This window comes from Aythya marila, assembly GCF_965140915.1.
Source record: "Aythya marila genome assembly, chromosome: 26".
Classification (NCBI taxonomy): domain Eukaryota; kingdom Metazoa; phylum Chordata; class Aves; order Anseriformes; family Anatidae; genus Aythya; species Aythya marila.
Genome location: NC_139067.1, coordinates 957516 through 1029604, shown reverse-complemented (window position 1 = coordinate 1029604; position 72089 = coordinate 957516). Strand labels below are relative to the sequence as shown.

At 40.9% G+C, this 72089-nt stretch overlaps 1 protein-coding gene across 1 annotated transcript; it reads left to right on the top strand.

Moving 5' to 3' along the window:
- Positions 1-13677: 13677 nt before the first annotated feature.
- KCNU1 (potassium calcium-activated channel subfamily U member 1) lies at positions 13678-64037 on the top strand (the record flags this gene model as incomplete). Its single annotated transcript, XM_082779576.1, has 26 exons — positions 13678-13842; positions 15430-15546; positions 16132-16193; positions 18117-18207; positions 19014-19125; positions 19782-19857; positions 20315-20390; positions 20742-20912; positions 21356-21447; positions 22102-22212; positions 23731-23836; positions 24893-24975; positions 25838-25907; positions 26317-26472; positions 28489-28601; positions 28696-28764; positions 30723-30812; positions 34540-34617; positions 46222-46321; positions 48768-48992; positions 49462-49639; positions 54838-54915; positions 58647-58786; positions 62235-62432; positions 62686-62789; positions 63860-64037. 26 exons carry the CDS (start codon positions 13678-13680, stop codon positions 64026-64028), a joined length of 3030 nt encoding a protein of 1009 aa, XP_082635702.1. The 3' UTR covers positions 64029-64037.
- Between the last annotated feature and the right edge of the window lie 8052 nt (positions 64038-72089).

Sequence of the window (72089 nt, the reverse complement as noted above, 5' to 3'; positions counted from 1 at the left end):
TGTGAAAATTTTGGGCTTTGCTTATACCCACATGTGGGTTTTAACTCTCAGAACTATTTCAGACAGTCTGTGTGTATGTACAGTGTTCCCATTCAGGGTAACGTTACTGTTTGATATTTGTAGGACTTTCCTATAAAAAGCAGAGTAATCTCCTTTTTCTGGTAGCATCTTGCTATGTGAGAGAAGATGTGAGGCTCTTTCACAACTGTTTGTATAAGATCTACTACAATGGGACCCTCATCTAGATACTGTTGTAGTAACATAACAGTAAAAATCCTCATAGTCATCCCTTTAAATTTTTCACTCTTCCTGATTTGAAATAAAGAAAAGAATTCAAGACAAAAATATCCCATATACCCTTTCAAGTGCTTAAGCCCATGCAAAAAATGAAAAAATAAAGTATTTTGTTTTTCTTCATTTAACAATCTTATTGTATTACCTGTCTTGCTCAAGGTCTAATTCAAAGTAGAATACTTGATGAGGAAACGTACATTGTCAAGTACACAGGAAAATAGAGAAAACAATCTACCTGTTTCTCCTAATCTCTGGTAATTATGCCAATGACCCAGACTCAGAACACATACCTAGAGGAGAGAGAAGCTTGGAATGATGAGTTCAGGTTGAAGCCAGATGGTAATTAATTCTACAAAGAAAAACACCATAATTACTAAAAAGTAATAAAACTTTACATTATATTAAAGAGCCTAATATGTTTTCTAAAAGGATTCTATTAAATCTAGTGCATTAGGAATATGCTATTTATAACTGCAAGCCTTGCAAAATGTCAATAGCTTGGTATTTACCTTGGAAATTAGGCAACTACATAAAAATAAATAATTATATTTAAAAACACATTTAGAAATTCTTTCATTAATGAAATAAATTATATAATCTTAATAAGGCCTGTGGTGCATAATTGTTCTAATTCCTGAAGCTCTGAAAATAAAAGCCATCAACAAAAAATGAGAACAAAACCCAAGGAAAATCTCCTCTTTCTTGTTTCCATTTTAAAACCAAAAGGCTGTGAATTTAAGCCACTTTTAAGGAGAACTCAGAACTACTTAGAGCTCTGGGTCATGGTGTGGGAAGCTGTGTCAGTTTGACTGTGGATGCCCTGGAAGTGCTCAAGGCCAGGCTGGATGGGGCTTTGAGGAACCTGGTTAGTGGGAGGTGTCCCTGCCCCTGGCAGGGGGTTGGAATTGGATGATCTTTAAGGTCCCTTCCAACCCAAACCATTCTGTGACTGGGACAGGGATGAGAGGATTGTCGCTCGTATATGATGTAACCACGTGTGATATAACATGACTTCTCCTTACATGGCTGATGGGGAAGTAACTGATTATTACAGCTGATGTTGTCTTGGTCTCTGCTACTGATTATTTTTCTGTTCAACCACTCATTTGTGCCTTAAAGTGAAGACCTGATGCAGACTTCAGCACGACATGGTTTCCTCCCTGGGCCAGTGGGAAAGACATTTAAAGCAATAAACGCAGACTTACTTCTGGGTGGTAGCTTCTCAGTGGAATAGAAAACAGCTCTTAGGGCAAAAATCTCCCTATACTAAAGAAATGTTTTCTCATGTGTTTTGCTCTGAAGTGGACTATTGTGTGTTTTTTTTAGCAAGTGTCACTACCACATGTATACATGCTTGAGTGTAAATAGAGTTTGAGTTTACTCTGCTAATACTTAAGGTAAGGCAATGTTCTTTCTCTTTATGAAGAAAGGCAGAAAATAGAGATGCCAAGTCTGTAGGGAGAGCTAAATGCATTCACAGTCTATGCAGTCATTTGTTCTGGGAAAAATTCCATCGCAGGTGTGCAAAGGAGCTTCCAAAACATCCCAATTACATCTGAATATTATTTTTGAAAATTGATACGCTTTAAACAAGTTGTTGTTTTAGTAAATTTTAATACGTTGCTGGTTTACCTCAGGCATGAGGTTGATTGCATGCGAACTACCCTCTCCATGACTGGCTGGCATCAGGTACACCTTGTGTGGTAAAGGCTCAGCCTAGAGGCCAGCCTGGCTGGGCATCCTGCTGACCGAGCAGTAATGGTGAAGGTTAAAGGGCACTAGATCTTCATCACAGAATGCTCTGGCTGGGACCAGGCATGACAGTATGGATGAATATGCTTTTCTATTGCTTGTGTGAAAACTGCTTCTTGGTTCATTTCTGCACCAGACTGCAAAACCAAGTTGCACAACGTGCCAGGAGATTTAGGTATACTGTTAGAGAAATGAGCAAAGATAAAAAGGCACTTTAAACAAGCCATTAATGATTTTTAACTTCAGATCATACCTGCAGGCTATGGAGAATCCCTTCACCTTCTGCTGAATGCTGGGGTGCTCATTATGACAGCTGTTTAGTGCAGAAATAACACCAGGCAACATTTTAGTACTGGAAAAGGTCGTATTTGTTTTGCAAGGATTATGTGGCTTTTAATGTAGTAAATTAGAGTTTCCTGAATGGGTTTGAGTCCATGGCATGAAATCTGTGTGCCAACATCTCTGTACAGTCTTCAGTGGAATGAAAATAGTCTTGCAAAAATTGACTTCAGTTTGATGACTCCAGGTGCCCAGAAAAGCCACCATCTGTCTCCTTCAAAGGTCAGCACTGCCTCTTTGACGTTGTTCCTTCACTCATTGTTTCTGACTGAAAAAGATCCTGCTGTAGTGAACTAACACCAGTATCTGTCCTCCTCATGTGCAGACCCTCAGATGATCCTTCCTTACTTCTTATCTAATAAAGCAACAGACCAACATGATAGCTGTCACAGATTTTATACCGTGTTAATAAGTATTTTAAAAAATCCTCCTAATTCTAATTTTATTTTATTACACTTTGTTGGCACATGACATCTGCCCATTAACTTCTATTGTAGTCCCACTGGTTCCAGAAAAACCTGCATTAATTAAACCTGTTAGGATGCCACGCTCTCACATGCCTACAGCAACATTGAGTACATTATGCTTTGCTTGATCAAGATTTTTGGTTTTGGAACAAGATGAGAGAAGAGAAGGAGATAGCAGAGGTACAGGTAGGGCAGTAAAAAGAGGATGCTTCTGAGTTTAAATATGTTTATGCTGTCAACAGAAGAAAAGGTGGAATTTCCTGATTAATCTGGGAGAATAATAAATAAATAAAGGCAGAGAATTTGTGTGTTCCTGACTAGAAACGGAGGGAGGAGTACAAGGAAGTAAATGCTAAACCACCAGGCTCCGTTCTCACAAGCTCATCATCCAGGTGGGCTCCCTTGTAGCTCCTGCTCAGAGGCAATAAATGTTACAGCTTTACAGTGAGGAAAAAATGAGATCTGCCATTCCCAAAGGATGCAAATACATCTCTGCCTATGACAAGCAGTTAACAATACGGATAGCATCTGCCTGGGCTTTTATCATGATTTAAATTTGTTTTCCATTCACCAGGCTCGATTGCAGGAGAGTAATATTGAAATGTGCATGAACCACTAGATACAAATTTTATTACCACCTCTGTGGTGCACCTCCTATAGAGAGAACTTTATGAGGGGAAAAAGATCACAGGCTACTTTGTCACCTCCAATGTTTGTAGTGCAAATTGGAAGAAGTAATTGTTTTTCTAATAATAGAGAAAATTCTTGGCTGGAGGCATTGTATTGTTTTAGCCCGTGGCTAGGTGATGTAATCTGCACTATATGGAGTCAGCGGTCTGCCCTTGCTGTGATTGGTTTGCAGGATTACTTCTTCCCAATCCTGCAGATGATATATCAATGCTGGGGGCCTTACGGCTGTCAGACTCATTAAAAAAAATGCATGCCCATTTTTCACAGCTACGAAGTTGTTGGCACCTTTGGGTAGTGCTGCAGTCCCCAAAACACAAAGAGCCAACTTTATGCAGGGTAAATGACATTGAACACCACTGAACCCTGGTAATAATAAAAGAAGCTCTCCCTTCCTGTGGGCAAGATGGGATTTAAAATGTACAGGACACAACAGGGCAGAGTCTCTTTGGCTCCTACTGGTTTAATGCAGAGGTTGCCTATGGCTGTGGAGCACTGTCCAAGCAAAGGGCACCCTGCCTCCTGCAGAAAGCTGCCTCTTCCTTGCGGCAGTGCTCTTAGCACACCTTGGAAGAAAGAGCTGGCTTGTCTTAAAATGTTTTAATAGTAGATCTGGCTGACCTGACTCGAACAGAAACTGCTCAGAAGTCCAAATGCCCTGATAACACATCTGGAGAGATGGTAACCCCTGCCACGAGAGCCAAACACATGGCAGCAAAGAATTATATGTGATGCAGATTCATTCTCTTCAAACTGATTACCTGTTGGTAAAAGTTGGCAGCTGAGAGAAACAGCCTTCTGCCTCTTACTGACTGATTTCTGTGTCTGGGGCACCAGTCTCAAAAATCATGTTTCTTCTTTTATTCTGAATTATTGGTATTCAGGCACAAAAAGCATACATACCACATTACAGAGAGAACACAGCACTGCAACTGGATGTTCAAACAGATTTTGAAAGGGTTTCGTATGAATTTCAAAGGACTTTGGTTCACGTGTTCTGTGAACTGCATGAAAAATGCAATTTGGGTCAGGTTTGGGTCAGTATGTTTATATTTTTCCCAGTGTTTACATTGAAGTAGTGCACTGTCACTTTGCTGTCAGTTACGAGGCAGGAGCTGGAGCCTGGGGACGCCCAGGTACTTTTACTTTTGCTGCAGTTATCAATTAATTCTGAGTGATCAGAAAGGCAAATAATGCATACAGTAATAGCGTCCAAAAGATATTTTGAGCCTCTAATTACAAGATTCAATCTGGGCAATTTGATTCAGTTTTCACTTCATGAGAAGGTTATTTGTGGGATCCTTCAGATTCCAATCTGCCAAATTCCCAGTCTGTGGGCTATAACTGCATTTATGGATCTGTAAGAGCAGGGATCTCAAACCAAGGTTCGGTGATAGCAGCAGACTTATGTGTGCAGGTCTCCAAATTCAACCAGTGTCTTATTCAGGGGGCAAGAGACTTCTCTCCCACCTTTTTGGAGCTATAAATGAACTTAAAGATTAACCGCTAATTAGAGTTGTAGAAAAGAAGGCAAATGTAGAACAACAGAAAGCATTCCCACTAGTTAATGTAAATCGATGCTATCTAATTAGGTTGGGCTGAGAGGGACAGGTGTCAGCTGAGCTGCAACTAATAAGGGCAGAAAAACTCTAAAAGAGATTAGAGCTACCCAAGGGCCTCTGCTTCTTCTTGCCAGAGCAGATGAGTAGCAAAAGGAAGGAATTGTAGAGAAGATGCTGGAATTGCTTTGGTCAGTCTATGTGGGCTGCAGCAGTTTCAGGTTTCTTTACCTTCACAGATGCCTTTTTCTTTGTCTTTGCTGAGTGGCTTTCACGTGTATGTGATGTATTTGTATATGCCGCACGTGTATGATGAAAGTTGTTTTTTTGCCTGATTTCTGTTTCGGATAGATCACAGGTTTGGTATCATGGTATCATTCAGATTGAATACATACAAAACATTTCAGGAATATTTAGTTGAAAACTTATATCTATACAAATCTCCTAAGAACATGTAGTTTACTATTGTTTTTATGGCATATTTCCCTCTCTTGCACATAGAGCGTGAATCACAAAAGCAGCTGGCACACAGAACCTTGTTTGATGTTCTGGCTTTTAGTGCTAAACTGAAAACAGAAGAGTTGATGTGATCAGTGGTACTGTTTTAATGAAAATACCCAGTCCCTTGACAGTGACCTTTTCAAAAAGCTTGGGTTGAAATGTGGCAAGCAATAGAACTTACCGAAATTGTATTTAAGTCAAAATATTAAGAACAATGCTTTAATCAAGCTTATTTTCCACCTTCCTTGGTATTGAAAGGCCATGTTTCTGAAAGACTCTCTAAACTGGTGATCCTTGAACTAATGTGCAGTCCTGAGTTTATGTTTTTTTAGGGCCAGACCAGCAAAATAGCCATAGAGGGAAGCAAGACTTGCAACATAACTTTACACAATTTTAAATAGTTATGTCCACATATATCTGGTAGGTAGCCACACTAATGACTCGTATTATATTTTGAGAGAATTGCAGAGAAAATGAAACATCCTTTGTAGCTGCATTCAAAAGGGTTGCAGTTGCTTTTAACAGCTTGATGGAATCACGCTGGTACAGAGCTCAAAGGTCTACATCTGTGTTTCCTTGTCCTAGCCACAAACCTCTGACTGTAGGATCTCATCAGTATTCCTGCTGTAAGACTTGGTGCCAATATGGTCTTTGTTCCCTGAGCTTAAAAACCAGCCTGTTTTCACTGTTGACAGCTTTATGGAAGCTGCTATAAAGTTTTGCCAGTGCTCCCTCTGCCTGCACCAATGAATCTACATCTCCCACTACAAAAAGATTGATAGTGGGCTATTTTTATATTCTCAGCCAGATTTATGCATTCTGCAGAATCATATGAAGCTAACCACATAATAAATGCATGTATCGATGAATGTGCAAAAAGTTATGCCAACTCTTTCTGAATCTCTCCCTGCATACCACTAATACTGCAAAAGGAAATTTTCTATTTTTTGGGGGGGTGTGGAGGGGAAAACTTAGATATATGCAGAAAGGTGTGAGGAGAAAGATGAAGCTAAATCAGAAGGAATGAGTTCCAGTTGTCAGGCAGTCCCAAATCAGGGTAATACTGCCCTGAGGGCTCAGTCTCAAATGAAAATCTCCTTAACTCTGACAATGCTGATACTTTGACAGATCATACAGTTGAGCTGGGAATCTTCCAACAGAACAAAATGAATGGAAAAATAGAGGAGAATGACAAAATATTATTTTCTTTATTTTTGAGCTGCTTTTCCACAGTCAGGTTTCCAAAAAGATCTGTTGACATAAGTGCAGCAGCCAGAGATGAGAGGGTTTTTAAAACAGGCTTCACTGATACAGGGTTTGTACTTGGAAAATAATTATTCTTCAAAGATTTGTGAAAAATAGAGTTTAGGTGTTTAATCATTAAAAACCTGATGTCCTTGAGTATAAAAGTTAGATGAAAGAACTGCCAGGGATCTTAATGCTGCTGAAATGCTACACGTAAAGGGAGCAATAATGATCAAGCCTGAGGTGATTACATTCTCTAATTAGAACACATGTATCATTTAGGCATGTTAATCTTTGTCTGTCTAACGATTTTGGTTAGACTAACCTATATCCACTGCAAACTACTTTGATCGTAACATCAGCACACGTAGCAAGAAGAACCACTACACGTGTTTGTCTTCCCCTGAGCAAACGTTGAAGCTCCCTGCAGCGTTCTGGTTCACCTTTGAAATACACCTGAGTGGACTAAGGGCCCAGCTCCCACCAAAGCAGTGTCATGGGCATGTTAAGCTCAGAGGGTTTAATTTACAGCTATAACACCATTGAAATTAGCTTCAGTGGATGTGTGGAATGTAATCTTGTATCTAAAAGTGTATTAGTGCCTTGCAATGAATGCCATAACAAAGAAGTGAGTGGGGAATCAGGCTTCAAACTGTAACTAAAGGTTGGTACCTACTAAAACAAAAAAGCTTTGGGTGAAAAGGGAGACACCATCAGCTTAGCTGAGATTTCTGCAAGGCAAGTTTGATTGCAGAGCATTTGTCATGTCTAGTAAAGGGAGAATGGCTGAGAGGCTGGGGAGCTTGGAAGACATGGTTTCAATTCCACTCACCTGCAGACCTCCTGTGTGACTTTGGGGAGGAACAGCAAAATCATGTAATCCTCCTTTTGCTTCACCTCCCTGTTTGGAAAATGGGGACACGCAATTTCCCTCCCACATAGGCATGCTGTGAAGAAAACCCTGCAAATGACTGATACGCTCTTGTACTGTGGAGATAAGGACCAGACAAACAGCAAGGGCCCAATTTATCCATGTACAACCCATTTCAGACTCCTCCCTTGCATCCTCCATCCTAACTCCCAGATTGCGTTTCAAATGCTCAGTAGCCACATGAGGTTTTTTAAATCTAGGAATTGTCCTGGAGTAGATCCAGCTCTACTGCGTCCTTGGTTTCTGAATGCTTGTGTGTGGAGATACTCCCCCACAGAGGGAGAGATGTGAAGGACAGTTGATTCAGCTTTAAGCTGAGGGTAAAGCCTTGTGTGCACAGCTGCCAGATGACAGGGGAAGTACAGCAGTGAATTTACCTCTGAACAGAAGTCACAGGACTGCTTCTTGCAGTGTGAGCCCTTGGTTGTGCTGCAGGCCAGACGTCAGCAGCCTGGGAAGTGGGATCTGGGAGTTGGGGCTGCTTTGAAAAGACAAGCATCTCCTGAGGTGCTTCCCATTCTGTGTGAAACGTGGTGAGATACAGAGGTGACTTGAAGGATGCTGTGAGGCTCCTCAGGATATTCTAGCTACCAGAATGTGGGTACGACTTTTCTGTGCACCTGCCTTTACAGAGCTGATTGTCCCTGGCTTTGAGAGTGCTCCTCTGTAAAGCTTCTGGTGCCAGGCTGTTGCTGCCCCTTTGGCACATGGTTTTCTTTTATCCCAGTGTATCTTTTCTTTGTACTCTCATCAGACATGAGAGGCCCCATCAGGTACAACATGACTTCCAAATCAACATGATTGAGACAATCAAACTGGTTGCATAAGGCTGTTAAAAATCCTTCATTAACCTCAAGTGTCCTTCAGCGATGAATGCTGTGGATAAGAAAGTTTTGAAGGCTAATAGAGCTTTGAGACTGATGGGCTGTATTTGGAGCCGGCGTGTGGGGGAGAACGAGAAACAGGCTAATGAGACAAACAGATGCTCTGAGACAGGCAGCTGAGAATGAGAACAAAATGCAGAGATAAAAGGGAGGAACAAGTCCAAGAGCAAGCCCTTGTCCCCTTGTGCTTGCTCCATCACCATGGGTATAATTTTTGTCACACTGCAGTTCATCGATTTTTTAAAAAATATTACTATTTTTTTCTTCCATGGTGACCCTAAGGTGTGACCATAAGACACTGCGTAGATGGGGACATGATTTCAACTAATGAAGATTGGGTCCTATTATTTACCAAAGCTCAGCGACCTTGCACGCACTAATGTAGAATATTATGGCAGCAGAGGTGTCTGGCTGCTTCAAAAATACTGCGTGCACTGGCTGAGCACACAGAGATCATCTATGAGAGACCGAGAAAGAGCAAAGTCCACACAGACCTGTGGCACTTCTTGAAAGCTTAACTGTTTATGAAGATGGAGAAAGGCTGCACAGAACACCTTGGGCATTTCAGCATACTGAATCACCTACTGAGGGATTCCATCTAACCCTTAAGTATTTTTAAAAGTTCCATGCAAAGTTGTCATCCTGGACCCAAGGAGAGCTCTGCAGTTAACTGCCAGAAATCCCAGCACCTTGGTGGATCCTGCTAGGAGATGTATAGGAGAGCAATTCTAATCCTTCCCAGTATGGGACAGTATATTCTTTGAAAACTTTCTAGGTCTCAGCAGTGCTTAGCACATTCTGGCCTGAAAGCTCTTTGATTTAGAAAAGCAGCTGCATGTCAGCTGTCGGTGCAGGCGTGCCTGGCCATTTGCTCTGATGGTGCCCATAAAGCTGCTCAGGATCTGGCTCTAGCAGAGGAAAGGACTGCAGGAAGCACAAGGGATTATTATCCTCATCAAGAGAAAATGAGAAATGATTTTACTAATAAAATATTTGCATTATATAAACAAAGAGAATTCCTGTGCAATTTATTCTCTTCATGGACATGTTTGATCCTGTGTCACATGAGTGTGTGTTTGTGCATTTGTATTAGGCAGAATAATGGCCTTTTTGAAAAGATGTTAGTGGATTATTTTATTCTTGCTGCAGGTGGCATTAAGATGAGAGGCCTTGGCTATTGTGCTGTCAATTTGTTTAATGATTATTAGAGGAGCAGGTGATTTCTATTAAAGGGAAGTGACAGACTGTCCATGAGATATAGATGCATGTTTATTAAATTGGAAGCCTGGAGCAAGCAGCCTGCCTCATTTGCTTCCAAATTCTGGACCAATCTGTTTTATTTTGCACCTGGAAGATTCAGAGCACAATGAAAGTGGGAACCAAGCAGGGATAAGAGGACTGTTGCATTCATGCACTTCATTTTGGATGGAAGTGAACAGGAGATTGCAGTGGGAAGGGGGCTGGAAGAATGCAGGCTGTAACACATTTCTGTTTAGTTTCTTAGCTTTCTTACCTAGATAGGTTTGGTAGTAGAGAGAGGTGATATAAGGATTTAACCTTTAAGCACAAATCCTTTGTCTCTTCCCTCTGTGCATGTCTAGGAAGGTGAGTGATTTGCTCCAGACCTGTTTATCCCAGCATTCTGGGTCTGCTGGGAGCCAGCTGCTTCAGAGGGAGGTGTAAGCTCTCTTCGCAGTGAACAATTATAGAGGAATCTACCCAAAGGAGACATTTATTTGTAATCCCTGCCAGCTATTGGTTTGTGCTCTGAAGCCGTGGAATGTGTCTCTCTTTTTTTTTTTAATCCAGCCTAATGTGCCTGTGGATGTTCTCATTACTTAGCAGTTAAATCCTTTCAGGATGTGCCTCCCCAGTTCAGTGCCTTTGTTACCCTTCTTTCCTCTCAATCAAAGTGGTGCACTTTTAAAATCAAATATTTCCTTTCACAGATCTAATGTAATAAGCTTATCGCTCCATCTGCCCCCATTAGCCAGATCTTCACTGGGATAGTGATTCAGGTTCTGGTGTCTGCAGAACAAAGAGGATGCTGAAAAACTGGAAGTGTTCATAAAAGAGCCATATAAATGATTCAGAGCCTAGGAAACATCTTTCTACTGAAAGACATAAGGAGCTTGATCCATTTAGGCTATTAAAGAGGAAATAAAGAGGAGACTATCACAATGTGCAAGCACAAGCACAGGGAAGATGACTCCTGATAACAGATGGCTCCTCCAGCCAGCAGGCAAATACTCAATATACAGTGAAATTTGGCTGGAAGGTCAGGATCCAGCTTTCACTGGAACCTGGAGCTAGCACAGGAGCTGGGGGGAGGGAAGGTACGTGTTTTCAGGGCAAGGTTAATAAGCAGTTGGAAGAATTTGTCATCAGAGAAACACACTGGGGACAATCCAGAATATGAGCCTCTTCTAGGAGATCTGTAATGCTCTCTGATGGAGAGCATTATTTTATTTTGCTGATTGGAGACTGAGCCAAGTGCTGTCTCAGTGAGCCCTGTGAGCTCCTGGGGAGTGGGTGATCATGGTGCAGGCTTGTTGTGGTGGGGTTTGTGTGGCTGCAGAAAGGAAGCTGCTTAAAGCATAGGCTTCTGTGTCAGAAACATCTGAAACAGGTTCCTGTGAACCAGCTGAATTCCTCTTTGGCCTTAATTTTTCTCCCCCAGTTTTCCTACCTTCAGATACGGAGGTTACAGAGACGTTTCCTTTCAGGAGGCAGGTGTGGAAGTCTTCACGTTCATAAAGCACTCTGAACATCAGCAAGGTTATTTTTGCACCAAAACCGAGCACTGCGTGATGCCTCCTGGTGGATTTCCACTCTTCATCTAATTCCAAACGCGTGTATCAGTGCAGCATAAACTACAGTTTTGTCAAATTACAGAAAATGAGTCTGCTGGCTGTTGTCAGCTCCCTTCGAGGCTTTTGTATCTCTGCTGCTGTATCTCTTATCTGTGCTGCTGACAGGCTGTGGCCATCCCGCAGCTCTGCCAGGGTGGCCTGTGGCTGCTCTGGGGACAGCTGGGCTGGGAAACAGCCAGGAGTTACTGGTAGCCATTACTGGGAGCCAGCCCTGGCTCAGCTGCAGCAAACGAATGGGCAAAGGCTGCCATCTTCAGTCAGAATCCCCCTACAGCAGCGGGTGGGAGAAATACAACGAGGAGTTCGCACCCAGAAAAATGGGAGGTGAGGCAGGTGTTCTTGGCTTGCAAGAGATGATTGAACGTGTTCTTGTGGAGATGGTAGATCTCCCATCTGGTGCTTCAGAGAAGGGCCAGTGCCCCAGACATCCCTGTGTTACAAACTGTCCTACAGTTACCAGACCTTAACCAGAATGTAGTAGCCTTGAGGACTGATAAGAATACACCAGGAGAAATAGAGAGAAGTGGCTCAGTTTGGGACAACAGTTTTTCTTTCTTTCCTTCTTTATTTCATTTTATTTTTTTCTTTTCCTCTCTTGTTTCTCCCCTCTTCACTTTGGGAACTTATTTAAAATTCTTTCTGCCCTTGACTCAGGCATCCTGGAGCTGTAGATGAGGAGCTGATTGCAATTGTGTCATATTAGTCCCTGTAAGAACACAAACGATGACTCCATCAGCTGACAGACTGCCCCCAGGACCGCCCTCGCCATTCACAACATCCTACTGGCTTCAATCACTCACAGTCCCCTCTGATGCTCAGCATGGGAGGAAAGGAAAGGGGAGGGCAGACATTAACTATTACTGTATTTAAAGGCTACAATAACACATTCTTTGCCTCCCAGCCAGCTGGGCTGTTATTTCACCATTCTTTTTTTTTTTTCCCCCCTCTGGGCACATGTTTTTCCCAATTCAGGCAAAATCACTACTTCCATACTCAGCTGCCCTGATTGCTTGAAGAAGAGTCTGATTGCATTATTCATCTGCATTGCTCATGAAAGACTTCAAAACTCTTGACTAGACCTAAAGCTTTTGATGGCATTATTTCCATAGAAAGGGGGAAAGACGCTGCGTGATCTGGTGGCATCTGATCACACCACACCAGCTGTGGGTGGGACAGAGAGGCCTGCATGGTGCAAGGGGAACTGTTGCTTTTACTGAGCAGTTTCTGGTGAGAGCTTGCTGTGCTGTTTTGATTTGCTCTTTGTCCAAGGCTGCAGTGATGCTGGGGAGCAAATTGGTTTTACACATAGGGATGCAAAGGTGGCCTGACTCCAAGGAAGAGCTGCTGCTTGTGGAAATGGCAGCACATTTATCCCAGGTTGGTTATATTTATATCCCATGAAACTTCAACTTAGCTTGTCAAAATTATTCTTCTAATTAAGAAGTTTATTAAGCTAGAAAAAGAAAGAAAGAGGATAATCTAGTGAAATGAAGACAGCAGGGAAAAGGTCACACTGTACTTCATCACCAGCAACTGGGCAATAACAGAAACAAAATAGCAGGCTAAGTGCATCTTTCTTCTGACTCATTTAACCAATCTTATTCTGTTTATTCACTGTTTCTATTGATGCTCTTATCATGACATCTACACTTTGAGTGCCAGGGCATCTTGCTTGTATTTGTTTTTGAGCAGAGGCAGGACTTGATCCAAAAGTGGAATGGAAATTCCCAGGGGAGAACTGCAGTATGTGTGTGTTGCAGCTCTTGAAAGGAAGCGTGAAGTGGGGTCTGAATGGATGTCTTGAGTGCCATGTGTGAGACTTCACAGGTCTGGATAAGCAACTTATGTTTATACAGTGAGTCTGTGTGAGAGCCAGCTTTATAAACAGAGATTTTCCAGAAGGAACAAGTACCTTGGTAATATCACTACACAGATACAGTTCTAAGTTGGAATCCCCATTCAAATGCTTCCATTGTGGAACGAAGCGTCTCCAGTATCCTGTGCTGTCAGCCTGACCAGTGCCTGTGTGATGCTGCACTGACACTGAGGTCGCTGCAGTCACAAGAGCAGCAGGGTTCTAGAAGGTCAGGACCCAGCAGTCAAGGAATCTGAGGAGGAAAAAGGCAGAGCAAAGTGGTTCACAACATGACAGAGGAATCTGACATCACCTCTACACTGCAATTTCAGTTGGCTTTTATTATACCATCTTTGTTTGTATTTTTGGGAGGCCTGTTTACCATTCTGGCTTTCAGGTTGGCTAGATACATGTATGGATTCATCCTTGAGCAAATCAGGAGGAAAAAGGTAAAGGCAAAATCTTTTTGAAATAGCTCATATTATGTGTGTTGATTTCATAATGCAGAAATTACATTTGATACTGATCTGAGTTCTGATTTAGAAAGATGTTATCTTCTGTCATAATGCACCGAACATGGTATATTCAGAGAAAGTTGGGTTTGGGAAAACCCAAAGGTACAGCTTTTGTCATCAAGATGATGAACAGGATAGTGCTTTTGGATGCTACTGTCTTTCCTCTTTTAAGAGAATGGAACAAGATAGTTTTTACCAGTGTGAATATTAGTAGTTGCACAAACATAAACACAGAAACCTCAGCACCTACATGTGCATGTAGATAAATATGGCCACACAGAGGAGCACTATAATGCTTGCCTTTTCAATAATGATCACAATTATCCACGTTTTCATACAACCTCTGATTCTTAAACACATAAGTTTGTATATGCAAACACACAGTATCTTGTCCATGTACATTTTTAAACACTAAGCCAGAGCTGACAGCAGGAATGAGGAGCATATATACGTGGTCAAGCCATCTCTCAGTACCATACTTCCGCATTCTGTATACTGAAAGTATCGCAAAAATTACTGTGGGAAGCTATTTTTCAGTATTTTGGGATAGATGTTTTCGCACGGTCTGGACAAAGGATGGGATTAAGCATAGTGAAAAAAATCCACCACCAGATCTTTTGTCCCAGTCCTCCGTGTGTGTATTACAGAAGTTTTGAGAAGGTCTAAGTAGCTCCCAAGGATAACACCAGGAGGTTCATATGACACATCCAGGTCACTTATTCAGCGGGTTACAATGTAATTTGCAGGACTGAAGAGCTTTTTCCTTGTGTCACTTCATGTTGCCTCCAACAACTGTCACAGGCCATTTCACTCCATCACTTCCAAGGGAGGCCTTGACATTCTCATAAGCTCACCTGGGTTGTGTGGGAGAAAAATGAAGGAACACCTGTGCTGCTGGCAAGCAGTAGGCATCTCTGCGTGCCAAAATGTTAAATTAACCTCACTCTGTTGTTCTCTTGGCTGCTGGAGCAGAGGTGGGGTTTTGTTCTTAAGTGTTAGCTCTTTACAGGCTCTGGTGCCTAGGAAACTGAGTATAAAAGAGGAGGGGGGGGACACACAACATGGTATCTCCCTTTACAGTGTTGTGTTCTTTTACTGTAGATGTTTACAGATTTTCTGTCATCTAATCCCTGCTAGCTATTTGTTACAGTTATTAATAACTGTATCTGCAGGAAGGACAGAATTGTTTTCATAGCAAAAGCTACTCAGAATTAGCTGAAGCTGTACTAGGGAAGAGTTATAAATGATCAAACTAAGTAAATGAGTTAATTCGCTACTGGTGTAAGATGGGAAGGGGTGGGGGGACAAGTAGAGAGGCATTTTTAGCAACAGTGCACACTTCTGTTCAGGCGCAGATAAGGCATTCTGAAGATTTTAGTAGCTTAGCAGAAGGAAGACATACTCTATGCCTCCCTTGCTTTCAATCACCATTCAGATATGCTGGTGGCTGGATGTGTTTGCTTTAGACATCCTGGGAAACAGTGTCTGGCAAAGCCAAGGATAACAATCTATTTGCTTCTCTGTCAGGACAAAGATATCTGGTGGCTACGTAAAAGGAAACAGAGTTCAGTCTACTTGGTAAGAGTCTTCTTTACCCACGTGGAAATGATGCTATCAGCTCAAACATCTATGGGGTGTGTATTGGTAAGTAGACTGGTTAACACAGGTTTCCTCTTCTGATACACAGGTATTGAGACATATTTGTTCTTCTGAGAACATCAAGTGAAAACACAAGTTTGTCAAGTTTAGCAGTTTACGTGATCTAGTTCACACTTTTTCCTAATACAAATGTATTTGGTCTGGGAAGACGCTTCAGAAAGTCCTCCTAAGTAGATCAAAAGTGATAAAAAAAATTGTCAGAGACTCACTATCTGATGTCTCTCTAGATATGGCTATACGATCTCTATTTTCTGGGTTATCAGAGTGACACTGGGAACACAGAAAAGTTGATAAAAAGATGTAATCTAGATTGCACAGAGCAGAAAATCCATCACAGTTGTGCCTGGGTTCCTTCAGTGCTATGGCAAGTGACCACCAATGAAATGTGTCAGTAGAAGTTGACAGCTTTTTTTTGTCCGAGCATCATTTTGTACATCACAGTTTGGTGGCTGCAAGTGAAAGAGGAGTTTATCACCTGGGCAGACAAACAGCAAAAGTGCTGTTATAGATGGAAGCTGTGTTACTGCCATAGTAAACCTCATAACATCTCCTTAATGCATGTGTTTTCAGGTGATACTGGTGTTTCTTCTGAATATTGGCTCACTCATCATTTATTTTGTCAATCTTGCTGAGTAAGTAGATTACTGATGTTTATTCACACAGATATTAGACAGAGGAGCCAATGGGTGCTGTTATAAGAGAGGCCCCTTTGAGCTCTTTGGGATCTTGGGTACCTTCTCCTCCATTCCTTTAAGATCCTAATACTTTACAGGGACTACAGATAATAGAGGAGCATACCTTGGGCATAACTGCACGATAACAGCTACCTGAGTAGTGCAGGGAACTACGTAATGCAGGCAGAAAGGAAAATTTGTGCTTTGTACCTTTCTATTGCAGCTTTTTTTGGTGTATGTAATTATTTGTGTCTATACCTTCAAGTCCAGATTTTCAGAAGAACTAAGGGATAGGTGTCCAAGTTCTGCAGCTGGAAACAGGTTTTGAAAATGGTCCATTTTGATACAGGCATTTTCAAAGGCACTCAAAGCCTGGCTCTTTCTTCCTATTGCAATGTTTAGAGAGTCCTAGGCTTTTAATAAAGCTCACCACCTACTACCCGAAGCTCTTTTGAAAGTCTGGCCATTTATTTTTGATACCTAAATGGGAATGGAGCTCTTCTGTGAAGTCCAGCCTTCAGTAAACAATTTGATGGGAGTAAAATACGACTGAGTAAGAAAGCATAGTTATAGACTCTACCAATCTTCACCCGAATACATACATTTTGTAGAATGTGCTCAGGGGTAAAAAGATATTAATATGTAAAACCCTTTGATTGATTTAATATGCCAGAGCATTGTTCTCAGTGCTTTGCTTGGACTGGTGCACAACACTGGAAAAATAAAATGGAACCATAAAATGAAATAAATAAAATATAAAAGCTGTGGAGCACTTTGAACTGAATTCAATCAGCAGGGGTAAACCTGAGAAACAGAATTATACATCAAGAGCAATCCAATATTGTGTTCAATCCCAAGGCATTATAAATCTGACAAACAGCTAGGAATAGCTTCAGAAGGGAAAGAGTTTCTTTTTTAAGGAATAAACAGGCAGTTAATCCTATTCACACAGAGTTCTTTCTATGAATAGCATTACACCTGTAGGTGAGAGTAGATGTTCACCTGCGCTGACCTATGGGACTAGTTTACTTAATTGTGTTTCTGTTTTCAAAACATTCCCTGCACGGAGCAGGAAGAGGTGTCAGATGGCTCATAATTGACGTACCTAGCTTGCTGTCGCCTGCTGTAGGCAATATGTCAGCGAGTGAGTGTGAGGTATGCTCTGTATCTCTTATGCTCTGTAATCTCTTGAGCCAGTGTCAAACATCCTTTCCTGGACCAGGTGGTACCCATGGGAAAAGCTTATTCCCTCAGCTTTACGCTGCCAGATTTCACCACCTGCACTCGTGCAGTTTGAGCACCCTGTAGGCCTGTTTCATGCAAGGTCAGCGAGTCTGGCCTAGAAAACTTAAATTGGTGTTACAGCCTAACCTGGCAGGCTCGTCTGGAAACTACTTCGTGCTTAAACTGCTCCCTTGGCAGATAGAAGGCTGGGTTCAGCAGGGGCTGGGTGAGCACTGCAGGAGCTGTCTTTTCTACTGACTAAGCTGAATATAGAAGAGTCTGCTGGTCCACATGAGAAGGGTGAAACAGTTTTCCTGAAGAAATGAGCAGAAGGATTTGCTTAAACACTATAAATATATGAAAATCAAACTTTCCAGTATATTTGCATGATAGATAAATAATGTCATGTTTTAATATGCTCACTAATGCTAACAAAACCCTGCTATTAACATTCATTTATTCTGCCTAACTCACTGAGGAAGTAGAGATTTAAATTACACAAAATTGCGAATACATTTAAATTCTGCTTTATGTATTTCATAATCAAAATATAAACCCAAACCAAATGTCACTGGATAGCAATCTACTGTTGTTTTTTTTTTTTTTTCTTATTTCCACCCTTCTTTCCACTGTCTCTGGTGTCTGTTTTCCCATTAGAGAAGAAGGATACCATATCTCCTTTCCAGACAGCATCATTTATGTAGACACAGGCTTCAATGCTTTCTTCCTCTTTTACTTTGGATTACGGGTAAGTGCACTTTATGGGAAAGGTGAGTTAAAACTGAGCTATATATGGGAGCAGTTTACCTGTGTGAACAACAGGTGATCTGTAACATAATGCTTGATTGTGTTAGCTTAATTCAGAGCCACCCACGTTTGTTGTTTTTTTTTGGTTGTTTGTTTGTTTTTTCCACTTTTACTTGTAATTATTTTCTGCCTTTGGAGTTTGGCTTTTTCCAGCATTTCTGCAGCATTCCCCAGCTCACACATTAGCCTTGTCTTTGTCCATGTCTTTAAGCCACTGAATCAACTAGTCAGGTCTCTCTTTAGCTTCTCGTGTACAAACTGGATAGCTGTGTGCCATCTGTTGTTAAAATGCCATTAGTTCCACTTGTGTGAAATAGATTTTGATTGTAGCTTTTGACATTAGATTTTTTTTGCCAAATCATTAGAAAACAAGATTTCCTCTTTTATAGGTGAGGATGTGGTCTTGCCTGTCCTTAGGTTTATGATTTATTATTGCTGATACAGCAGTACCACAGAGAAGGGCACCCTAGGGGAAAAAAAATAAAAAATGAAAGGGGCAGATAAGAAAGAGAAAAAGAAAGTGTCATTATACCTTTGGGTCCAACCCATTGTTGTGTTCTCAGGGCTCCAGACCAAGCCTTTCTGAAACAAAACAGGAATGTTAAGTGGGTTTTCAAAGAGGGCAGAACTACAGAGGAGGAAATGTACTACGAAAATGGGTTTCTTCCTCAGAGAGCTGCCTTCTTGCTCTGGTGAGGCCAAAGATCATACACACCACTGATGCTCTTTGATGTTATTCTTCTTTAGTTTGTGGCAGCAGATGACAAGCTGAGGTTCTGGCTTGAGCTGAATTCTCTTGTGGATTTCTTCACGATCCCTCCAGTTTTTGTTTCCTATTATATAGACAGAAATTGGCTTGGTAAGTAAGACTTGGAGATCCTGCTTTCCGTCCTTGTTGTTCTACATCTTATGTTAAGAATTCTTCTGAAATTATTTTGATGTGGGGAGACTTTAACTGACCATCTGTTCTTCCATTGTTCCAAACTGTACTTTGGGAGAAAAATTATTCCATATTAGTTTTAAAATGCCTTTAATGTTGAGGGACTTGTGAGTTACCAAACTCTGCCTGTTTTGTTTATCCATTAGTAGGGATAGTTTTAGTTTTTAGGGGAGAGTTTTAGTAACTCAAAAATCATTGTGCTTGACCAACTGGATGATGAACTACCCAGAGGAGAAGTAAATATGGTACCCCGAATTTTGTGAATGTCTTTCTTGCATGCTCTGGGGTCTGTACTCCAGTGGGACCTGTATGTCACTTAAACCTTCAGGCTACAGCTCAAAGGAACTACATTTTATTTTATTATATTTTGTTTAATAAATCAAAGCACCTTTGAGGACTTAAATGGAAATCTAGTGGCATAAAGGCTCTGAATGCAGATCAATGTTATCCTCTCTTGCTAGGTTCGAGGTTGTAAAATAAGTGGAAAACAAAGCATGCGTGCTTAAACATATCTGAATATCTGAAGTTCTAGACAGATCTCATATTTTTTCATTGACATTCTTGCTTTTCTGCAGGTTTGCGTTTTTTGAGAGCACTTAGGTTGTTAGAGCTTCCCCGAATACTACAGTTCCTGAGGGTCACGAAGAACAAGTGAGTTAAACTCTTGTCAGGTACACTTAGAAGCCTAACCTTCTCCCCAATACCTGTATTTTGGTTGACTCAGGTAATAAAGGGAAAGAAATAGCTTTTTTTTCCATATGCAATACTATCAGTGATGTTGCACTGGAAATTGTGCAAAGGAAAAAAAAGGTATAACCATCAGCTCAGTGAAACTGCCTGGGTGAGGAGGGAAATCATAAATCAAGAAGTCTTAAAGGTTTTGAAGACTGATAAATGTAAAAAATGGGATTATCTGACATGCTGCCTGTGATAGAAAGGCTGGATGTAGGAAGATTTTTTTCTAATCCTAAATCCTTCCTATATAATATAACTCACTAGAGAAAAGTTTTGTTGAACAGAGATGGGGTCATATAGGAAATTTTAACTATTGCAAATGTTAAAGTTACGTATTAAATGTCCTGGGCTTTTTTTCACTTTCTATCTCCAGTTACTCAATCAAGCTCTCCAAACTCTTTGCAGTATTTATTAGTACCTGGCTTACAGCTGCAGGATTTATTCACTTGGTATGTACAATCAGCTACATGTCCTTCCTTGTCACCTTAAATCACTATTACCTTGTGAGCTTTGGGTATATATTTTTATAATGAATGCAGCATTCTCTTAGGAGAAAGAGAGAGAGAGAGAGATCAAATTTGTTGTACCACAAAGCATGACTTAAGCCAGTATAGCTTAATTGCATACTTAACAAGACAAGTTAGCACTGATACAAAACCAATCCCTGCTGTGGTGATGTGTCACTTGTACAATAATGAAAATGATGCCAATTTTTTAATCAAATAATTATAAATTGGGGATGAACTGAAACCAAAACCACTCTAAACTTCTCTCTCTTTTCTTTCCTGTGTCCCGGACAGGTAGAAAACAATGGAGATCCTTGGGTCCAGCCTGCAAATTCACAGTCCATCACCTATTTGAAGTGCATGTACCTAGTAATGGTGACAATGTCCACTGTTGGTTATGGTGATATTGTCGTTCAAACAGCGTTGGGTCGAACCTTCATTGTTTTCTTCATTATTGGTGGCTTGGTAAGAAACCTATTTTTCTTTTCTGGAAATGACATCTAGGGACAGAGAGTGAACAGGATCGTCACCAAAAATGTGAGCTTAGCAGGGTTCCAGTAGGGATTAGGAATCTATGAGCAAAAACAGAGCTTTAACATTAAGTACTTACTGGCATGGCTATAGAGTAATTTTTTCTTCTAAGACCTGGCAGGGCTTCTAATATTTCTTCCTGAGACTGCAAATACTGGCAAGAGCCAAAATACTGGACAAAATGAATCCAAGGTATCAACAGCATAAATCCATTATCACTACATCATACAGCTGTGCATCCTTGCCAGTGATTTTTCAGGAATCCAAAGTAAATTGTAGTAGTTGTTCCACATAATTTAAATTCTTACAAATTAATTTATCATGATTAGGAGAGACAGAATTGGCTCTGAGGAAGATTGTATTTCTTGGTGTCTTAGGTCCTGTTTGCAAACATAATCCCTGAAGTTGTGGAAATTGTTGAAAGCCATAAAAGTTACAAATCTTCCTATGAAGTGGTGAGTGGGAAGAAGTAAGTATGGTTGCTATTTGTCTTTGGAAAATAAAAATCAGGTCAGTTACTAGGCTGTAAACCAGCTCATCAAAAATTCCTGTAGTAGCTTAAATCAAATCCTGAAACTTACTTTTGTTTGAACCTTAACTCAAGAGAGACTGAATAAACCTTGTCAACAGCACTCTTTGGCATGGGTTTTGTTTTCAAAGGAAGAGAAAAGCTAGGTGACACAATAAGTCTCTTCAATCTTTAAGTTAGCCTACCTCATTAGTGTTTTTTTGGTGGTGTGGTGGTGTGTTGGTAGTTTGTTTGTTTGTTTGTTTGTTTGTTTAATTTTTATTTCATTATTATTATTTCTTTTCCTCCACCACTCATAGAACAAGACAGATTAGTACAATTTCTAGGAGATCTTATAAAGTTCTTTCTGTGAGTCTTTACTCTAGGAATTTGTGCCATTCACTGCTTCCTAACACAGTTTCTCTTCCTTTCCAAAATAATTCCTGAAGTACATGTCCATGATGGGTGAAATTTCTATCCAAACAGAGACAAAAACTATCTTTTCTTCTTCATTGCTGGGTTTAGTACAAGCAGATTGTGTCATACAATGTCAGATTTGCAACAACCACTCTGCTATTTTCAAAGTGTCAAATCTTACTTGATCTCTTCCTGTAGCTATGTCGTCGTCTGTGGTAATATCACTCTGGAGAGCGTTACTACTTTCCTACAAGACTTTTTGCTTCAGGACACAGGAAAGGTTTGCACAGAAATCCTTTTTCTGGGAGAGTAAGTATTCTTATTTCTCTGAGATATTTCACTTTGATTTCCTGAATACTTAGAGAGATGTAGGAGGTCTTAAACTAAAGGAAAGCAATATTGTGTACCTGATTAATGTGAGTTCCAAAACAAATTAGAGCAATGAAGCTTTTATGCTGGAATGTTAGTGATAAAATGTTTTCTTCTGTGATCAATTAAAAAGTAAAAAAAAAAAAAATTAAAAAATATATATATGTTTCCCTCTAAATTGTATGGTAAGCTAGCATTGCCAGGTATACCCAACTTTAAGTCTTGCCAAATCTGGAGATCAAATAATTGACTTCTTTCTCAGCTTCTTACGCATTTTTTCATCTTGGGGAGGAGAAAATTTATACCTTCCACTTGGTCACACCAGTGTATGGCAAAGGAAGGAAAGTGAAACCACTTTTCTATGCCAAGTACATCAGGCATGTAAACAATCTCCTATCTGAAGCCCTTGTACCTAGCTGAAGCTATGAGATATGTTCCTGAAAACAGAAGCCACAGAGGGAAGTGATTGCTGAGAGCACAAACAGGATTTTACGTTGGAATGCAGTGGAGGTAGGGCAAGAGTGGAGCAGAATATTATAGGCATCTCTTCTGAAATACCATGACATTTTGAAAGAGCTGTTGAATTGCGGATGCATGGAAATTAAGTACAAGAATGGTTCACAGACAGGAAGAAGTGCTTCAGAGGAAGAGATGCAGAGTTCAGTCCATTCAGTGTAATGGAAAATAGATAGGGAGTTGGTTTGATTAAAGTGCCTAAGTAGCTTCACAGCTAGTATAAGAATCTTCTTTAATCTAGTAGAGAGAGGCATAATAAAAACTAATGATTAGAGTTCAAAACTGAGCAAACTCAAGTAAGAAAAAAGGCATGCATTTTCAAGAGTGAAAAGTGATTAATAATCACTGAAACAAACCGTTTAGAGAATAGGTGGATTTTTCATGTCTTTAAGTCAGCAATACTTGTACCTTCCTTCAGTGCATGCTTCGTTGCTGAGGTCAGTGTACAAATACCTTTACGTGAGTTTTATAATCTAGTTTAGAATAAAATGTTACATAAGTTACTGGGTGAAATATAGTTTGTGTATGTTGGATAGGAAAATAACAGTGGAGAGAAAGTTGAAGTTCATCAGTTCCATTTGAACAGGGAACACAGAACGAAGCCATAGGAAGTGTCACTTCCTGACTCTTGTGGAGCAACAGTGAGCTGTAGAATTACAGTCGCATGGATGGTTGTGGAATGACACTCATGAAAAATTAACGACAATAGCAGAAGACAGGAAAAATCCAGGAAACATTTCCATGGCTGTTAAGTGTTATAAAAGCTTGTTTTCATTAAAATCTAAACTATGTACTTTAGTTGCGCTGCCAAAATCCCTGTAGCTCTTTTTTTAAGCTGTAAGTAGTTACAGCAAATAGCTTCACTGAGAAATGGAGAATTGCAGAGAATATAATTATGAGAGATTGATGGATTTTTTTTTTCTTCTTGTTTATACTGAATAGGTCTCTTCCTAGTCTTGAGCTGGAAGCTGTGTTCAAATGCTATTCAGCCTACACAACTTTCTTTTATGGCTCTGCACTAAAGTCTGGAGATCTGAAGAGAGTTGGGGTAAGAACTTACTTATCTTTTGCTCTTTCTTGTAGATAAGTCAATCTTGTGAAAATCTCATGCCTTATGAAAGGATACATCAGCTGCATTTACTTAATTCATGTTGTGATTTACACTTCAAGCAGCTCCATTTGTTTTATTGGTACCTTTTGCATACCAATATAACACTCGTGGGAACTGAAAATGCAAAAGTCAGTCATAACAGACTTTTCAGACTACTTTTTTTCAAGCACTGAAGCAGGAAAAAAAAAAGGGCAAAGACTGATCCAACTGGTTTTAAAAGAGGAATATTGTGGGGAGCAGCATTTCTGGAAATAGTGTTTAACTTATTGGAATAGCCTTTAGTTACCTTTCTTTCAGCCATGCATTGTGTTTGAGTCTCATTCATGAGCATCCAGGAAAGAAGAGACCTAGACCTTGTGTTTTGAAATACTGAGGACTCAGTAAAATATTCCAGTAGCAGCAAAAGGAATGGACCTGAATTAAAGGAAAAACAAAATAAAACAAAAAACACCATTGGCTTTAACTCTACTGAGGTTTCTGCTTGTTACTATCATGTTTGAAATGCTTTGGTAGATCTCCATCCAGTTCCCAGAAGACTATAAAAACTGTACCATAAATGAAACTATTTTTTTTGTTAACAACTTCACTGTGCTGCCCAAATATTAATTGGATGGCAGAGACAGAGCTCTTCTGACATGACCAAGTGTTGACCCTTGAAAAGTGCTTTGGCTGGACTTTGCTGGGGAAGATTATAGCACTGCTGCCTGTTTTTTGTAACCTCTTCTAGGAAGATGTTAGCTCAAGAAATCATAAATTTAGTGGGTTCCAGCACTTTGAAAATAGAAATATGAATTACGTACTGTATATTTGATTGGAGCTGTGTCATTGGTGAAACATTCAGGCATGTGTACAACCCCAAAGTAATAGGATCATGATGACCTTATGCAAGTTTTTAACTAAAGACATATGCCACTAAATCAGCTCACTATTAGAGATTGTTGTACTTCATATGGGATTAAACTCGGATTTAACTTTTCTTCTCCTGGGATACAGATGGAGTCTGCAAATGCTTGTCTCATTCTAGCAGATGTTTGCTCTCCACAGCCCTATACTGAAGATACTTGCAATATCATGAGGTAGGATGAGATACTCCAGTGCTTTCGTTCTTTATCTGATTGATATTAACAGTGACACAGATAGTGCTGCTGGCAGGGGAGCATATTTGTCCTGTCACGTTTTTTCTTTCAGGAGAACTCTGAAAGCCAACTGACTGCTTTCTGCCATGATTTTATCAGATGCTTTGAAGGACTGAGACAGGTAGCAGCTGTGCAGCCTTGCAGCTCTCTACAGAATATAATGTTGTTAAATACGTTGTAATTATTTTCTTTACTGTCCTGAATATCAGCAGTCAGATTCTCTGTGTTTTACACGGGAGAGAATTAAGCACTACTGTCTGGTACAGCTTGGCTGTCAGGTCTCATATTCTAAGCATTTTTGTATTGGTCTGACTTGAACTGGGGACTCTCAGTACTGCTGGATTGTGTGAATGTGATGGCTTGGCATGGTATTCTCCACCCAAATCAATACAGAAGTTCAAGTTCCAAACTGGATTATCTTCACCTTCTATTTGTAGAATGTCTACTGAAGACTGTAGTGAATGAATGGAGTTTACAGGTAGAATTTTCAAAGCAAATAACAATTATTGTTCTCTCTCTTAGCTGTAAAGTTGTAGTAGGGTACAGGTACAATTCTTCATCCTGTATCAAAGCCATATTCTATTGTCTTACAATCTTTTGATGGTGACTGCTTTCCTCTCCAAACCGTGGACTTGGATATGCTTCAAGTGTAGAGGAGCTCAGGTACAGGCTTTGGGTCATATGTTATTATTTGTTACCACTCTCAAATTGCTGTCTGCCAGAGTAAGCTAGCTGGACTTGAAAAAAGAGAGACCGTAGTTAGGACCAAGCATATTAATCAGAAATTGTATCTTTCATACAGAGTGCTGTCAATCAAGAATCACTACCCCAACACCAGAGTCATTTTACAGATAATTCAGTCTCGTAACAAGGTATCACAGTTGTCTGTCTGTCTCATGTGTATTGTCACAGTTGAAATTCTGGCCTTTTTGGAATCAAAGATCCTTACTTTGTAGGAAGCAGAGGTTTTATGCAGTGTCTCTTACTCATCCAGGTACTAACCTAGCTAGAATATCTTTTAACATTACTAAAAATAAGTAACAGCTTTTTGTTTTTGTCAAAGTTGTCAGCAAATGCATATTAAACGTTTAAAGGAAAAACAAAAACAAAAGAACATTCAAACTCAGAAGTCTGCTTAGCTATCTATTAGTGTATTCCAGTGAAGATTTTCAAATAATAGAATGATGAAGGCAAGAAAGACAAGAATCATCATGTTATACAAACATCATGGCGTTACCTTTCTCTATGCTGACCTGTAATCACTTTCCTACTCTGAAACAGGTTCACCTGCCGAACATACCCAACTGGGACTGTAGGAGGGGAGACACTATCATCTGTCTTGCTGAATTGAAGTTAGGCTTTATAGCACAAAGTTGCCTAGTTCCTGGTTTGTCTACTCTCCTAACCAGTTTGTTCATTGGGAAAGAGAACACTGAGGTATGTCCTTTGCTTATCTGAATAATGTAAATATAGCCCAGTGAGATCTTCTCTGAAATAGGTGCCTGCTCTTGAGTAGAAACTGCAGCCAGGTCTTTTGAAATTAATCTTACGTTAGGATTTGGCTTGGCACAGAAGGCAAGAGAACCTAAGAAGCTATTTCTAATATGATACTTGAATTCAGCACAAGAGGTGAAAGGAATGCTCTAGAACATGCTGAGGCAAAAGAGCCTAAAGAAATATTTTACAATCGAGTGTGCAAGTAGGTGCCAAGGCAAAGGACATTGCATAGCAAGCCATGCTGCTGTGTTTAGGTGACCTATGGAAACTCCTTGTGTGTTGCTCTATTTTCAAAAGCTGTAATGTGGTGCTAGTGCTCCACTATCCTGAGAGAACTCAGTAAATCAATTTTGGTTACTGCACAGTGTGGAGCGTGTTAGCTTATCTGACTTCTGCACATGATCCCATTGTGTGGCATTTGTTAATTGAATCTCTGCTTAAAGCACATCATCAGAATCACTCCTGCTTGATGCCCCCCAAAATGGGCTTGAAAAATCAGTCCAGCATACCCTTTCCAGTTAATAGGATGCCTTTCTTCAGTATCATTTTAAGCTTAACAGTTTCTTTGGTTCTTATGGGGTAATTTACACAAGAACAGTCAGAGGTTTCTGAATTGCTTCAGTCTTGCTTAGGCTCTCAACAGACTTTAACTGAAACTGAACTGACAATTAGAAATTCTGTCATCTGTCTACAGGGGAGGTGATCCAAATTTTTCCTCCTTTTACCTGTATTTTCATTACCTACTACAACACAAAAATGATAAGCTGTATATTAAATTTATGGTACATAAAAGTTGCTCAGAAATTTCCACATTAATACCAGAAAATGTAATAAAAACAAGAAGATGGAACTATTTGGCATGTAGTTGCCTGAACAAGTCACAGATTTGCTAGTCCTGCTGTGAATGTGCTTTTGCTATCACCTAGTGGCTGTATGTGATACTTCACACTAATCTCCAGCACAAATATATGTATATATATATATTTGATTGCTTTTTCTATATTCAGGGGCTGTTCACAAATTGATTTAGGCAAACAATATAGATATCAGGTGAAATGAATACATAAGTTTTATATAGAACTGGGGCTGTTTTGCAGACAATGTTTTTGCATAGGCAAGATGTTTCATTCAAGTCCAAATGTTTCACTGAGACCTGAAAAAGCTAGCAAAACTGATATTTTAAGTCTTTTAAAGCATACTATGAAAACTCAGCAAATTTTTGACAGGAGGCTTTTTTCAATTAAAAATTTAATTAAATAATTTTTGTTTGGAAAGCAAAACTTTTTTACACATTTTAACAGCCTATTAAGTTTTGTGTGGAAGGCATTCATATGCCAAGAGAATGGTATATACTGTGAGGTAATGAGTAGCAGTATAAAACCAGAGCAAGCTGTAAGCAGCAAAATGTTTTTCTGCTTAAACTACCTGGATACAAACAACCCTCCCTTAGTCACATAGCTAATTTTTAAAAAACAACAACAATAAATCAAAAAAAAAAAAAAAAAAAAGAAAAACACCCACACCCCAAAAAGTACTTATAATGGAGCAGACCATCTCTGTTCAACAATAATCTCACCTCTCCTATATTTATGATTTATAAAACTTAACACAAGACCAAACTAGGGAGACAGGTTAATTGTACTGCAATTAAGCCCTAACTTTCCTCAAATAATGGACTCCCAGTACTTTGCAGTCATAAAATTTCCATGTAACATAATTTCTTGCAGTAATGACACCTGTTCCTCAATGATAATGACTTGGAAGTGTCCAGGAGAGTTAAGACATTCCCTGGTCTGATGTTTTTCAACTCTGATATTGTCTCTGACAACATATATCTGAAGTCATTCTACTTTCAGTAACTAATATCATGTGGTGTTAGAGTATTTTCCCAGTGTTACACATCCTACTTGCTTTGCCTTTGAATAGATTTATCATCTTTATGCTTGATGCTTTTAGACAAAGAGAAAATATCTGAAGGACAAGATGCTTCTGGGAGACAAAGACTACAAAGTAATGACTTTTCAGCTCTCCAATGATTTTGCAGACATTACTTTTAAAGAGGTTTGTCGGTATGTGGTACAGATGTGGATATTTTTCTGCTATTTCCTTCCAGATGTCTGTCCACAGAACAGATACTGTGACTGACTTGCTCTCTTTCTCCAGGTTGTGCTTTGTAAAACTAAATCTTGTCCTCTTGGGAATTGAACTCAAATTTGGCAGTCGAGGAGAGAGGTAATTGTCTGTAAGACTTCTCTTTTAGTAAGAAGTCAATTAGTTCGAAACTAATTATATCCAAATAACTCAGATTTGCCCCCGGATCTGCACAGATTTTATATACCTCTTGTTTTCCTATGCACGGTATTTAGGAGACAGGATCAAGATGTTATTCCTGGTTGCTTAAGTGCCAGAGTGAATTTTACCATACACAACAATCTTTTCTGCCTCCTTTCTTCTCACAGATAATCAAGCAAGGCATGGAGGATGGGCCACCGTTCTCACCTTCCATTCCACAAAAAGGCAGCATAGATCTTGCTTTGATTTGGGGCAAATCAAACATATTTATTTTCACTGGTAATGGAAACGCTGCCTTTTTTTAACCACATGAGTTTAGCTCCTAAATGCTAAAAAGCATTGTCATAAAGGGATAATTTGTCAATGCTGGCAGCAGAGCTTTTGCTGTCTGAAGCTGATCTGGTCCTGGGCCAGATAACACTCTCTGTCTGTTCTAATGATGAAATACAAGACATCCTAATGGGGAAGCTGGAACTAGTTCAGAAAGGGGAATAAATGAGTGCCATAGATCTTTAAAAAGCTTGAGAAATCATCCAGAAAATGCAGACTATTGAGTGCAATTATTACTCTTTCCACTTTTATAAAGGAAATGGCTGTCTTGACCAAACTAGAATAGCAGCTCCAAAAACAAAGGAGTGTGGGGAAACACTGCTGTGAGGAATACGTAGGGGTTCTCTTCCGGAAGTGCTGAATGAACCCTATCCTGAAAGAAGTCAGTGCATGTTGTAGTTGTTTAGCACTAATGGAAAACAGGCCACTACAAATCTATTGTTCCTTGAGTTCATACGTTGTCGGGATGATAATAGAACGATGCAAAGTAAATACAAGAGGGAAAAGGAAACTGCATGCTCTATGAGATAGAGACTGTATTTTTGCTTTCTTTAAGTTGGCCTAGAAAGGATGCTTCTTCTAAAATGGGAACATCTCGATGTTGCTACAATATCTATGTTATATACATATAAGTGTAGTGCTTAATGTTTCTCATAATTCATATTTTGTTTGTCCTCTGAGCCGCTAATCTGGAGGAGCTGAGTATAGGACTTCACAGGAAAGGGAATTGTTTACAACCTTGTCACCTTTCCCTGTTCCATTCACAATTTTCCTGTTCCAATATTTATTAAAACGGGGTTGAAGGCAATAGGAGTTTGGACAGAACTGGTGCCTTGAGTTGTCTACATAGAGAAAACTGGCAAATTTAATGATGTTGCAGGGGATTCAACATAGGTATTTTTACAGCAGCCCAGCAGGGATATTCACCCTGGATATAGAAAGGGGATCCATTAGGAAAGAAAGTTTCCTCCCCTGTTTATACCTTGCTTGTTCAGCTCTAGAGCAGATGCATCAAACCCTGCACATCTCTGTAACTTCAGTTACACTGCTCTTGTATTTTAACTGTATTTAGGTTCTTCAGTGACTCCATGGAGAAATGGAAATACGTGGCCCATTCAGGCTGCAGTAGACTGTTAATGGTTTTATTACATTAAACATTTTCAAAATAATGTGGTGGAAAACAGAGTACCTGTTTCCTATGAAGTTTAAAATTTATCAAATTAAAACATCAATTAAAAAACAAACACCAATCAAGAATCTCTGAATTGAATAAACTGCAAAAATCCTAACAAAAGGATTTGGGTGGTTTGAATCCCTGCTCTCACACAGCTCCCCCACCTGTTTCCATGGAAAATTATCTTTATGCCATTGAAAATGCAGTAGTTAACTTTCTTCATGTCTCCAGTCTCTCTCGTAGGTGATAGAAGTTATAACAAAGGGGATTAATGTAAAATTCTGAGGCAAGAGGGAACTGTTACAATCATCTAGTCTGAATTCTTACAAGACAGGTGAGAAATGTCACCTAATAGACAAACTGTGATTACTCTCTCGATGTTTTCCCCATACAGCACTATCCTGATCAATCCATCTTCAGGGATAAAACTTCATCGGAATACCATGGGATTTTTTATTGCTCATTCCCTTGCAGAAGTCAAAAAGTAAGATTCTCTATTACTGTTTTCTTGAAGAAAAGGTCTAAAATATAAAAACTTTCAAGAGCAGATGAGTGCATTTATTGTCTGATCAGTTGAACATAATTCAACTTTTACTGAACTAGCTTTTGTTTTGTAGGGCACAGTTCTATTGTAAAGCCTGTCACAGTGATGTACAAGATCCAGAGCAGATTAAAAAATGTCATTGTAAAAGAAGAGTTCACTCCAGATCTTTGTCAGGTAAATTAAAAAAAAAAAAAATCTATTTCTCATTTAAAAAAAAAAAAAAAAAGAGCTGAATCAATGGCTGATAATTGTATATGTATTAATTATTTATCATAGTTAATAAGGTTATTAATAAGAATAGATTGGAACATCATCGTCTGATAAAATAGGGATCTTTCTGATGATACTGATAAATCTTATGGATTATGATTTTACTTTAAAAGCTTCATTGTGCTTTTCTTTAGGAGTCAAAGCTGTTTTCCTAAAAAATGATTAGGAAAGTATATACCTTGTTCAAGGTTTTTACTCTACTTATTAACAGGTTAATCACAGAACACTGCTTTTTAACTGCAGAGACCAAAGCAGAGTCTTATGATTGCTTATTACTGTAGCATAGGTATAACTGAAGCAAAAAGTACAGCTGGACATACCAAGTTGTTTTTTTTTGTCCAGTTTGTACTGGATTCTTGAGCAAGATTCACTGATGAAGTCTGTCTAGGTTGTTGTCATCATGAGAATAAGAAATGTTAAATAAGAAGTCAGAAAAATGTTCTGGAGGTTGTACAAGGTACATGGCAACATTTAATGGTGTTTAGCTGAAAGGAGAGAACAGATCAATCATAATAATGTTAAACCAAAGCAGAGCAATATATTACTTATTCACCTCAAACTCCATTTTCAAAGAGTTTTGTTGTTTGTTTTTTTTGTTGTTGTTGTTTGTTTGTATTTTGTTTTTCTTTTTAGACAGAAAACTTAGCCTCTCTGATCTATGTGTAACTGCATCAAAGTGAAACTTGCCACAATTTTGTTATGCATTTAAGATCAACATACATATTGTTTCTTCTGTCTTGTGAATTGCTCTGCTACTGTCTTCCCTCCATGGAGATGGTGCTTTGCTTTAAAGAGTTGAGAAGGAGCTTTCTATTAAATATGAATATACACATGCATGCCTACTTATTTCAAACACTTGCAAATCGTTTAAACAGCAGATGGCAGCCAAGCCCCATTACAAAACACGCCTCTGAACTGCAGATGGTTGAGATAAAGGCAAAACTTATTCACACTGTGCTCAACCAGGCCGAGTGAACAAGCACAAACATACTGACACCTGGAGGGCTCCATGTAGTAATGTCACGTAGGAGGGAAGCTGGAGCCCATTTTCGGTCCCACGCACTTATCAACATAGATGCAACTAAGGTCCCTGAAAGCCAGCTACCTTCCAGAAAAAGGACTTCTATATGTGACAAAGGCAGCATAATAAAAGTCAATCTCAAACAAATAGAAAGACATTGGCGCAGTGGGAGCTCTCTACCTGGCTGTTTTTCTTCTAGTTTCCTAGGCAATTTTAGATTTTTCTAAAAAGGACAAGATTGTGTTCCAGTATAAATGTGTATTAATAAAAAGCCCTTGTTTGCAAATCTGCAGTTCTGCACCAGAGACACAGCAGACAGAGTGGTTGCCTGAGGTGGATCAGGAGGTTTGCCAGCCACAGGGCCTTGCCATCGGTTTCCCCTAGGATATATCAGGGCTTAACTGTAGGCACTTTTGTTCATTGCTCCTCATTTAGACAGTGAAGATCAAGTTAATTGTCATGGATAGAAAACTAATACAGGAGCCTCAGACTGTGAACTTTAGTCAAAGGAGCTACTATTGCTATTTTGAAAGAAGTGTAAATGGCTTAATACAGGGCAGTAAGCTAAAATAAAACAGAGGCTTTTTTTCCTTTATCATCCAATCTTGACCAAAAGCTATTGTTATTATAGCGACTTTTTATTTATTAATTTTTAATCACTAGGTATGTATTAAGAGTCCATAAAGCTTCTTGAGGCAATGATTCCCGACTCCCCTTCAGGACCCGGTCAGGCAATGGCAGTAACAGGGCTTTTCTCCCTGGTCTGCAGCACATCAGAGCTGCTCTGGGCAGTCAGGCTCTGCACAGGTTGCTCACGTTAACCCAGAACGTCTGTGCTAAAGGTTGGGACTGAACCTAGCTCTATAGAGATGGCCAAGTGTCTTGTTTTAGAAGACTGTAAGAGCATTTTCTCAGCTACTTATTTGTGCCTGTGTAAGACAGGCAGCTATGAATTTTCATTCTCTGACTTGGCTTATGATACTTCATTAAGCTTGACCTAGAGGGAATGATTGAGTGGCGTGTGGCATCCTCAGAGAGCTCCCTCTTTACCCATCCAGCTCCCACTCCATTGAACACAGGGCTGTAGAAGGAGCTATCCTGTTACCAAGGCTAAATGCACCTGCTTTGAGCACACCTGTGCAGAGCAATTACCGCTTAAGGCTGACAAATCACCTATTCAGAGAGATGTCCCTTTATCTGCCAGGGGTATGTTTAGAATCCCTAGCTGCTCCATCTGGGTTGGTATGGTTTGGCAATAGTTGCAGCCTAACAAGGAAGTTAAGGGTATGTGAGAGGGTTCGCCTGTCAGTTTGTGAGATAAAGAGATATGTGTGTCTGAATGCTCTTCCAGTCCAACCTTTCCTTCCCCATCTGTATGGGTTGGACATGTTTGGACACATGTGACATGGAGGGCTTTGCTGTGCCTCCTGTCAAATGCTGATAAGGGGAGGAATGCAGATTAGCAACAAAGATACGGACAAGGGGAGTGTGGGGAGTAACAGCACACATCCTGAACTTGCTACATCACTGTGAAAAGCAGGAGATGCAGGTAGGCTCTGGTGTGCTTAAAAATCTCAGAGGGTGCTGCTGTACATCCTCAAATCACTGCCTGGTGCTATAATGCTGGGCTTAATGGCCCATGACCTCAGATTATGGCCCAGAAAAGACTAGATCAAATGTCAGAGAAAAGATGTTCCAGCTGTTAAATTGCTACTTTAGGATTTGGGAAGCTTAAGCTCATTTTCTTGATCCGTTTCCTCGGAGTCAATCTGGGACTTTAGGCCACTTACCCTTTCTGAATTTTGGTTTCCTGATGGGAAATTGAGGCCTACTCTCTGTTTTTTTTTTTCCTTCCGTGGAGAGCCATGTTTTCATAGAGCACTTAGAGCACTCCTCCTCCCCTGCAGGACTAGGGTCCCCCTCCACCACCCTCTAGGGACAGGCCCAGCACATCCCTGAACCTCTGGCTTTCCCCTCCCTACAGGACTGGCCCAGAAACCCACACCCTTTCTCTTCAGGACTGGCATGGGACCCCCTTTTCTCATGGAAGATGCGATTCTCTGTAGCCAAGAACCCATTCTTTCCCATGCAAAATGAGAACAAGAGTCTTAGGGGGTCCCACAAGTGCATGTTTTACAGGCTGTTTTACACATACTAGATAGCATTGCTATTTTATAACACTGTGCTATATTTTGGAGCAGTTGTATGAATAACCAATTCAGTGCTCCTTTTTCTAGCGTTTCTGAAGCTCCTGCAGAATCCTTAAAATGGTACAGTGGCCATTTGCAGACATGGTCTAAATACAACTGAGGGCTATACAAAAGGAAGCCCATTTTGTTTCATTGTCTTTGTTTCAGAGATACTGAAATTACGCAGCGGATCGCTTGTTTCACATGGAGAGCCTGCAAAGTCAAGGTCCTTTATCAACCTTCCACCTCAGAGATTTGTTGATGGGTAAGAAATGTAAAGCTGTGTGTGTGCTGAGCAGGCATTTCCTGGACTTTCTTATTGAGAATTCGTGTGGAAAGTAGCAACAGCCTGTTTCCTAATTCTTCTGCTATTGTTAGCGGTTGACGTGGATGGTTTATGGCTTCCCCCATCTTGATTAATTGAAATGTCTAGAAAGCACAACTTATGCCTATGTATCCAAATCCTCAGCACGTCAGCTCATACCCTTCTGCAGGCTCAAAGCCTGTAAGCATACATGAGGTGCTGCGAACTGATACTAATGTGAAGGTACAAGTGAAAGGTGAAGGGAGGAATTGGTACACCTCATGGAAGTGATTACTGCCTTCTAGACAGAAGCCAAATAATAGCAGGATCATGATCACGTTTTATTCTGCTGCTTCTGAGAGGGCAGAGTGGAGGCAAGAGCAGCTGAAGGTAGGAACACGAATAGCCGACATCAAGTTTTGCTCATTCCTCAGGTGCTTAATTACAGTGTGGTGTTGGCAGCAACAGGGGAGAGCAACGAACTCTGCTATACCCTAAAAGATGTTTGCTCTAAAGCCAGCTGGCGATCCAAGAGAAATCTCACCCTGCAGCATTTTTCTCTAGCATCAGTAATGCATGCTAGAGTAGTCTTTTCTAGGCCATCTAAATTCCTCCTGGCTGGAGGGATCTGATTTCCCAGCAGGGTTCACAAACTGGTGGCAGAGCATGGTCATCTACTGTCTAAGTCAAGGTGTGAATTGCAATATTTTTAACTACAGCGTACTTAATTTGCTGAGCAGTCCAGTTGACTTGCACTGGGACTCCTCATAACCTGAGCTGCTATATTCAGCATAAGGAAGGGTATCATGGTCTGAAACTGAGCTGTCAGTAATAACAAGCTGTTACACTCTTCCAAACATCCACTAGAGAGGGTGACAGGACATATTGGCAAACAGTGTCATACTAGAATTTGCAGGGAGTAAACAGGAACCTGGTAGGGGAAGAGATGCCCAAACTAGCATTTCTTGCCTTGTTTCTGCTTGTGAGCAATTTGCAGCCACTGTAGAACTGAAGAGGCTTAATAAATAACATTTCCCCTCCCTGCAAAATCCTGTCTTGTGCTTCAGCAGCAAAGGCAAATGTCAGTATGGCAAGGACTGTAAGGTGTCCTCTGGAGAGCTTTGCATCTTAGCAGCTGTCCCCAGCACATACATGGTATCAGGACAATAAAACGTTGCTCAGTGCGGCTGTCCTACAACCAATTAGGTCAGCTGTAAATATTGGGACTGCATGGTAAATACATACACACATACTAGCAGATTGTGCTGACTTGTTAAATATAAATGAAAACATAATTAGATTTATAATACGGCCCTCCCCCTCCTCATGCCCAATAACATAATTTACCAAAGAGGGAAGGGAGAGGGGAGAAGAACAAGCCCTCACAACCTGCTGAAATACCATTATTAACATGCGCATGAAAAGTCAATTATGCCAGAGGGAGGTATTTAAGTGAAGTGAGTTTCCATACTCTGGGATTACACCTTGGGGATTATACAGTTCTTATTTATTTATTTATTTTCCCCGAGATCTCTGCTGCTGCTTAGCAGTGAGGAACAAAATGTTGCTAAGAGATATTCTGAAATCCCCTAAAGAAATGGCCAAATGTGCAGATAAATAATTGTTCCCATCCCCATCAAGATTCTCCCTGATCACCATATCAAAAAGACACTATATTCTCTCCAGTCAGGGCAGGTATGTTTTCTGGTGTTTAGTTTTAAATGACACCAGGGACTGGTCTTCCAGTGCCTCCCTTGGGAGGGCATTTTACCATGCTGTTGTTATTAGTTGCAGTATTTATTATTTGTATTATAGCTATGCCTTGAGGCTCCTACTGGGACTAGAACCCTGTTAGGCTCGATACTGTATACACACATGGTAAAAGGAGTTTTTGCCTTAAAGAGCAGCAAAGGGAAGTAGGAAAGGGTGAAATGAGGTATTGAAAGTCATAGAGGAAACCTCACAATGCAAAATACAGCTGCTTGGGGCTGACTCCTCATAACATTTGAGATCTCAAATCAATCCCGAATAATTTTTATTATTATTTAAACCAAAAATAGAATTGGATACAGTTGCCCATTTTCAGATTAAGCTGAGGTTTTCCACCTGGGGTGTTCTGCTCATAGAAAAGCTAACACTGACCTTTTCTATCCAAATTAGCACTGTTCGGACAGTGGCCAAGGGGAGCTCCAGGTTCAAATCTCTGCTCTGTTTGATTTAGAATGGGAAACTGTAATCTAATCCAGGGAAGACAGGCACTTTAACACAAGTCTAGTTTCCTGGGACGTCTGGATATACGATGGGGATCATTTCCACTGCATGCCACAGGCAATGCTTTCAGAATGACTTGGGTACTCACCATCTTGTCCTGTTATGGACTCCCTTGAAAATACCTGTGTTGGAATACTTAGCCAGTGAAATACTTAATTTCTGTATAAAAAATTTAAAAAAAAAAAAAAAGGAATCTGGCATCCAAGTTTAAAACAAGGTTTGCATATAGGCTAATCAATTAGGAAGTTAATCAAACCATAATTCAGGGAAATGTGATGAAGTATAGTGGGAAAGAATTGCACATGGCCTATTCTAAGACTCAAAGCACATTTTGTTCAGGTCTTGCCAATATTTGTGGTGTTCTAGGCTATTTTAATGAAAGATATCTTACTTTGTACTCCACACACTAGGCTCATGCATTTTTTTTAATTGAAAATAAGATCTTGATGTCCCAGGAAAGAACTTAATTAGTGCCAATAAAAGTCACAAACCAATACTCTCCCTCTCCCCCCCAAAAAAACAACAAATCAACCAAACACAAAATACCGAAGAACTGTGAAGCTCGGCCAGAACTGAATTCATAAAGACCTGTTAGGATTCTTCAAGCACTTCTGAATCCCTGCATCGACACACTTGCTTTACTAGTCATGGTTTTCCACACGTTCTTGCCTAAGGCACGACAAATTTAATGGTGTATATTTTGCTGAATTGTTGATTCTTGTTTTTCATTTCTGCTAAGTTTCTAGTGAGGCGTAAGAGAATGTTTGTGAGCAAGGGTCTGCATGCACACAACTCTGCAATGGTTTCTTCCCTTTTCTCCTGGTATAGAGTCACTTCAGACAAGCACAGGATTAATAAAAACTAAATTAGATTAAAGGGGAAACCAGGTTAAAGACCAAGTTTTAGTTCCCTTTTAATTGTAATTTATCTAGTGCCTGGATAATTGCTAATAAATACGTGCTGAGTTGCCAAGCCTATGTTAGGGCTTGTCAGTCTTTAATAAATTTTAAAGACTTAAGATCCTACTCTGATGCTACCCATCGCTTCCCAATCCAAAGGTAGGGCAAAACAAAGCAGCAATGCTGAGCACTCCAGCCCAGCTAATCTGGCAGAATGCATCACAATCTTTATAAATGTGTGAGAAGGGCTGTGCAAGAGCTCCCAAAAAGGTCATTGGTATTTTTGGAGCGATAAATCACGGAGGGAAAGATTTGCATTTTGGCTGTATAAAATCCAGGGCTGGATTAGAGAGAGAATAGTTTGCAGTAATATTTCTCTCCTGACTTGTTTTATTAGCTTCCTTTAAACATGTTACATTATTGCTTATAGAATTTCATTTACTTGGATTGGCAGCTTGATAAATATGTCTATTGGCGATGATTTGGATTGCTCTGGGCATTAATATTATTAAAACCTGTCACAAGGAAATGTCTGAAAGATGACTTACTGTAAAGATTACAGCATGAAATAAATCATACAATGGTATTTGTTACCGTTTATGGCCTCTTGGAGCCGAGTCAATCCCTTTTTATGTTGCATTATTTTTCAAGTTTTTATAGCCTTACATTATATATCGCTGTCAGAAATGAACAGATGGGGTGTCAAACACGAGCCTTCTGAATAATTCCCACCCTCGGGTTATTTGTATGAAGGACAAGTGTAAAACTGTGTTCTCAAGAAAAAGGAGATAGATAGAGGTGGAGAAAGTGTTGTTACAGTGAGCGAGATCCCTTTTGTCAGCAGGCACATTGTGCTTTTGATCACTACCTGGTATTTACTCTGCAGGGTGGGGGCTCTGTGGAAAATTTAGCAGTCTGTTGGCATAGCAAAAAACCTCACATGTTAGACAAGTTTCACATTCCTTTGGATTTACTTTTATTGCTAGAACGGGAAAGATGTGGAGGGGGTGTTTCAGTGATAGCCAAACCTCAGAGGGTTTATAGAAACATGGAAAAATATGGATGCCTCGAACACTTCAGGGGTGGAATACTAAAACGAGTCCTTCCTGAGCTATGCAGATGGTACTGCTGTAGTTTGGGATGCAAGAGGAAGAAGATGGACAGATACTTTGGGCACCAGAAGTTTGTGAACTGGTGTCAAGCAGGGAAGCTCCTCCAGGAAAAAAAGAAAGAATATTTTCCTTTCCATTTTTTATTCTTCTGGGAAGTCCCATGTTTTTGTTGTGTGTTTTTGAGGAGTCCTTGTGAGAGTCAGGGTGACAGGCTGGATGGAGTGATAGTTTGATAAGCTGAAAAATACACCTGCGATTTGTCAGGGTTAGAAAATTCAGGTAGGAGACATCATCCACATCTATTTTCCCCCAAGGTTTCACTCTTCAAATCTCCAACCCCCAGAATCTTGCACAGGTACACAGAATATAAATCAGCATTATTTTTTAAGCATTACTCTTCTTGGTCCAAATGAATCTTTAAGCACCCTAATAAATTGTTCTGTCAATGCAGACTGGCTGAATCTTGCTCATGGAACAATGAGGTCTTTCTCATCTTCACTGAAACTTGCAACTTGAGAATCAGTGCGATGGATCAGATATTTTAGCGTCGGCTTGACACAGAAAACTTAGCTTCCATGGTGTTCAAAATCTGCCCAGACTTGTTTTGTACAGGCTTGTTGTCTCTTTGTGTGAAAACTAAGTCTGTTTGCTGGCATTGAAGGATAGGTTCCATGTTTTTTAACAAAAGTCTTAATAAGCAAAATCATACTCCATTTTGGCTTTAAGCCACCAGAGGTGTTGTGACCAATTTGAATAGCAGTCTTTCCTCAGTGATTTAGTTCTTGATTCAATTTCAGCTTAATTTTATACATAGGCCCCTAGTTGTTTTTTTTTGCCTTTTTTTTTTTAATTGTTTGCTTTTTTTTTTCCTTTCCTTCTGGAGAGTAAGTTATTCAGAATACTAGACAAGGGCAAGGACTGAGACCTTTTCTTATACATAGAATTTTTCTTCAGTTCATATTCATGCTCACTGCATTTGGCATCTAAATTCTCTGTGATTTTAGACAGGCACCATTTTTTTAATGAATTTAACCAACTAATCAAAAGATCATTGCAGCTTCTTTCTGAAGCTCTCTTCCTTTCTGTGTGTAGGCCTCTCTTGTTTCTCTCAGGCTTACCATTATAGACCAGAAAGCCTTATCCTTTGCACCTCCACCTTTCTATGTATTCCTCAGCTTTTTTCTAACTTCATATCAAAAGCGATATGGAATGATATTTCATATCACCCCTTCTCTCTTCCCCAGGCCCTTGTCCCACATCTGTAATCAAGCTTGCATGAGAATTTTAGGGACTCACATTCACCGTGCAAAGTACAGTTGTACAGCATTGTGGTAACTGAAGTTGCACCCACCTGTATGTACTAATCCGATTCCACGTTATACAATCGTATAATCACTTAAAGAATTTGCATGACTGATAGTGTGTGTTCTGAGTGCATAAGGAGAAGTTTCATAATTAGCTTTCCCTGTGAACTTGTGCAAACCAGTCTATTTATAATTTGGTCAGCTCCTGATTTTTAATGAGGGTGCTGAGAGTGACTGAAGCCTCTGGCAGCATGCATTTCATATTTTAATTACCCACAGTAATTCTGACAATTACACCGATGTCATAAATCACATAATAATGACCCATAAGAAAAAAGCATACTTAATGATTGAATGGGGATTTGATTTAAATAGGTATGTGATGGCTTAACAAGGAGCCAAAAGCTCCATGGAGATAGAAGTCTTCCAAATCTTCTTGTTAAGCTGTGGCTCCAGCAGGTGAAGAAACTTGGTGCAAAGTTTCTTTCAGAGGCCAAGTACTGGTTTTCTCAGCACAGGATTGCATTTCATGGGATGAAATCTATTCCTGTGTGCCTAACCAGAAATGAACTTCTACATGATTTGTGTCTTGGTGGCTAATTGGCCATTCTTGTCTCTGACTCCAGAAGAACTTGGATGTTGCTTATCTTTGGCAATGCCAATACAGCTTGTGCTTTTCTATTCTGGCAGATAGCTTTTATTACTGTGTCTATGGTTTAATGAAGTGTAAGCTCTTCTATCTATTGTTAGGTGCATAACACTTCTCTTACCACTAACCACAGCTGAGGAGGGCACTTAGGAAGTGATGGGCAACATCATGCTGCTGCTGTAGAATTTTCTCCTTTGGTTACTTCCTGAGCGGTGTCACCATGAGCCACAAACCTGAAATGACAAGACGAGACTAGGTTTGCAGGTAAGTCCTCGGAGGAACAGTGTGCACAAATTTACCAGTTCAGCCAAAATCAAGGCTGTGTTATCCAGCGTAGTCTATTATTCAGCTGGGAGCTGGCTCTCTGGTTTTGGCCCTTAGTGAATATCACTCCTATTATCTAAGATCTTGACTAAGCCAAGTTCTGCTCTTTAGATTATTTTGCTATTAATAATGTCACAATAAGTGGGTGGAAGTAGCTAATGGCTCTAAGCCACAAATGATCCCAAATGTTCCCAGTCTCTACTCTCCTGTAAACCTTGACAGATTGGGAGTGCTTAGTAAAATATTGTAACACTCAACACGCATTTACAAGGCAGCGATCTGTCCCATGACGGCTTCCAGATGTGTAGTGTGTGCAATTTCATAATTCAAGAACAGATTCTATTGCCCTCTGCAGATCCCCCATCAGGCTGTTCATAAATGCTGCTCATAATTAAATTAACCCACTAACTAGCCATGCAAATTTTGATAAGCAGTGACCAAAAAAATAAAAAGAGGAAACTGTTGAGATGCTCTCAAAAAATGACAAGGTTGTCTTCAGAGATTATTTATCATTATGAGAGGATTTGTTTTTTCCCTTCCTGTTTGCCAAATTCCACTTTGTCCCTTCATACATGACAACTGTTTTAAGGCTTTAATCTAATAATTAGGAGCTGAATTTTGCCACCCTTACTCAAGCTGTCTGCTGTCTTACTCTCTGAACAGCCTTTCTGGAATCAAAGCAAGCCACTATTCTGTGTGTGGGTAGCAGGATGGGGATTTAGTTTTTAAAATCCAACTCATGCCCAGCCCAAGTAGCAGTGAAAGAACAAAAATATGCACATGCACACTCACTCTCAAGCTGAGGAGAAGAAGCTGCATTTTATCTAGCCCTCCTCTGACCTCGGAAGGGAAGAGGGGGACTTCAGCAAAGATTTCACAAGGGATGCTAGAAATAATGGGCTGTTGTTTTTTGTCAGAAACAATGGCTCACAGCTCTGACACGTGAGATCTGCCTGTAGTAGTATCCAGGTTCCCCACAATAACTGTGCTATATTAATTTGAAAAAGAGCTGGAGTTATTACACCTGGTTTATATCTAGGGCTGAACAATATGTCCTTATACAGTAAAGTGTTAGCTGAGGGAGGTGATTTGGGTGGAGGCTGAGTGCAGAAATGGAGGCCAGATAACAAAAGTAGAAGATATATATATATTTCTATGTCCTTCTGAGGATTCTTTGGTGAAGTAGGCCCACTAGTTCACGTAGATAACTGTTCGGGCAGTCCAGGCCAGTTATCCTGATGCATTCTGAGTTTCTCTGGCATTGCCAGCTCCTCAGACTTTGCCACATGGATGTCAGGAGTTCTTCTTATATTTGAGAATCTTGGTTCCAAGAAGTGGAGGTATAAAGCTGTGCCTATTAGACTAGGACTCAGCTTTTGTGTTTTTGTGTTGTACAAATCCTAGGGTTGTTTCCATACTGTTTTCTCAGTTCAACTTAGTTTTGCTTTTGCTGTTCACGTTTACAACTCTAAACCTAAGGGGGAAAACTGTAAGTATTGCTTCAATATAAATGATAACTACTGAGTATTTTTACTTTAGTGAATTCTATACGACCGCAGTGACTTCACTGGGATTACACGTGCTTTGCTTAGGGGCGGATATGGTTCAGTGGATGTAATTAAAAAAAAAAATTAACTGCTCGTTTTTAAGATTGGCTTTACTTGTTGCCCGATACATTTGTTAATTATTGGGTGGAATACTCTAAATTGCATCATTTTGCAATGACGCATAATGCCTCTGTGTCTATTAATTAATTAAGCCTCATAGTTCCTTGTGAGGTAGGGAAAATACTTTGAAGCATTGTGATTCGAGTGATATAATCCACGATGATGAATAAGCCAAGCCCAGATACGCGCCATGTTCTCATAGTGCAGGCCTGGGAGTGAGCAAGGGGCTTTGCAGCAGCCTCCACAGGCACAGGCAATTTTCATTGTATGTGTGTGAAACTCCGCTCCTCCCTAAAGGAGAAGGTTAACATATGTGCAGATCTGGGAACGATTCAAGAAACAATAAGAGGATTCCCAAATGGGATGTGAAGCGAACAGCCCACATGCCAAGTGTTAAATCATCCCCGTGGCTGCAGTACAGAGACAGGGGAATGTCAGGGCTGTTGTGCTGGTGGGCTGGGGCCTTTCCAAACGCAGCTGCTGGAGCAACCTGCCTGCTCCACGCAGGTACACGGGGGTGTCTGCTCTCTCTGCAGACTTCTGCTCGCAGAATTCTCGTGTGCAGGATGCTGAGGTCCAGTGGTGCAACTCTTCCAGGCCTTGCTTGTCCTGAGGTGCTTGGTGAGAAGGCAACAAAGCTTTAGGGCTTTGCAAAGACCTTGTAAGGAACTTAAAGAGAGCTTGTCAGCAGGAAGTTGCTGGCAGCTAACAATTAGATAAAAGGACTTCCACTCCCTGCCTTCTAATACTATAGACAACTGTTCATCACTTATGTTAGTCCTCAAATGAAGTCTGAAACATCTTGGATGTGTCTGACCATCTTTTAGTCTAGCTGTGAGCTACATTATTTATTTTGATTCATGGAAACATGAGTGACTGGTTTATATTAGGTCATGGCTGTGGGAGAGGCAAAAAGGAAATGTTTTGCCATGCTGTAGTTGCCTCAGTTTGGCTGCTACACTGGACTGAACTGCTGTTTTGGGTGATATATAAGCTTGTGGACTGAGGTTAAATTTCTCTCTGAGTTTAATGATGGGTCACTGTTCAGTACACCTGCAGATTGGGCACAGACTGATTACACCAGTGGCTTATGCACCTGGCACTGGAACAGTGCTTTCAAATGTTCAGCCACTGGGACCGCATCTTTAGAAAAACCCAAAGTACCCAATTCTTTTTCCAAAGTCAGCTCTACTTGTATGGTCTCTGATAACGTGGTCCTGTGCTCTTTTGATTCTCTGTTTAGTGCAAAGTAAGTGATAAGAGCTTTAAATGAGAATGTGATGCTGTGGGGGGAAGAAGTAACACAAACACGGCAATGCACAGCGTCATGTGAATGCAACTGCTTTCTTTCTAGACTCATGGGGAGCAAACATGGATAACTGCACAAACAGCACAGTCAATTTGTGACCCAGATAACCTGCTAATAGCTGTAGTAAGTAACTGTAGCTCAGCCAGAGACTATTTCTGTCTCTCTGCATGGTACTACACCATATCAGTTCTAGTGTCCCCGTCCTCAAGCTCCTCAGAGTCCAGTGCAGAATGATTTACGAGTTGCTCAGGGAAATCAGATTTCTGTAAGGATCATGTAATTTGCAGAGTTTGTGGCAGAAGAAACCCTAAACTAAAGAATGGTTTGGTAAATCAGAATGTGCTTGGCTTTGGCAGGGTGGATGCTGTTATGATAAAGTGGGTTTCCTGCTGTCTTTTCCCTCTCCCTCCCGCTTTACGGATCCATCAGGTGTTTCCTCCAAGGCGTATATATTTCCCATAATATTAGAATGAAAAGATGTCATTTCTGACAGGTTGTGTACATAGATGATGTCTTTATTATGATAGAGATATATACACTGATTGATTGGTAAATTTGAGGCAAGTAAAGAAAGCTTGTGAGAAGATAGTCTCCAACTTGTCAAAATACTATTTAATCACTGGCCTAAATATTCATTATCTGAGGAGGAGACCTGTGGCTAATGGATGTAATTCCTGCAGTTAGCACAGGGCTGCAGAGACACACTGCAGAGGCTGAAAGTGGTGTTGCTCCCACCTTTTCCCCCAGGCTAAGCTGACAGTGCCTGTTGCTCTTGCATCCTCTTGGGCAGTAGTGCAGCAGCCAGTGCATACAGACCTGCTTCTACCTCTGTGGTCCCTTTCTTGCCTGAAGAAAAGATTTTTCAGCACCTTCGTCCATCCGGCGTAGCTTGCATCTCACTTTGCATTATCTGCCACTTGTCCACATTAAAGGTGGCACTTGGGCTGGATCTGCTGTTCAGGTAAGGAGTCCTAAAAACCTAGTACCAGTGTCAGTTGGGCCGTGCAGGGCATGGCTGGATCTGCCTTGCAAGCCTCGTGATGAATGACACCTTCCCCTAGCAAAATCCCTCCCCCTCTCCTCTGTTAATCTCACTTTACCCGATACTGCACAGACAAGATAAGTATGAGCTGGACAAGAAAAAACAATGTCAGGACCAAATACTTGTCTGGTCATACAGCTTCGCTAAGGCTGTTGTGTTCAGCGCACATTGTAATCCTGGTTGGCAAGTTTCTTCTATCGCTGCTATTTCAGTTACAGAGAGATTAAATAAGCTTTGTTCCTAAGACAACTGTTCAGGGCTGCTTCTACCTACAGTAAAGCTGGAGAGATGGTGCTGAGCAAATGGTTTATCCAACGGATTCCAGGTCTTTTCCATGAGCAGACACCAGTTCTCTCATAACTCTTTGTTGTTCAACGTGAGTTTCCCCAACAATTCTTGATCTGCAGTGGTCCTTTGGAACAGCTTGATATCCAAGTAGAGTCTGATTGAATGGCTTTTGTTTCACGTGGCCTTGGTGCTGCTTCTGGACTAGCACAATGCTCGCAAACAAAGCTATGTATCTGAAATTTGCCTCTAAGAATATCCTGCAATATGGGCCTAATTTACGTTGTTGAAGACAAGGGAAAAATTCCTCCTGACTTCTTCTTGCTCTTAATCAAGACCATGCTTATATAAATATTGCTTCAGTGAATGTCCCTACTGAAGAACTTATTTAAGATTATCTTAGGGACCAAGCTCAAACAGCCATAAACATCACAACCCATACAATAATTCAATTAAATTCTTTACAGTACATCATTCCATATGTTTGTCCCACTTAACTGACATTGACAAAGGAATTTCCCCACTGTATAACCCCTGTGACTCATACATCGTAATTTTTCCTTGCCGCTAAGGGAGCTGAAAGCTATGATGTAAATAAAGAGGGCATCTCGGCAGCAGCTGGAGGTGTTATCTCGACTTGGATAAGCTGTAGCTGCTACTGCTGAGAAGTTGTTCTATAGCTAAGTTGCTTTCTCTGTTGCAGGGTTTTGGATGTCCAAGGGAAGGAGAACAGCAGAGTCGTCTTAGACCCAACAGGAAGGTTCCACTGGTGTGATGCTGTTCTGCTGCAGGAGGCTCTTCTGGTAGGCTTGGGGTGATTGCCTTCAGCATTTTCATGTGTCTTCCTCTTCATTCTCCTAGGTATAAGCCAGGGCTTCAAGGCACAGATCTGGGTAGAGGGCACAGCTCTCTAGTTTACTGTTTATTTAGCTGCATTCCCTTGGCTGACCCTGCCCTGAAGGAGAGAGGCAGAGCCCATTGCCCCCTTTCTCAGGAGTGAGTTGCAGATAAAAGATCTTGACTAGGGTCACGTAAAGACTCTGTCAGAGTGATGGGAGCTGAAGGCTTATTCCATGGACATACTTACTACAATTTAGGTGGTAACCTGGGAACAGAGAAGGATCACCAAGGTAACAAGGGATCAGTAATGCCTTCCGTGTTCATCTGAAGCAGGGTGGGCATCCTGTTTCAGGAGAGGATCTCAGCAGATGTACAAGGCAAGCTCTGATTGACACCTATCTTTTTCTTATATTTTGCGTGTTGTGTTTCCATACCCTTGTGTCCCTAACACTATTGATCTGGATATCTTTAAGGCTGGTTTATTTATTTCATGTGTCTAATCTGTAAAAGAACAAATCCTATCTAGAAATGGCAGGTTGTGCTCAGAGCTGCCAGAGAGCTGAGAGTAGGCAACCAAATCTTGCAATGAGGTGATCAAAGATTTCATCAAAAATACAGAATGTTCAAGCTGTTCTGCCAGCTGGGAGACTTGTAGCAGGCTGGAATTCATGCTGCTTGAAATGCTGCAGCTTCCTTCCAAGCAAATAAAAGGACCCTATTGCCCAGCAACCTCCAAAATAGGATTAGTCATTACAAATGGGCAAATATCCCAATAGTCCTGGAAACTCGGCACTGAGAATTGAAGGGTAATGTTTTGAAAAGATCTTACAGGCGGGCTTACACGAGGAAAAGGCTTACAATTGCTAGTGTGGCCTAATTCCCCATGTGCCACTCTTGTATTGTACTTTTTGTGTTGTATTTTTGTGCAGCTTAGCTAGACTATGCCAGAGGCTCTCTGTGAAGTTTAAGAATGTCCACAAGGAAAATAAGTGCATGATAGCTATTGCACCTCATGCTCGCACAGTGTCTTCCTTTGCATTCACATTTCTGGCACAGGCAAGCCCTTAAAGGCTTGGGAGACTAAGGTGCATTTTTGGGAATGAGTTGGGTGCTTGACAAAGTCTCAGACTATGCTCTGGGTTTTCAAAAGCTATATTTTAAAAATAATGTAGGTGCTTAAAGGTGCAGGTGTATTTATATGGGCTTTGTCATGACACTTTAGTATTTCTTTCCGTTTGAGAAACAAGGAAAACTAGATAATACACCTTACAGAAGCTCCTCCAGGATGCCCATGCAGAACACAGGGCATCTAAACACACATGAAAATGTGATTCCTGGTGATTTTTACTTGAGGTATGTATTCTTAAGTGATTTAAATGTTTTGGGGGGAATTTTAACCTTCATTTTAATAATGCATAGATGTTTGAGCATTAATATGTATTATTTTCCTTAACTTCATCAATAAAGTAATAAATGACAGATGTAGTCAGCTTCTTGGTCCCAGGTTGGAAGGAAGGCCCAAGTTGTTCCCAGTGTCTTCAGATTAGCTAACCTGTTCCTCCTGCTCACTCGCTATACAGACTGCTCCCGTTGATCTTGTAATTGCATATTTCCTCAGCAGAGTTCAGCAGTAATAGTTTTTCCAATTCTTCCTATAGAATAAGCTATAAAATAGATTGTGTTTTTAATTGTTTAGCTTCATTCAGAAGACTAATCATTGGACTTCAGGCATGTTACATTAAATACAGCTAAAGGTTTCATTATTCAATTTAAACTAATCTAATTAGTTAGAGACAATCATTTAATTTGGTTATGATTCTAATCTCTCATCAGGAAACTTCTCCCTGACAAAGACCCTTGTTTCTGTTTGGGAAAAAAAAAAAAAAAAAAAAAAAAAAAAAGAAAAACAGCCAAGGAATGAACATCGCACAGATATACTCATACTCATCCCACAGTTTCTGGCTGGTTAATGTGGACATTAATGCTGTGCCTCTGACAAGCCTGGTTTGGGGACTTGCCCATACCACCTACCAGCCCTAAGATGCCAGCCATGCTAAGCAGTGCTCACTCCCCAGTACTGCATTTTTCCAGGCTAATTAGTTCATTTGAGAAATGTGAACAATTAGCCTGGAGGGGAGGGAGGGAAGACCAGGACAAAATAGTTATTAAGCTCCTAGCATGAAGCTACTGTTGTCGCTTTGTTGCTTTATGCCAATATAAATTATTTTTTTCACTTCTGTAGGATACACTTGGAATCCAACTACTTCAGGGGAAATACTTTGGTTTATATAGTCACATTCTACCCATAGATGTTACAAAGCTAAGAAATGGTTTAAGTCTCTGTAACTGAAGAAACAAATCTAAAATCAACTTATTAGCTGTTTTACCAGAATTCTGTTTTAAATTTAGAGTTGCAACGACCAAGCAGCACTGAACCTGCAGGATCACATTTTGGTCTGCGTCTTTGGTGATGCAAACTCACCGCTGATTGGGCTGCAGGACTTCGTGATGCCCTTAAGAGCTAGTAACTTCACTTACCATGAGCTGAAAGATATTGTTTTTCTTGGGTCTTTGGAATATCTGCAAAGAGAATGGAAATTTATTCAAAATTTCCCAAAGCTGTGGTTATTCTCGGTAAGAATTTTTTGCATTTTGTCTCTTCCTCTTCCTTCCTTTCTCTAGCTCTCCTGCACACTTCTGAATACATTTTAGAAGTTTTTGATAATAGATAGCACAATTCAGATTCAAAAAGTACCAAAATTGTCAGGCTCTAGACTCCAGTTTGAGTCCAAGATATTGTAGGAAAACTTTCCGTTCTTAAATACTTATTTTCTTCTGAGGGAGTCTCAGACTTCTCTGGTTACCTGCAGAGGCACTGAGAAGGTAATCCTGATTGGAAATGGGAAATTGTCCAATGAATTGCAAATCTAGACCCATGAGTTTCACTGTCCGACCAAAGCTGCTCATATTTGGAGGTGCTTCCAAAATGCTATTTGCCAGTTGGGTTCAAAAGAGATTTTTTTGCTCATCTTTCACCTTTAATGATCTGTAATGATCAGTTTCCTCAGATTTCTCCTTATCAGTATTTGTTTGGTTTTATCAGGGCAGTGCTCTCTGCTGTGCAGATCTGAGGGCAGTTAATGTCCGGGATTGCTCTGCTTGTGCCATTTTGTCTTCCAATACCACTGCTTCAAGCAATCCTTCCCTGGTGGACACAGAAAGCATCCTAGCCACTCTGAACATCCGATCCATGCAGGACAAGCCCAGCTCAGCCTCACTAGGTAAGTGTGTTTCCCTTTGCCTGCAAGCATGCTGATGTGACAAGAAAGAGGACTAAAGGAGGAGGAATGAAGGGGTCACTTGTCACTAGTCTGAGCCATAGCCTGTCTCTTCTGAATATAAACATGCCCTTTAAAATGGCCAGAAGTCCATTTTAGCCTTGCTGGTTGGACAGCCTAGTCCAACTTCTGTAGCTACAGATTTGCAAAGGAATGGTAATCCAAAATTGCTCCTGGAAATATGCCAGTTCCTCCTGAAAATTCTGAGTGAAGCTTCAAGGTTTCCAGTAAAGAGACGATGGTTAGAGGCTAAATGGTAACCAGAGCTGGTAACTTCTGTATTTACTCACAAAAGCACGTGTGAGTGGAGGCCCAATCCATCCTTCAAAAGGAGTAAAATAATACCTCTCCCTTGAGGCTTGAGAAGGTGGGCTCTCTGTTCCCACGCAAACAGAGCTCATAGCACAAAACTGCAATGGAAGCAAAACCAACTTCAGCCCAGCAGAATATTTATTGTGTCTCTTCCTTCCTTAATTTGGCAAAAGAGCTAAGATTTGTCCTCCTCTTGAGAATGTGGAAGTATTAATTAACTGAAGACAGGCTGAGAAATGGATGGTTCTCTTAAGTGTTTCCCCTATACTTTATTATCATTCTAGGCTTTTAAAACACCGACTGTGCCAAAGAAAAGATTAGAGTGAGGCAAAGACATTTTTTTTTTTAAATAATAACTAGACAAAATAATACCAGCATACAGTGTATACTATCAGAACAGAAGAAAAATGATTTATAAGGGATATTTGAGTAAGAGGTAATTGTGACTTGAATAGATTACTTTTAACTAATGTATTTATCGCTACCTAGATATAAAGATATATGGAACTCTTTATTGATTGTATATAGAGAGGAAGTAAATAATATGTACTTATATATATATAATTTATGTTTCTCTGGAGTGACAGATACAGATACTGTACCTACTGCATCTTTATACCTATATATGGAAAAGAGAGACACTCCGGGCAAAAAGGGTATTTCATCCTATCAATCACTGTCCTACTACCCTCCAGCACTTTTTTGCTTAATGACTCATAATCATAGTACATGGTGTGCAGAGCTCTGAACTACAATGTGTGTGTATGTTTCACAGAGATGTGAGCATCTGTTCTTCAAAGCCTTCCCAAGCTGCCTTGCAGAGTTCATGCTTATTTCTCTTTGAGGTGGTAGCTTTTGGCTCGCTTTGTTTCCTTCTAGCAGAAGACCACAGGGACTTAACGCTGACATAGGTGTGACGAGTTGAATAAGCGGAGGCATGGCTGGGTAGGCAATTTACGAGGCATATCACCGTCAGAACCACCACTGCCTGCATGCTTAGAGTTCTTTTTTTATTACTATTATTTTTTAAACCACAAGCATGTACTTTTCCCTCGCTTCCCTTGGGTGGATGGGCATGTGGTGAGTTGCATCAGAAAAGTGGATCTTGTGGATTTAAATCTGTTCAGCATCCTTGCTATCATGAGAGAGAGGATAAACTTTTGTTTAGTGATACTGAAAAAACAATCAAGTTCTGTAGTGACACAGTCCCTGAGAAAGGCTATCTAAAGGAGTTTTTCTCGTGCAGAAAGAGGCTAGCAGTGAGAACAGTTAGAGCAGAGACAAGCAGACACAATTATTTGTGTATTACAGCTAACACTGATACAGCACATCAGAACCAGTCCAAATATAAAACACCTTTCAGGAGTGAGCAGAAGTCAGGGCTGCTTGGTCCACTGTCCTGGGTAAAGAAGGGCCTAGGCTTCAGAACAGGCATGGAAGTCAGTGCTTCTGGGTTTCCGTCTGGTTTTGAGAAGGGTTAGGATCAAGTAAGGGACATGTTTTCAAAGCTTCTTCTATTATATATATATTATCTATACTCTAATATTTAGCTCTGAGACTTATTTAAAGCCAGATGAATTCATGCTCACAATGTAGTTATATACAGAGCAAATTATTCTTGTTATTACACGTTACTCTGATCAGTTATTTCTGAAAGATTGATTCAAATTAGAGGGGTTAGATTCTGTTACCATTTTTACTGGAATAGCATTGTCTTCCTCTAGCTGAGAAAATACTGTATTTCTAAACCCACTCTGGTTTATCCATTTTAGGTCTTTCACTTTGCATATTTATGAGGTACCTATTGCCTAGCTCAGATGCTAGTGAGTTGTTGCTCCATAAACTGACTACAGTTCCAGTCTAATACATCTTTGGCTACTCAGTTAAGATCATTCCTCAGATTTACAGTGTTTTCTGCAGCCAGAAAAGCAGTATTCACTTACAGGATATCATCATCAATAAAAAAAGATATATTTACAAAATAAAGCTAAGACACAAGTTTCACTTCTTTCTCCAGCCAGCCACTAAATCTGTCAGTGATTCAGCCTCTGTAAAAATTAGCTCCCTCTCCTTGTATGTTCATTAGGTATGTTGTTTAAAAAAAAAAAAAAAAAAAAAAGCCAATTTTCTTCTTTGCTGCTGTAATTATAGGCCTGCAATCTTAGGTTAGGATTCTCATAGCAGGAGCTCCTGCTGATTCAACTGCAAGATTAAGGCTGTGTCTTGTGCTCTTACAGGGCTTTGCCTCTGAAAGCCTCCAGGCACATTACAAATGTGTGCTCCTATAAGACAGTAAATTACCGGTTGGTTGTTGCCACCTAGTTTTGGATCAAGGTGCCCAGAATGGAAAAAGAGTGCACGTCCCCACTTTCACTGTTCCAGTCCCTCCCTCCCTACTTCCCCCCATTATTATTTTGTAGGAATTCATCTCAGAGAAGACAGAACTTTTACGGATGAAATCAATGGGATTCAGCAAATGGGAGTTCATGGGAATCAGCAAATGAGGAGAGTTTCAGGGAAAAGAGAGGCTCAGATTCAAACAGGGAAAGGATGGCTTTTATCAGAATTTAATCTGTCGCACTCCTTCTCCCCACAATGGAGTAGGGCGCCCAGTGGGTTTTAAGTTATGTAAATATTAGCAACATAGCCAGGCTGTGCAGGTGCTGATCTAAAGTTGGTGTTAGTTCAGCTCTTGCAGTGCTTAATTACAGGAAATTTTTCCAGTGAAATCTGCATTTTCCACCAGTTTAGTACATGTGGAGTGGGTGCTTTCAGCTGCAGAGTTACAAAATCAGCAGGTTTAGGAAAATCCTGTCTTATTTGTAGGAGAAACATCTAGGAGGAGTTGTGCAGTAAAGGAAACGAGCAGCAGAAACTAATGCATATAGGAACACCCCAAAAGTATGGCAGTACTGTGGTTTAAAAAGAAAAGACAAAGGCTGGTGTATCTCATATTGTAGTTGTCATTGCTGCTGGGACTGCAGGTGGATATCCAGCTACCTTCCCCATCCAAATCCATTCTCATCTCCACTTTTGGTGCTGTAGAAAAAGCTACAGCGTTTTGCTTCCTAACCATAGTGAACAACGTGCATTTCTACGCATTTGGATGGAAGGCCCTGAGTTCCCTTAACAGCTCAGGTGCTTTGGTAAGCATTGCAGCAAACACAGTCTTACTTCAGAGATTGTAACAAGGCACAAATCAATTGTACTTCCCGTGGTTTTAGATTTCAGTGTGAGCCTTTCACACCCAACCCACCCAGGCCCGTTCTGTGCTTTACCTGCCTGATGGGGTAGAGAATTAGACAGCTCTTAGAGAACCAGACCCACACAGAGGTAAACATTCCTTACACTTGCAAGAATGAGCGCTTACTAGGGTCAGCGCTGATGCCAAGGACTTCTAGTCTTTCCCATGGAAAATTTTAGGTTTTCCAGTAATGCTGTAATTATCACCCTGTCATGTCACAAAGCAAACAGGTTGGCAAACCTAGGTACCGAACTAAATAATCTGTGGCATAATCTAAACATGTAATGGTAATTAAATCTGACAACTTAATAAGCTACTGAAATTCAAATGTACAGTAGTAATCTACAATTAAGTAATCTTTTGTAATAGCACCCTGCCAGTTTGTAAGATTTCAGGTGGAGCGCTGTGTACTGTTTCATAGCAAAAATATTGACATAAGGGAAAGGTATCCAGGCAATGATCAGACACACATTCAAATCGACTGGTACAGTACATGGAAAGGTACAATAAAGGCAATGATTCATTTCAGGCATTCAGCTGCACTGTATTCAGAGATGCCTTGCTCTACTTTGGCTTTTTCTGCTGTTTTGAGGGGTTGTGATGCCTGACATCCCTAATGAGGTTTTTGTCAGTCCATCACCTAACCTCAGGGATAGCTGATTAGAACAATGGTCTGCCTCGGACCCTGTTGGGGCCTCCATCTCCAACATTCACTTGCAGCTCAGAGCGGGGAAGGAGCCATTGCGTAGTATCTGGATGTTGCAAAGTTCCATTTGTAGCAAAATCCTCAGCGGAGTTTAGATTTCATCATTTTGAGTGCACAGTAAGTAGTGTTCCTAATACTCAGTTACCCAGATGCTGTGCTGGGTAGCAAAGGAAAAACTCAGACATAACAGAAAGGGAGAAGAGATTAGATATAATCAAAACAGAGCAAGCAGATTTTGGATTGGGCTTGATTCTACTAACTCAGCGAGTTGGCAAGAACCAGGAAGGAATAAGGACACACTTCTAGGAACTTCTGGATTGCTATTTTTTATTTTTTTTTTTCTTTTTCTTTTTGTGATGGGTTTTCAGAATTCATGGTGTATACTTTTGCCTTGATTCCTACAGCATGTGTCCCATCCAGTTTTGCAGAGCCTTCTTGAGGGGGAAGGATAATACACGATGCTGTTCCTCAAAATCCCTCTGTGTGCAAATTGGCTTACTGGGGGCTTTGGGCCAAACTACTCTGTAACCAGCACTGCTGCACCACAGAGGGTAATTATATTTCAGTTACAATGTCAATAAGCAGCTCCCAGGAGAGTTTTTCTTTTTTTTTCTTTTTTTTTTTTTTTTTTGTCATTCTTTAAAGCCATGAGAGAATAAAGTAAGCCTTGGAAAAGCAAACCAAGGCAAGAAACTTTCTAAATATAGGAAATGCTTTGGGATTTTTGCATGACAATAACATTATTTTTAGGCATAGGAAAAAGATTTCCTGCATTTGTCAGTCTGAACCATTGTGTGTTAGTAGGTTTTTTTTCCCCTCCTCTTTTCTGCTTCTACCAACATTCCTCTCTCCTCATGTTGTTATTGACTGTTTCTACAGATGCTGTTTTCAGAGGAAGAGCATTGGGGAATCAATCAGAGCCATGTTATAAAAGGATCCCCATCACTACAGAGCTGAGTAAGTTATTCTTTAAGAACAAATTTCACAGAAGCAATATGTGTGCTGCATTATTTATTTACCCCAGGCCCTTTTTAGAATTCAGAGGCAGAAAGCGACAAGCACTACATGTCCAAGGAACATTAAAAGGTTTGACTTAGATGTTAATTCACTGGCTTTGAAGGAGTCAGGATGGTTTATCAGGAGAATAAATAAAACAAAGTGTTACGAAGGTCTCAGTGTGTAGCAAAACTCTGAAGCATCCATTTAGGATAAAGATAAGGTCCTTTTTTTTCTTCTTTTTCTTTTTTTTTTTTTCTTTTCTTTTTTTTTTCTGTTGGACTGGATCTCAGGAGATCTGATTTCTAGTCACGTGGCCCCCATTACCCCACCTTTTGTAACAGACTTCACTAAGGTAAATAAATGAGAATTGTATTTTCCTGGTTTCCCCTTATTTTCAGTAAAGAAATAGAAACCACCAAAGGCAGCTCTGCTCAGAGGATATCTAACTTGCCCTTTGGCTCTGCCTCCCTCTCTCTGATGATTTTAAAAAACAGAGGAAGGCTGCATGGCCAGTTTTCATCTCACAACAAAATGAGGTGAACCAAAGCCTAATTCTCTGTTTCACCCCTGCCCTTTCTGAAGCACTGGTGATGGTTCCTCCCTCTTCTCTGGATCGTGGCGGGAGCTGCTGCAGGCTTCCTAACTTGTAAAAGTGGCCGTGAAAGCACAGAGCCTTTTCCAAGCAGTCTGCACTACAAAGCTTTGTACAACAGCTGCACAGAGTCCAGTACTTGCATGGACCTGTGTGCATGCCAGGACAGACAGAGGGTGCAGGTGTTTTACTCTAGGCCCCAGACACTTCTGCCCTTATTCCACAAGGCTCAGCCTCTCTAGCCTGTATTCATAACTGAAGCAACCCGTGGAGCTCTTTCATTACTACTCTTGGCTGTTTTTCATCTTTGTCTTCGTCTCCTGATAGCTACACACTAGGTCCATTAATTAGGAACATGTGCACTGATTAACTGATTACTAGTAACATAGCAGTCAGTGTCACAGCAGAGCGGTGTGGCTGGGCTGCCAGTCCCCAGTGACACGGATGTTTAGCTCCATTTAGAGTGCCGACACAAGAATGTAGCCACCAAATTAGCATAGCATGTTGCTAGGCTTCATGGCTGGCCTCTGATCCATTTACTCAGGCTTTTTTTTTTTTTTCTTTCCTTTTCGATGCAATGCTGGTAAACGTTATGTGGGCTCAACACTTCTGGGAGGGGCCCTCCCCAGGTCTGCAGCTGAGCCAGGGCTAGTGAGTAGCATCAGCATCTAGCAAGTGCTAGCAATACTTAATTTCAAAGAAGCTCTGGTGTACCACTTGGTCCCAATGTGCACCTGGAGAGCTAATGGGTCAATATGGACAAACCTGTTAGGTCCTGCGTGCTCCTTAGGCTAAAACTCTGAAGAACTAGTGCAAAACAAACAGCAAAAGATAATGATAAGATACTGATGCCTTCTCCAGAGTCACTTCAGAACTGCTGAATTTCCCAGAGTGATATTTGGATATTCTCTTGCACTGTGGTTTAAACTTTTATTTGTGTTGTGTCCAAAAGTCTCAGAAATGTTTTGAGCTGGCTACTGAGGCCCAGCTCCTCTGAGAAGATATTGTGCAGTCAAGCTAACGTCTTCAGACAGGCATTGCACCAGTGTGATTTCCCTCCAGGATGTGGTGTGTCAGTGGAGGGGAAAACATCTGCAATCTGTTGACATAACTTGGATTTTAGTCATGTCAGATCTTTGACAAAATAATGAATCGAGCCCAGTCCCTTAGCACATGGATGCCTGCTCCATTTGTAGCCTTCAACAGCATAGAAATATGTTCAGAGTTCCAGGGATGGGCTAGGAAGGAAAATAACCCCAACAACTTAAAACCTGGAAGCTCAAAACAACTAAACAAAAACAGCTGGAGCTTTCTTGTGATTGTGAATAAGCTTCCTGTAAATCCCTCTGGTAGACCTTGATCTAGACAAATGCTCACTTTTGTACCTATCTCTAGAAACAAGCTGCGAGGAATAATCCTCATGTGCCTGAAGCTGCAAGGGCTTTGCACGTTCCAGGCCGTGGCCCATTTCCAGCTCGTAGCTCACCGGGTGCGGACCAAGAGCCACCTGTATCACCTGGTGTGTCTGACACACTGACACAGCAATGCCACACGCACTGCTGGTGCTGTGGCTGTTCAAAACCTACCACAAGAGAAGCTAACACCCTTTGGTTGAAATCTTGACACCACTGAAGTCAAGAGGAGTTTTGCAATTAATCTTGATGGGCAGGAAGCGATGTATTCAGGAAGCTGAACAGAGCCAGCCCCTCTTTTAAAGGGGGCTGGATTATTTTTTTCCTCGAGGAGCAGGAGAGTTGTGTGTTGTCATCATGCTTGCACACACTGCTGCTTCTCCTTGTCCAACAGTGAGGTCCGCAGGAAAATAAGAAATGCTAAACCGGCCACTTTGCATCAGGCTGATGCAAGGCCAATTAAATGGCAAGCTGCACATGTGGGTTTCTGCAGGATCAAATCCACCAAGTTGAGCACATTTCAATATGTTGAGTAGCTTCTGACTTTGTGAGCTGGTCATTGGGATTACAGGCATGTTGTAAATAGTCATTCTTCTGAAACAGTGGATTCTAGAAAACCTTCTCATAAAGGGCCTGAGATATGGGGGAGAAATAGCAAAGTCATCTGCAGAGAAATAAGAGTTTTGCCAGTATGTAAAAGAGAAATAAAATAGTGTAGAGAAATAAAAAGGGTCCCTTATTATGGCTGAGACCATGCTTTTCAAACCCAGACTCTACAAGCTAGGCAGGGGAGTCACACTGATTGATATCAGATGCAGGGCCAACTCCTAAAGGCCAGGGAGGGTGAAATATCTGTATTGAGAATACATGGCTGAAGGATGACAGCGACACTGCGAGACAACAGGAGGCATTAATAGTATTGTGATTCTGGCTAGCTTTAGTCATCTTTAAAAATGATACACTCAAATGCCTCCTGGCCCAAGGGGACATAATAGAAATCAATCATTACTTACACAGAGTTACTTGCTCTATTTTTTAATGGTAAGACGTGGGTTCTTGATCTCAATTCCTTTCAGTCCTCCTGTCTGTCTCTAGCTGTGCTGCTGTCATTTATCAGTGCTCTTACCGGCAGTGCAGGAGTGCCAGGACATACCCAGCACGTTGAGTCGCACGGCAGGGGCCTTCTGCCAGGCTGTACTTAGGCAATTCTCTCAATATAGAAAGCAAGTTAAAGAGGAATCACTTTCTGAGTAGGGGGAATTCTGCAAGACTATCTCAGACAGCGAGAATAAGGTTGACAAACTAGCGAAGATCCCTGTAACAGTAGGACAGCTGTGAAAGGAGCTCTCTAACCCCCAGTTAAGCCAACAGAAATAGTAATTCTGTTAGTTCAGGAAAACGAGCAGAAGAAATTAGATTATTCCTTTCTTTTTTGAAGCAGGTAAATCAATTCTGGTCTGCTATCTTAAAACACTCGCTTGAAAAATTAGTCTTAGGCTTGTGTCTTTTGTCTCCCATTGCACAACCAGTCAGCAGCACTGACTATTTGTTCCTCTTTCCTTTTCTAATGCAGTGTGCTGTGGCTAGTGCTGGACATGGAACAGCAAGCTACTAACTTTTCTGATTCTAGATGGCTTCCCTCTGTTGCTAAGATGTCTTCTGTTTCTTCTTTGCTTATCCAATAGAGTCTTCACCAAACGCCCAGTTCATTAATCAGGCTCCCAGCGGCAATTCTGAATTTCCAGAGCAAGATCAGCTTTCCACCACTGCTGCCCCTGTGGGAGATATCTTCTCAGATAGCTTCTTGAATTCTCTTTTGTCTATGGTAAGTAGATGTATCACAAACTGTCATGTTTAGTGGCATCAGAGTGTTAACAAAGTGATTATCAGCCAGGGTAAACCCACTTAATCCAGCCTTAACAATGGTCAATGGTGTGTCAGAAAGACACGGAAAACCTTGCAGAGACTGGTGAGGTGATTAGTTACTCTGTGCCCTGAGAATTGTATGTGTCTGTTCCTGTTCAAGCAACTTGCTAATCATGGGATGTTCCAACCCCCTTCCTTGGGCTGGAAGGGACCAGCTAGTTCCAACCCCCTGCTGTGGGACTAATCAGTGAGCTTCTTTGATTTCTTGGGGTAGTAGGCTCTACAGACCAAAAGGCAGCTCCAGAAGACATTTCTCAATGCATGCTCTGAGCAGCAGCAGCACTCCCTGGTTTTGATATACACGTAGAATTATTTGGAGAAACTTTTAGAGTGTTTTCATAACTCTTCATTACTTCCTCCTGCTACAAAAGGTATTTGCAGCCAGCCTGATTTATTTACTTTTTGATTGATAACATGAGGTTACAATCAGTCCCTCTAAGGGACATGCAGTCACTGAAGCCAAAACTGCTTTCAGCACGAGCTGGCCTCATGGTGGAGACTCCAGCATTGATGCTAATGGCTGAGAAGATTATGGGGATTCTGAATTCTTACCTGTTCATGTAGAGTGGATTTTTACAAGCCCGGCTGGAGGTGCTTTGGTGAGCTAGAGAATAGGCAGCTTTCACTACCATGACTTTATTGTAGCAGCATGGGCATAAACAGAACATTTAATTCTTCTCATCTGTCCATCTGGGACCTACGCAGAAACGCACACTTAAGTTCAGATGGAAAATCTATTGAACTCGATGGGAATCTCTCAGTGGCCATTTTCTGAAAAGATATAAAACAAATTCCACATATGTGGACTTCCACCGATCCACAAGAACAGATCAGATTTTAAAAGAAGTTATTGTTTTGATTCTCTGTAAGTTACTGGCAGTGTCCTTTTAAAAACATTTGCACCATGAGGATTAGGTACATTGCACCAAAAATGCAAGAACAGAGGGAAGGTGGCGATCCCACCCTGGTGACATAATCGTCTTAAGTTGCTGTCAAACCTGAGTGATATTGTTTGTGGTGACACACCTGTGGGTGACACTTAGGTATAGTTAAGCCAGGATTTTGGCAGCAAACAGCAGTTCAGTTCATAAGCTGGCATTTCTAAAAGTGACTTCTCCTTTTTTTCTGAAAGCTCCTTTCTTCCTCTTTACCCTGATTCTCCCCATGCTGCAGTCAAGTTCCACATGCCTTGCTCTCAGCTCATGTCCAAGGGGATAGTGCTTGGGTGGCAGTTTTGCAGAAATTGAATAAATACAAAACAAATCTCTCAAAGGGATAAGCAGTCCAAAATAAGTGTGTCAAGTCCAGTTATGCTTTTCTGAGAAGGTGTTAGGGAAAGTATTATATTGCTGCTACTCACTGATATGTCAATCAGCCAGATGGTAATTAATGACTGCTAGTGTCAAGTGTAAAAGTAACTCAAGACATAGCATGACCTGTCTTAAAGGATAAAATTTCACTCAGGCATAGATTCCAAGTCTGTCCAGGAATGATCAGCACTCAGCTCTGCTTTAGAGTAGAGGGGCACCTTAAGTCACATTCAGTCAAGTCTGTAAATACAGGGAAGAAGGAGAGAAATAAGCTATTGTTTAGCAATTGCAGTATGAGGGAAAATACACATGAATGTGAGAAAAAAAAGAGGAAGAAAAAAACCTTCAGCAGTCCAGCGTCACCTCCTTGTTCTGACACTAAATATCTTTTGTAAATATCTGAGTGTGAGACACTCAGAGCAGGAGTGCTGGATTTTTTTTAGCTTGAAAGGCGAGTGGCAGAAGAATCTGCATGGCACAGCGTGGTCTGTGAAGTGAAATGTTACCCCTTGGACGCCTGAAGCAGAACTGGCATTTGTTTCAACCTGACTCTTGGAATGGCTGTAGGCAGAAAACAGTCCAATGAGCATGGCCATTATGGCTCAGGTACTCTGAACCCCAAATTCCCGTCCTGACCCAGATGTGGGTTCCTAAGCTGTACAGGACCAATTCTAGAAGCTAAGTAGCAACAGGGACTGAAGGGGACCAAGCAGCTGCTTGGCGGAGGGAGAAGGTTTCTGCCTTTGTGTACAAGGACATTCCTAGGCAATGTGCTTCTCTCAAGCTGTAACCAAACAACTGGCAAAGGAGGTAACATCTTGTGGGCACGTTTCAGAAATGTTGCTTCCTAAAAGTCAGCTTTGAGACCCCCTGAATGCAGTGTGCTGCTTCCTAAGTGCGCGCGCACCAACACACATGTGCACCTCTGTAGTTTCTCCTTGCCTTTCAGACTCCTGCAGTGTAACTCAGCCTAGAAAGTACAGAATGAGGGTGACATGCAAATCCTATTAATTCATCCAAGTATGGAAATGCAATCCTTTTGATGTCAAAAAGTACAGCAATGATATGTTAAAGAGCTCAGCACGCTTCTGTTAAATATGTAAAGTGCAGATTCCCCTGAAGCTGTATCACTCCTGGATAACTCTGGACTATAGCTCCTTACTTTAAAAGGCTGAGAATTACTCTAACAGCATTATAGCCTTTTGCCCGACAATACGGTCAGATGTTCTTAAGCGGATTTGAGTTTAGCTTGGATTTAGTAACACCGTTCCTTCTCTGCAGCTTGTTTCGTTTCTTTGCTCAGGTGAATGCAGGTGACAGATCCCACAAAGTGGCTCTGCATAGGAAATGAGCTTTTTGAGAAAGGGTGGGAAATAAGTTATTTGGTATATCTGAACAGGGTTCAGATTTAAAAAAAAAAAAAAAAAAGTGTGAGGGGGATGCTGTGCCTTTTTTGGCTTCAAATCTGAATTTTGACCATGGTATGTTTTGTTTGTTTGTTTTTCAAAAAAATACTGAGTTAAGGGCACAGAGAGAGGTTTTCATAATGCATGAGGCATCTCCAGGGACAGTTTCCTTCTGCGCCTGTAGGGCTGAGCAGGGTAATTGCCCTCCTCGGCCTCACCTTGTACAGTGTGCTCCTACTCAGGTGGCATTGGAGCAGCTGCCCACTTTTCTGGCTCTCCTGACCCTTGACTGGAAAGCCTTCACAAGAAAAGAATGTTAACAAAGCTGACTCCCATTTTTGCTGTCAAAAATCTTCTCATTCAGGCACAATTTAGCACTTTCTATTAGAAGAGTGGAGGTGGGATCTTCTGGGCTCTTTGAAACTGAAATGGGCTAAGCAGGTGGTGATCCATAAATGTTGTCAGAAAACCAAACATAATTAAGGACTAATTTAAGTATACAAAAAACCTCAACCCTTTAAGGTGTCTGTCTGATCACATTCTCCAGGCTTTCACTGGAAAATTTTGTTTTCCTTTCAGGAATCAAGGCATACACATTGGTCTTTGAATTTTCACGGTTTCTTCCTTCCAGACCTACTACAACCATCACATCTTGGCTCTGCTGCAGACTTTGGTGACAAGTGGGACAAGCCCAGCACTGGAGGAGCAGCTGTTGGAAATGGACAGTGGGCTGAGCAGAAGTCCTGATGACATAGTCCAAAATGTCTCCCAGCTCCGATGCAAACTGGCACTCCTGCCACTGTCTGAGAGGTTGTTAACGGGTGTCACGGTGAGTTGTATCAATGAGAGTTGCTGCACGGACTCAGCTTTCACCCCTGATGTTAGTACTTCAGGATGTAGGCTGGTTGTGATTACCTGAAGCTTAGTTTCATTCAGTTGAAGTTCACTGTGTAGCTTAAGCCATATTTTAAGGAGGCCAAAGATATCAGTCTTATTTTATATTAGATTTCTAAGCTGAATTGGGCTGAATTGTCCACTTTGGTTCCTTTGAGGTAAGAGTATTTTTGCTTCTTTTACAGCAGGAGGACTCCTTTGGAGACGTTTACTGCAAAGCTTTAGACTTGTTTGGGATACTCTGCTTTGGGCTCTACCGGCTGATGGAAGAGCCCAATCCATACAAGAACAGGCAAGTACACTTCATTTTAAATTGCACTGTAAGTCAAAAGATGACAACTCATGACTGAACTACTTATTTTTGTCTTGAATTTAGACATCCTTGTAGACATTAAGGGCCATTTGAGGCAAACTGGTGTGGTCTGAACATGGTGCTGTGATTATTTCTGGAGATCCAGTGCTTACTGGCACTTGTATGAGATTCCCTTAAGTTCATTTAAAATGTGATTTATCTTTTCTTCATTAAAGATCTGCTGGAGCACTGAGTTAGTAATGCTGCAGAGGCCAGGGATTTCAGAGAGTTTGCAAGCAGAGAACTTTCTTTATGAAGGCAGGCTGACGGAATGGGGTTGTTCAGCCTGGAGAAGAGAAGGCTCCAGGGAGACCTTATAGCGGCCTTCAGTACCTAAAAGGGGCTGCAGAAAAGCTGGGGAGGGACTCTTTGACAGGGAGTATAGTGATAGGACAAGGAGTAATGGTTTTAAGCTACAAAAGGGTAGATTTAGATTAGATTTTAGGAAGAAATTATTTACTCTGACGGTGGTGAGGCACTGAAGAGGCTGCTCAGAGAAGTTGTGGCTGCTCCATCCCTGGAAGTATTTAAGGCCAGGTTGGATGGGGCTTTGAGCAATCTCAAAGGTGTGCCTGGCCATGGCAGAAGGTTGGAATTAGATAACCTTTAAGGTCCCTTCCAACCCAAACCACTCTATGATTCTGTGATTCATCTAACCTGTTCTACTCACTGATTCTTTCAGTTTCAAGGTTTTGGTGATTGCTTGAGCTTCAGATCTCCTAGAGAGACATTTACTTTGATTTAAAGATTTTCAGCAATCAAAAAATTATCACATCTTTCAGCAGCTGTTCTAGAGACTAATTAGCTTCATTTAAATATATATATATATATGCCATTCCTAGGTTAAAAATAGGTAAAGTTAAACACTGCACATTGTCTCATCATTCTGAAGAATTCTGCAGATGCAATCAGTCATTGCAAAAAAACCCTGCAGCTTTCTTCCTGTCCCAGGTGCTTGCTACCAAGACCTCACAAAGCAGCCTGAATCTCACATACTAGTGCTTTTTCAGGTTTGTGATTGCTCGGCCTGCCAGTGATTTGAAGATGTTGCCCACAGATCTACTTTTCTGTCTTGTTCCGTTCAACGTTGCAACAACTGATGACCAGAGAGGGGAAATGGAGAGTCAGTTAGGAAGCAAGAAAACAGGTAGTACAGATACCTCCATGCTAGAATTATGAGTTTGCGAAACGCCCTACAAATAAAGAATTGTACAAGTTATTAAGATCCCACAATAAATTTTCCGTGTTCTTATTTCTTAGGTGGACAGTGGGCAATTTGAATGTGGCTAAACAGCTTGAGATTAGTATTGAAAACAGTATTGTTATGCTCTAACAACAATACCTATCAGAGAGTAAAATGTTCTCTCTGTAAGGAAAAGGGCAAAAACTTGAATTTCTGCTGAGCACTGCACAGAACAGACCTAGCTGTATACAAACACAATGACTCCATCGAGTTTAGAGATTCCCTGCTGAACTTTCCAGTTCAAAGACTCCAGCACTCTAAAATGCAATTTTCTTGCATACAAAGCTGAAGACGTTGGATTGATATACATTAAAAGAAACATACCAAAAACGCACAAAATCCCCCCATTAACTTATGCCATAAATCAGGTCCCGCCCTTATGTTATAAAGTCAGTTGAGGGGAAGCAGGAGAATTTTTTCTTTTTTTTTTTTTTTTTTCCTCTCTCTCTCTCTCTCTTTCCCTCTTTCCCCTAACACTAATTAGGTTTGAAAGACTGCAGCTTGAGTCCAGATACCACATGCCGAGAAGAAAGGAACCCAAACAGCTGACGCAGAGTTCAGACTAAACTAACTGCAAGCTCCCCAGGGACATCACAAGGTAAACCTGATAGTCTCTGTCATTTACAATCATTATCAGGCAGCTGAGTCTCTGTAATTTTACTAGGGAGCCAATTAACAGATCCCTGAAGCTCAAGAATAAGGTCTTGGTCCTTTTTCTATTTTAGACAGGAAAAAGGGGAAAATAAGCCTTTGTTGCAAATCAGTACTCCAAAAGCTTTCCCACCCAAGGGAATGGTCAGATCTGGGCTTGCCTTTTTCCTCTTGAAGAGTAAAATAAAGCACTGAACTTAAGTGTCAAGCCAACTGGCTTTAGTACCCAATCTGCAACAAACTGGCTGTGTAACTTTGGGTCAGTTATTTAACTCTCTGTATACTATTGCTGCCTACTGCATGCAGGGAAAATAATAACATACTTGTTAATTTAGGTAATTAAGAGCTTCAGGGAAAGGACTGTCTCTCCTGATTTGTTTAGCCTAGCATTAATAGAAACTGATTTAGGATGAGACATTTAGGAACTCCACTCAAACAACGTGAGTAAGAAGCAAGAAAAAAGTTTGGACCAAAACTCCAGATGGAAACATATCTGCTCTTGGGGAAGTTTGGGGTTTGGATTCAGGTCTGAGCCTTAATGTGTTGGAATCATCTTCCTGGAACAAAATAATCATACATTTTCAGTTCAGGGCAGATTGCAAGCAGGAATCAGTGAACCGTGCTTAGAGCAAACAAAATACCATAGGAAGCATGCTTTCCCATTGCCAGCCCTTTGCAGACCTGAACTTGAGCCAAGACAGTCAGCTGATCTCCTGGTAGGAGTTTTTTTGGCCTAAAATCGCCCTGTATATACAAACTTAGATAAGAATTTGTGCACTGGATTCTACTTACCCTCTGGCAGATTGAGGCTTCAATAACAGTGTCTCAGTCCATTCCCTAACATGCGTTGTTTTAAACAGACAAGGTAGAAGGAAGAGGCTGGGCAGGCTTTGCAGTCTCTGATCCACTTGCAAGCTTTAGGAAGAGCTGAGATTTCCCTATGAAGGACACCTCATACTGAGACCCAGCAAGCTTTCTATCTTGTTGTCTGAACCCTTCTTTATTTGCAGCTGTAAGTCAGTCTAAGCAGGGCACAGAGGAGGTAACATTTTTTTCTTTCTTATTGTTCTGTTGCTTTTAAATATCCACACGTGCATGCCTGGACCTCTGTGTACTGATTTTAAGCAGGTCTTGTGCTATGGGGAGGCACTTCTAGTAAGAAAGTTGCAAGGAAAAACAAATCTTGTTTACTCAGAACTTTACTGAGTGGATGAGAAACTCAGACTATCTTGCCAGCAAATTCTTCTATCTGAAATCATCTGCTTTTCCTAGAAAATAGAGGCAAATGAGTGTACTCCTTCATGACTGAAATTCAGGCTGTATTGTGTTCAGCTCTAAGGCACCAAACAAGGGAAATGCCAGAGCTATTACTCCAGAGCTATGTCTCATGGAGTAAAAGTGTAACAAGTGGTATCTTTTTTTAATTTTTTTTTTTTCCATCAGGGAAAAAAAAAATGTAAGGAATCTGCAGCAAGTATATCTTTTAAATGTTCCTTGTCTCCAAGGTGTCTTAGGTGCAGGACTGCCAGTGATGACACATGCCATGCTTTTCCCCCATACATTCACACTATCTCTGTGTGTGTATGGGGGGAATATGCCTGTTTCTAGTCATAGAGCTTTTCCAGTACATCATATTTTCAGTTGCTTTACCTGCACCTGCTAGAGCGTGTCACTTACTGGATGGAGTAAGGTGGAGCAGGGAGAGATGACAAGGTGATGAAGGGACCTCTTTCACTTTGCTTATTCCACCTTTTTGTTTAGTTGCTATCTCTGAGCAAGCAGTTCTGCTTCTCATGCGAGCAGGGGGAAAGAAATCCTAAGGAAGGTAAAAGCATTAATGGGTCAAGGCCTCCTTTGCATAATTCTATTATCACCAGGAAGATTCTGCAATAATCATGTTAGGCATGTGCTCTGGAGCATCAAAGTGACTTGTCTTACCTTACTTTTTGATGTTAGACAGGTTTAAATGCTTTGTACAGATGAGGCACCTCAGACAGCTGATCAAGAAAGCCTGTGCTGTTCAAGCAAAGCAAAGGTCTGTTTTGCTGCTTCTTCCCTTTTTTTTTTTTTAATGTCAACAATGTCACATTCTTCCAGCAAAGAATAATCTCTGTTGTCACAAACTGTGAAAAGCAAAGGTGTAGGAGAGAATCTGTGTCTGGGTGCATGCAAACGCGCTTTCTGAAGCTACCACCTTGATTCTTCAGCAACAAGATCTTGTATATTGGTTGGGTCATATATTTATATACCTCTTGTATTAAAAAGTTCAGCCTCTGCAGTGAAAACCACTGTGGTACACAAAGCTGATACAGGATCTGTGCGCTGTAGTTTGCTAATCTGTACCCCTTCTGAGCTGTGAAGGTCACTTCAGTGTGTGGCTAGGAGTTAGTATTAGTAAGTTTTACATGTATTTTTCAGCAGTGCTAACAGAGTCTCCAATTGAGTTCTGAAAATGTTGTGCTGGGTGCAATCAGAAGTGAGCCTAGGTGGTGTATACAAGAAGGAGTTACCAGGGAAGGGAGGAGTTGTAGTTCACTCAAAAGTGTATATCAGATCTGTGACAAAACCAAAGCCAGAACCCAGGTCTCCTGATTTCTAGACTAGCATCTTTCCCACTGGGCCATTTTGCATCTAGGCTTTCAGATGTCGGCTCCTGATCCACGTGTCTATCAGGATCATTCCCTTGCCAGTCTGGTGAGGGATTTAACAGCCTCTTCCAGAGGCAGCAGGAAGGCTGCTGAGATAGTCTTCATGGGGCACTGCCTGATTAACTATATTTCTGTGTGCTGTGAGATGGGCAGCCTCTCTAAAGAAGCAGGGAATTACCACCAGATGGGAAGGTTCCTTCCCTGGGGTTAGCCGTGCCCTGTCTGGCTCATCACCTGGGCCACTGTCGGTTCAGGCAGGCACACGATGAGTGCAGCCAGAAACCTCTCCAAAGATGCACGCAAGGATACGTAGGCTCTGCAGAGACCTGGACTTGCTAAGGCGTTTATCCTAACACATGCATCCACCCAGATCTGAGCACCGATAAGGGCACGCACACACAAACCTCTGCAACGAGCACTTGCCCCTAAGGAGATGAATATACACATCGAGGCCAGGATTGTTGTGCTCCCTCCTCCTCCTCCCTGTAGCCAAATCCAATCCAGCAGAATGAGAAGTGAGGGATGTCACCGCGCTGAGCTGTGCTGGGTTTGCAGTACAGCATGTCGCAGGTGGTGACTGACACATAGTCAATGAGATCTGAGGAGAATCCAGACTCTATAAATGTTAGATGAGGCAGGCTGGGCATTGACAAAAACAAGAGGTGGCTGCAAACACTGAGTGTCATTATTCTCTGAGCAGGGATGGCGAGGGGCCTAGGATCTTCCCATGGAGATTAACTGCTCCGCAGCAGGATGAAGTGCTGTCTCCTGATACACGGGGATATCTGGTTGTCCTGAGAACACTTGGCAGGAAGGGTACGACAGCAGGAGCTCAGCCTTTGAGAGCATGCACACAGTTTCCTGTAAAGCAGGTATCTTGTCTGAGATAGGATTTCACTCTACTGAGATAAACATAAAATACCTGATGGTTTAAATTAATGCTGGAAGAGAAAGCAATCTCTCTTACTCAGTAATTGGCAGTGGGCTCTCTAGCCTCCTTCTGCTGAGGGAAGGGCTCTTTCCTACTTTCCTATCCATCTGCTTCAGCTTACTGTCTTGACCTGCCACCGATGTACCATAAAACCCCGGTCTCATCCCCCACCATCTCTCTAGTGACCAGTTATGAAGGGACTAGAGCAGGTTAACTGCTGATTGCTTCCCTGCTTGCAGCAGGAGGCCATGCAGAGTGAATTAGGTGAGCAAACTGTATTAAGCAATCTGGAAGTGCATCATTAATGCTTTTTTTTTTTTTTTTTTTTTTTTTTAATTGAATAAGCCCATACCTTGTTAAAAAAAAAAAAAAAGGAAAAAAAAAAGTACTGCTGTGGCTTGGTCTTGTGACTCTGTAAAATATTTATCTGAGTAGTTGACATTTCTTTTTCTGTTTCTCTCATCATCTGCTGAACATTCTCCCAGTACTGGAGAACCAGTTCTTACACTCTTCCACGAGCCTCACACTTGCTGGAGATTAGCATTTTGTCTCCACCAGCATGGCTTGTATTCTGTCCTTGCTTATCCAGGCAACTACAAAAAAAAGAGGCAGAAGTCCTAAATGCCAGACTAATGCATCAATCATAATTCCTGAGCTGCCAGCAGTCATGTAACTGCTTAAAGACCTCAACAGCCCTCTGGCACTTAAAGAAAAAAATCATCTAATTAATCACAGGTGAAACAGCTTGGACCTGCTCCAAAAGCCCCTGAATTTACTGCCAAGCTTTGATGCTAATTTTCCTTCTAAGTAACCCCCTAAAGAAATTTACGATTAGGTAATTAAAGTGATGAATAAAGAGATACTTAGAAGAAGGAGGGAAATGAAAAAGAAAAAGGAAAAAAAACCCTTGAGTCAAATGCCTTAAATCTCCTCCCCTCCTCAAAGAGAAACGTTAGTCATTTTTGCACATGCATTGTCTCTGAAAATTGGGTTGGATTCCCACAGGAGACTTGAGAAATATTCCTTAAATTAATGTTTGCATAACCAAATAAAACAGAAAAGAAGGGACTCCAAAACAGATTGTAATGTCAAGATGGTTGGGGAAGAACTTACAGCTTCTCCCTGAGAACCTCATGCTGCACAACTTTTGTCAGAAGCTGCCTCATGCCTTTCCCACCTATGTACCTGAGGTGAATTAAAGGCAATTAGATATGTAGGTGTGCAAATTAATTTTAAAACGTACTGATAGCTAACGAATAACTTGAGAGCATCCAAACAACTTTTAAAGTCTGGCTGTAAGTTCTTAATAGGACACGAACACAAAAGGTAAAAGAATTTAAGTAATGCTTTGCAATGTCCTCTCACGTTCTTCCATTTTCTTCAGAGGGGGAACTAAGTAGGGAACTGATTTGAATTCTTCCTTCAGGCAAACGTACCACACCAAACTCAATGTAAGGGGCATGAGTTTAAACACATGTTGCAAAATTTTGATGGTACCCAGATGCTTACATTGAAGATACAGATATGGCCCTGAAACAGGAAAAAAACATTAAGATCTAGTTTCAGTTCCAGGCTGCATTATTATTAAGCAAATATTATATAGATGTATATATATATAAAACAAACAAAACAAAAAAAAAAAAAAGAAGCTTGTCACTATTCAAGGGTTTGCTGCCGGCTTTTTGGCACAGCTTTGGCTAATTCTTTCCTCATGGCTAAAAGCAAGTCTTAGAATCCAGGAAAATTCCTTTCTGGCCCATAAAATGAAATACATTGATTTCATTTTATTTTTTTTATTTTTTTGGCACGGTTTGCTTGTGGTGGTGGGAGTATTTTCCCTTCAGGACTACATCTCACTTTTCTTTCTACATTTTGGTCCCAGGCCTCGAAGTGGCAGAAAGCTGCTGTGCCCTCACCTTTGGTCTTTTCTGGGAGTGCACCCAAGACTGTGCTTCACACTACATGATACACCTGACCTTTCTCTGTTAATAAATTCCTGCTGACCCCATCACATCACCCCCTTCTTTTCTGGCTGGCACTGAGGGAAGAGTTGCTGAATGATTTTAGAGGAGACCAGAGAGGATAAAAAATGAGAAAATGGCAGATTAGATCTGAGGTGACAGAGATGAGAAATAAAAGCCATTAAAGCCCATTTGCAATGTGCCCTCATTGAGTCAAGTTTCAAGGTGTTTTTCCAGATTATTAATAGCCTGACAGCAGTTTTTGTACAGGAATCTGATACATGAAATAACACTCATGTATACACACTGCATTGTAGAGGGGAAAGTAGAGTCCTCTCATTTATTTACTTGAACAGATTTGAAATACAGCAAACCAGCCAGCTGGGTTACAGACAAAATAAACATTCTCCATTATAATCGTGGCATCTTCAGACACATGTCTCTATAATAATGCTGTGGTATTATGAGGAGCTCTCAGAAACCTCTGCAACCAGCCTTTGCTGTCTGTATGGTCTGGACTGCATTCAGAGTGGCTGTAGCATTCTTTGGAGTGGAGTGCATTGCTCTAAGTCATTTCAGTCCTTGGTTAACATCACCAAACCTGGATCCTGTGGGCCATTTTGGTCACTTATAATCTCCCAGGTATCTAATTTATTCAATGTGGCAGGCTTCTCTTAAAACTCTTAGTCAAGCACCATCCTAAAGAGATCTTTCCTGTCTTATCCCCTGCTCATCTGAATTACCTCAGTCCTCTCGTTGTGATATCCATGTGAAATGAAAGCTAGAAAGAGGGAGAGGGAACAAGGATATTTGGGTGTGTGGGAAAGAAAGGCTGAAAAATTCCCAAAGTTATACTTCATAGTTGTGTGCTTGTAAAAAAGAAATACCAGGTGGGTAGTGCTTTGAACTTCACAAGGCTTTGTGGGACGGAGTCGTCAAATATGAATAATTGTAGCTTTCTTCATAAACAATGGGTGCCACAGAAAATTTGACTGATACAGTCCACAATGCCTACAGGCCAAACAGACTTTCAGCTGAAAGAGAGAAGCTCTTCAAACATCATTAGATGATGATGTCTGCTTGTCTGTGGCTGTTGCTTTCTATTAAACTTTCATTTTTTACTTCCTCATCTCATGTTGCAAACTACTTGTGAGAATTGCTGAGCAGAAATAACCAAGTCTTAATCTAAGTTAATAACAGACTGTAGTGATAGCCAAGCTAATTTCCAGTGAAACCAGTCAAAGAAATGTAGAGGGTAACTTTACCCCTTTTTTCTGCTCCTTTCCAAACAGTCTGCAGTGTGTCATGCAGCATTGTCTGGGAGGATGCACTAGCATGCAAACAAGCAACCCTCGCTACAGATACAGCATTTTGTAGTGATGGTTGCCCAACCTTAACCAAAATGAAAGGAGCTGCTGTCAGAGGTGCTCAAAACCAAAGAGACTCTGCTCTTTAGGGCAAAAGGAAGGTGCTCTTGATAGATGCAGAGGAATCCTGAGATCTAAAATTGGAGTAGCAAGGTGGAGACCTAAGTTTGAGAAGAAGAAAATTCTGCATGTGGTAGTACTTACATTGCTGGGCTGTCTGCAAGGAGGTGACGCAGCAGCCACCTGTACAGGTCGGTCTGGAGAATAATACAATTAGACTTCCTTACTGGGATACTGAGGTGAATTTGAAACAGAGGTAGCTAAATCTCTTTCCTGCTAGCCCCTTCCTTTGTTTTCTTGATCCCACAATTTATAATTTAACCATAATTGCAGTTTGTATGCTGGCAGCCTCAGCCAGTTCTGGGTGCTTCTATGAGCT